This window comes from Pinus tabuliformis, chromosome 7 (assembly GCF_031772625.1).
Source record: "Pinus tabuliformis cultivar Carrire ecotype Pingquan chromosome 7, CPIR1, whole genome shotgun sequence".
NCBI classification, from domain to species: Eukaryota; Viridiplantae; Streptophyta; class Pinopsida; order Pinales; family Pinaceae; genus Pinus; species Pinus tabuliformis.
The window spans coordinates 1,073,797,566-1,073,869,654 of NC_142293.1; positions in this window are offsets into that span (position 1 = coordinate 1,073,797,566).

The following is a 72,089-nucleotide window of genomic DNA, read 5'->3' on the forward strand; positions in this document are numbered from 1 at the left end:
GGAAAAAGGAAATTTTGGGCGAAATGCCAGACAACTGTGAGCAGGGGTCAGTTCAACATTAAAGAGCATCAAAGCAAGTCAAAGAGTATCACTTCAAGCATTAAAGAGTATCAGTTCAACATTGAAGAATGTCAGAGCAGAATTAAAAGTAGCAGATCAGAATTAAATAGCACATTTAAGACAGGCAGTCGGCGCCGAGCTACTACAGAAGACAACTGCAAGCCGAACCCTAAAGGCCTGCTTCCAGCACAACATCAATTAGCTGTTTCTATTTTACTTGTAAAAACTCTTATTAGTTAAACCCAGATATGATCTCACAACTATGATAAGATATAGGTTGTACATATTTTTGTTGTATATATACCCCCTCCATTAGAGTATTGAGGGGGTCTGTGGTGTGGAGATTTCTTAGACTCTGCTGTAACACTAAATTTTCGGAATAAAGAGCTGTTGGATACATCTGTTGTCTGGCCTACTGGATGAAGAATTGAAGCAGAGGACTTGTCACAAAATTCTTGAATCAAACTCCAGATCAATAAGTCCCCTATATCTTGTGTTTTACAGTTTTCTTGTTTACTATATCGTCTATGTTTCATAATTTGAATGATAAAGAAAAAGGTTAATTTCAGAATTTGCTTGACTGCACTCTGTTTTCAGTCTTTATTATTCTTTGTGTTTTCTTTAGAATTAGAATAAACAATGAACCCTTAATTTCTCCTGTTTCCTGATTCTTTCATGTTGATTATTTGTTAAAGAATTCTTAACTGCTCTTTATCAGTAATAATCCATTTTCCCTCTTTCAGTATGGTGAAGGATTCTTATTTTCCCTTCACCCATTTGAGCCCATTCCATCTGTTTTCAATCCTTCATTTGTTCCCTGTTTGACTACCTTGCTCTGTGAAGCCATCCTTTGTTAAGAAACCAAATCCAGAAAGCCACCTTCTTTTGACTCCATCATGCCCAATGGACTGAACTGCTCTGTTTTACCTCACTGTTCTATGCAATCTCACCACCCAAACTAAAAACAAAACCCATGAACTTCATAACTAGCCTAATACCTTTAAAAAACAAAGATAAATCATAAAGAGAGAGCCTTCTCTGGATACATATTGGCTAGATTCTATATCTAAAATATTGGTCTATGGTTACCTCAGCAGTATTCCCTTTCTTACAACTTTTGGGAAAAACCTGAGTGATAACAGGTACAATCAGCTTCCGCGCAACCCTAACCAGGGGCTGAAGTCCTTTCACGCTGCTAGGGCAATGAACTACGATATCTCCCAAACTAGGCTAAGTGTCTTTCTTATCTTATTAAAAGATCTTAGTTAGCTTCGCATAAACAAATGTTCTTACTTGCATTCACTTAACTAATACATTTACATACATTCACGCATCATATAAGCATTATAAGTGAAATTCATACCCAATATAACAGATGCATAAATAGGAAATAAAGATGCAAAAATTGTAGAATACTTCTCTTTATTGATAATTTCGGACAATTACAGACTCAATCCGCCCTGCGTACTTAGCTGCAGGGGTTCGCGCTCTCGGCTGTGGACTTCTAGGCCTCTGTGCACTCAGCTGCAGAGCCTCTACCTACGCTACAACCCGAAAATTAGACTTCTGCTCTAAAGCTATGATTCAATTCTTCATCATTATCGATTCGTACTATCAAACTCTTAGAGCTTAGCTCTATTTATATAATCCCATGGTTCGTGGACCATAGGTAGATCCTTTACAATCGACATTACATTTTCAAAATAAGGGCAGACAACCCTATGACTCTTTAACATCTACACGCTCTGCGACCACGAAATGCGGAGTCTTTACACTTGGATTACAAAATTGGACCAAAATATGGGATTTTAGCCCCAAAACTGCCCTTAGGGATCCCTCGCCTAACAGGCCCCCAACAAAAACATCGCGACTCGCCCTTGAGTCACTCTGTAGGTGTGGAGATCTTAGCGTGAAGACCTCCCATCTCTGTTTGGATCATCGCAACTTCGACAGTGCATTGAGCGATTGCCTGCTAGAATTCTTCCACTCGCTGCTCAGTGACTACTGCTAAACTGCTAACCTGAATCTTCTACTGAGCTACTTGCAGTTGCGCGAGCTTGCCTTCAATGGAGGCTGTGATCACATAAGCCTCGTCTATCCATGGTTGTAGGTGCACTTTTAAGACTGCTTCTTTCTGCTGAGCGGCATCCACCTATTCTTTGAGCGCCTTTGCCTCTTGCATCCTTGCAAGCCTCTATGTAAGGGAAACCGTTTGTGTGGTCCCTTTTACCTCGTCATACCTTTGATGTAGTTTGCGCGCCTCTGTCTCCAGGCACTCTACATTTCAGTCCTCCTGCAGGGTGGTTAGGACCTCAAATGACTGTTCAAAAAGTTACATGCAGTCTACCACAGCATGTCAACCACCACTATTGCTGTTGTAATAGCAGTGGTACGATGTTCCCTAAATTTTGGCAGAGTTGAAGGTTGAGCCCTCAACTACAATTTTTCGATCTACAGGTTCAGCTCCAGTTGAACCCTAGCCATCTCTGCTCGTGTGTCGCGCACCCCTGTTGCCAACTTACGGACGCGCGCCTCCACCGGTTCTTCTATATGAATGTTCAACTCCAGGACCATCCGGTAGGCTTCCTCCACTACCTGCATGAGCTACTTGTTCTGTTCTACTGCCTCATTGTGCTGCAGCCTCAACTGCTCAATGTTGACGCATTGCTTGCTCATCACCTACAGAGCACAACTCTCTCCGGCCCTGACTTCCATGGTGACCCATCCTACAAGAGGTAGAGCGTCTCTCGAGGGAGCGCATCCATATTCAATCCTACCCCTTTCAAGCTATTGACTATGGGCCTGTCGGCCTCATTATCTGTGGTAAGTGCCTCGTCTGGTAGCACTATCGTGTTGGTCACCCTTGTGCGTAACATCTCCTCAGTAGCTAAAGTGCCGATCGCGAGGTTGGTGGACACTGTGCCAGCCTATGGAGTGCGAACCTGCAACTCCTGTAGCTTTGTCTAGAGAGCCCCCAATACCAACTGCTGCTGCTCTTTGAATTGTTGGAGGGCCTCTGCGGTGACATCCCTCACCGTTTCTTCGATATCATACAAATCCCCCTCAGTGAGGGTGATTGGGTCGAAGGATGTTTTTGATGCCTTGGTTTTCTTTCGTGGCACTGCCTTCTTTCGCAGTCACGGACGCTTGAGTTGGGTGGATGTTGTTTGCTGGTCTATGCTACCTTGTTATGTCTCTGTTTCTATCTCAGTTTCGAGTGAAGGTGACTTCTGTTCTTCGTGCTCTTCATCCCCTATTTTCTGCTGTTCCACCAATTTCGCAGCATCGCGCGTTGCCTGGGCCTTAGCCTTTGCTTCTTCTTTTCTACGCTTCTCCACTAGCTGCGGCATTTAGAGCTTTGTTTCTTCCCTCTCGCGTTGCATGGCAGACTTGTCCATTTCCACCGCAAACCTTGCTAGAGCGTGCCACTGTGGCGACCAAGACTCAAGGACTATGAAAATAACATCATCAGTCACCAGATATGGTAGGTTATGCCATGTCTTCGTAGGGTCCTTTTGTGCCCTGATAAAGACATGGTGGAAATCCACTTTGAACTCCGAAAATCTCTGCAAAATGGCGTATACTGTGGGCGAAAACCGCGGCTTGCGATTGATCCCCATCTGGATACTCATCTCCATTAAGACCCAAAAGATCATACTTTCTTTGATACACTGCGCGTCCTTAGTCGTCCACAGCGAAGCATACTTTTCTACCTCTGGAAGGTCCAGCGCGACTGAAGGGAATTGGTTGTCTTCTAACAGCTCCCATGCCACCAGTATGATTGACAACAGGAGCCAGGCATAGTGAAATGTCTTGCCCTGCTCCTGTGCCTCGCGACAGTTCGCAAGGAACTCACTGCATAGATAATTCACCCAGTTGAACTGGACTCTTTCTGTGGGGCGCACGCACCTCATCCGCGTGACACTTCCACATCACTTTTCCTGCTAAAATTTGTGTTGCAACCTTGACTGCAGGGTTGTTAATGCTGGAGATGGAATATCCTCGCTTCTTCTTCTCCAACTTGAACTTCTTCTTCATCTTTTCTGCGAGGGCCAACTCGCTACCTTGTCCTTCTGATATATTGGCTAGATCCTTGTTATAGCTCCAAATCTCACTCTTATGGTTTGTGATGCTGCACTTATGGCCTAGGGCAACCCCTCCTTCCAGACCTGGTCCAAAAATTTAAAAAACAGTGTTTTATTCCCTGTACGCGACTTTGCCCTGTGTTAAACGCGTGTACACGCGGGTCTGTCATACCCAACCCGCGTGTATCTATTAAAACACTTAAAAAAATATAATTTCCTCTTTTTCGGGCGGTGATCGCGGGTTTACCTGCTGGATCACCTGTTAGTGCCCGTGGCCCAACTGTTCCCAACCAACTCCTAACTAAAAAACTACTTTGGAGAGGGTATAAAAAGACATCAAAGGGAAGGCCAAGGAGGGAGAGAAAGGAGAGCAAGATTATTATGCTGAGATTTTTCCCTTAGACCAGGTCTGAAGTCCTTGGTGCATTCTGCACTTCCCCCATTTTGCATAGGAAACCCTTGTTTCCATGTGTATTGGTGATCATTCATCCTTGACATCATCATTGAGTAAGACTTGGAAGGAGCTCTTGTTGGAGGCTGGAGGCTGGAACGAATCCGGGAGGAAGCTTGCTTGGAGCCTGCTGAAGGTGTTCAGGTGATATCTTTCCGATATATGTACTTTATTTGCCTTTATATATAAAGAAACACGTCTTTGTTCCCGAATAATCTTTCTTTATGCTTATGAGATTCTTGTGTTGAATTCTTATGAAAGTAGTTACTTAAAGATTATTTATAACTAACTTTATAGCATAAAGATGATTTATACATAAACTTCTATACATGTACTGTTGTGTTCTTTGATTTGTTTGTCTTGCAGGTCAGAGAAAGAAGAAGGGAACTCCAAGAAGGGTTTGCACCCTAACGGTCTTCTCGGACGTAGGACCTTAGGTATGTACCCTAAACATTAGAATTTGCTTAAAAGTAAAAAAGATGGCTGTGTGTGTGTGTTTCTTTGTATAAGCAATTTTCAGTCTGGTAGAGTCTCAGCCCAAAGGACTCTAGGGGTACTTTCCCTTCAACCAGAATTGGCGACTCCGCAGTACTTTCCCTTAAACGCGTGTACACGCGGGTCTGTCATACCCAACCCGCGTGTATCTATTAAAACACTTAAAAAAATATAATTTCCTCTTTTTCGGGCGGTGATCGCGGGTTTACCTGCTGGATCACCTGTTAGTGCCCGTGGCCCAACTGTTCCCAACCAACTCCTAACTAAAAAACTACTTTGGAGAGGGTATAAAAAGACATCAAAGGGAAGGCCAAGGAGGGAGAGAAAGGAGAGCAAGATTATTATGCTGAGATTTTTCCCTTAGACCAGGTCTGAAGTCCTTGGTGCATTCTGCACTTCCCCCATTTTGCATAGGAAACCCTTGTTTCCATGTGTATTGGTGATCATTCATCCTTGACATCATCATTGAGTAAGACTTGGAAGGAGCTCTTGTTGGAGGCTGGAGGCTGGAACGAATCCGGGAGGAAGCTTGCTTAGAGCCTACCTTATCATGGGTGCCCTAGTTAGTACCTGATTGTCACTTGGCACTCATGCTGATTTTTTGTCACTAGGCTCGGGAGTCCTCTGTAGTCCCGCCATGACTTATGCGTTGAAGACTCATTCTTCTTTGCTTCTTCGCTTCGTTCTGACCTTATACCCTAGAGGCTCCTATGTGTGTTGAGTTGTACTTCTGCATTGCATGTTGACCATTTGCACCTTTTGGCCTATAGCCGGCTTCACTTGGACTCATGTTTAAGCCCACTTTTGACCATGACGTCTGCAAAAATCGACCTTGCATACCCTTGACCTCTGCAGCTTGACATACCCAGATCCGTGGAAGGGACATACCTCTGAGTGTCACTGACCAGTTTTTCACCTCCCTGCATTGAGCATAGGAACGTTCCTTTCCCAGGAACTAGAGCATCTGTTTCACCGACACTCGTTCTTTCCACTGTACCATAGCATTCTTTTATTCTTTTTCCGGCTTATCAGAAAAAGACAAAAAAATTAAATATTCCAAAAAGAGCGGGAACAGGGACATTACTTCCATTTATTGTTGGCAGCTAGAGTCAGTCGTGTCGCCCTTGAACAAAGCACTCAAAACAAAGTCTCCTCCGCGTGGGTGGGATTTAGTTTGACTTAGGTAAGCCCTAACCTTGTTATCGAGTCAGTTCTCCCCCGATTGGTTATCTCTTCCAATCATATGGAGGGTTCGTTCGTGCCTCCTGCATGACGAACTTATACAGATTCATTATATGCTGCCACATAGTCACATTGAGTCGTGCTTTTGTTCAAGGGAAGTTAGCCTGAGTCGGCCTTTCCGCGGTGTCTCTTGACTCATTTTTCAGTCGGCCATCCCTGGTTGTCAGTGTCATGTCTATCATCACATCAGTTATATTGGTCCTTCACTCGTGCCGGTTTGAGAAGGTCCCCATTGACTTCTTGCTGGCGGGTCTTGTCCTTATCGACGACGACACATTGCTCTGAGGGCAGACCTAGAGACCGCACCCTGGCCCTATTTTCATTATTGATAGGTCACCTTGTGCTCAGCATCGATCAGTATCATGGGTCTTTGACTGAGTGGTTTCCCTTGTGTTCGACATCAGCATACATTATCACACATTGGGATTCGTGCAGTACCTTGGTTTCCATTTGACCCTATTGGTGGATACCTCGCCTCTGTGTCAGCTTTCATTATTGGTCGGTTCAGAGGGTTTCTGCCGTGCGCTAGCCACATCTTGTGTACGCCGGAAACGTACTTCGGTTGGGTTACTACATCTCTTTCGTCCGATTCCTTCCACATTATTGGCCTACGGGTTACACTCGCGCTAGATTGATGGAGGATGCCTTAATGCCTTCCTTCTAGCGGATCTTTCCCTATCGACTTCGACTCATTGCTCTGGGGCAAAGATCTAGAGTCCATTTGGCAGTACCTTGGGGTTTGCAGTCATTAGTGGCAGATTCCTCGCTATCGACAGTGGGAAACCATCATTGTCTCCTGATTGATAGATTCTTACAGGTGTTCGACTTCAGCTCATCTATTCACACTTGTTAGATTGTACTGGGTACCTTGACGCTCATTATCATTATCGGTGAGTAGTCTCGCGTTTGTTAACGGTATACATCAATGACCGGTAATCAAACGATTTCTCACATGGTCGACTTCAGATCATTTATTCCCATGGTGTAGAAATGTACCACGGCGGTCGGTGAAGACCTCAGGTTGTATCAGCATTCATTGGTTCACTTGACAGTTGCTCCTGTTGCTGCTAGTTGATACCATTCCACCTTATATGTTGCAGTCAGTCATGGTGACATTCTATATGCTGGCACCTGAGTTTGCAGTGTAGTACCATCCTATTCCATCATGTTCAGTTGGTACCTTATGGGATCAGTCTTTGATTTCAGTGATCCGTTGCATCTTTTCAGCATCATTGACAGTTTTATATGTGATATTCAGACATGTACTTACTCATTATGATCAGATGATCCATTATGTATTTTTACAGTCATTTATACTTGTATACTTAGTGGATCCGCTTGTACTCGATATGCGGACATGCTTTACTTTTCCTGAGCATGGGTATGCCCGCCTCAGACAGTGTTTCTTTCTGATCTCCTTTCGGTGGCTTGGCAGGCTGAATTCTGGTGAAGTCCTCCTCGGTTTTTCGGCAGAGTTCCTTTCCTTGTACTTACTTAATGTATTTCGGCCATCATGTTCCCCTTCTGACCTCATACATTAGGGGGCATCTGTTATAGCTCCAAATCTCACTCTTATGGTTTGTGATGCTGCACTTATGGCCTAGGGCAACCCCTCCTTCCAGACCTGGTCCAAAAATTTAAAAAACAGTGTTTTATTCCCTGTACGCGACTTTGCCCTGTGTTAAACGCGTGTACACGCGGGTCTGTCATACCCAAACCGCGTGTATCTATTAAAACACTTAAAAAAATATAATTTCCTCTTTTTCGGGCGGTGATCGCGGGTTTACCTGCTGGATCACCTGTTAGTGCCCGTGGCCCAACTGTTCCCAACCAACTCCTAACTAAAAAACTACTTTGGAGAGGGTATAAAAAGACATCAAAGGGAAGGCCAAGGAGGGAGAGAAAGGAGAGCAAGATTATTATGCTGAGATTTTTCCCTTAGACCAGGTCTGAAGTCCTTGGTGCATTCTGCACTTCCCCCATTTTGCATAGGAAACCCTTGTTTCCATGTGTATTGGTGATCATTCATCCTTGACATCATCATTGAGTAAGACTTGGAAGGAGCTCTTGTTGGAGGCTGGAGGCTGGAACGAATCCGGGAGGAAGCTTGCTTGGAGCCTGCTGAAGGTGTTCAGGTGATATCTTTCCGATATATGTACTTTATTTGCCTTTATATATAAAGAAACACGTCTTTGTTCCCGAATAATCTTTCTTTATGCTTATGAGATTCTTGTGTTGAATTCTTATGAAAGTAGTTACTTAAAGATTATTTATAACTAACTTTATAGCATAAAGATGATTTATACATAAACTTCTATACATGTACTGTTGTGTTCTTTGATTTGTTTGTCTTGCAGGTCAGAGAAAGAAGAAGGGAACTCCAAGAAGGGTTTGCACCCTAACGGTCTTCTCGGACGTAGGACCTTAGGTATGTACCCTAAACATTAGAATTTGCTTAAAAGTAAAAAAGATGGCTGTGTGTGTGTGTTTCTTTGTATAAGCAATTTTTAGTCTGGTAGAGTCTCAGCCCAAAGGACTCTAGGGGTACTTTCCCTTCAACCAATCCTCCCCTGAGTAAGGCAGCCATGTGATTTGATGAATCAAGTGGTCTATGATGGGAATGGGCTCCTCTAGCCACAAACACCCATAATGCACCAAGCAGAGCAATTCCTGATAATGAAGATGGTCATTGGGGCACAGTGGTAATGCGACACCCAGAGCAGGTTTAAGAACCCAACTTTCTCTACACCTTTGAGCCATGTCTGCGGCTCCAATTGAATCGTTCTAGCTGTCGCGTCAATCCGCTGGCGCATTAGCTGCTCAGTCACTAAATGTGGGAATTTCTCATGATCTGCGAGGTCTTAATCTTCAAACTTTAGGATAGGAACTCGCCTAAAGTGTGGCCCCTAAAAAACAATGTCATCTGGGAGAAATAAAGTTTGTAGAGAGCTCTTGATCTCGTCTATGTGCTTCGGCACCTTAGCTTTGCCCTTTCACGGAGGAACATATTTTGGTAACCGCGTAATAGGGTCTGCACCCTAGGTTTCAACTTCTATTTCCATGTCCTCCTCATCCACCAAGATGTCTTTAGACTCTTCATCGTCGGCCTCCAGATTAATGGCCTTCCCCTTTTCCTACAAGGTGAGCTTGGTCCTCTATGGGTTTCTTGGTGAGATGTGCACCGGGATCATAGCCTGCTTATCCTTCTTAGGTCTCGGTGTTCTGGGTGATTTAGGGACCTCAACTATCACTCCGGTGCTCTCTGGGGCTTCTACTACCGCAATTTCCTGCATAGCTTCCTAAAATGTCGACATCATTCTAGTCAGGAGGTCCTGCGTCTCCTTCGGCAATGTTTCAAACAATGAACTTGCTCTCAAAGCCTCAAAATTCGTAAGGTCCATACACACTTGATAGTGCAACAACTGAATTTTCAAAATGCCAAGTGTTTTTTTCTGGAAAACCACTTGTAATTTATAGGGCTTTTGAATTCAAATTCGATCATTCCCCCCATATTTAGCCCATTAATGCTAGATTGGCAGCAGATTTCCAAGAATCTAGTCCATAAATTTTGCCTTAAATGCTTGCCGCCCGCTCCATTTGGCCTCAAATCGACCATCAAATTGTGAATAGTGACTTTAATGGTCACTTTCCAGTGGACCTGCGCACTAGCACAACTGTCTTCGCGCTATCGCGGACCTTGTGACACTTAGCTGCTTCACGTAGTCTTGACATCGCGCAGCTCCCCAAATCGGGCAGTGTAGTTTATAGTCCCACTGCTCCTTTCAGCTGCCTGGAGCACTAATACTATGCTACTCTCATATAGTCACATGGCTGGATCGCCAGTGTATGTCTTCAAGTGACTTCCATTCACCTTCCCTGGGAAGGGTTCTCCATTTAACTTGACTAGCTGTACCGCACCTCTGCCAGTAATCTCCTTAATAACATATGGCCCTAACCAGTGCATCCTGAATTTTTCGGGGAATTTATCAAACTTACTATCATACAACAAAATAAGATCATTTACCTGGAAGGTGTGCAACTTAATATGTTGGTCATGTCACGCTTTTTCACGCTGCTTTTGGATCTGCTGGTGAAATCCAACCAAAAATCTTTCTTCTTCGAGCTCTTCCAACTGCGCGAGACTCTCTTCCAGGGCTTCGTGATCTGTCATACCCGTGAGCGTTGCTATGCATAGACTAAGCATGATGTATTCCATAGGCATCACCACTTAAGCCCCATATACCAGCCTAAAGGGTGTTTGTCCCGTTAGCTTTTTGCATGTTGTCTGATAAGCCCACAATACTGCAAGTATGTGTAGCTCCCAGTCACTTCGCTGAGCATTGAAAACCTTGGTCAGCGTGTTTTCAAGCACTTTGTTGAATGCCTCCATTGTCCCATTAGCCTGTGGGTGATAAGGTGTGCTCTTCTGGTGATACACCTGAAATTCCTCCGTTAGTGCGCTAATCATCTCATTAAGGAAGTGCGTACTACGACCACTCATCAATATCTTTGGACATCCAAATCGTGTTAGTACATGCTCAAATAGGAACTTCGTGGCAGCCATGCCCGTGCAATCCTTCACTGGCTGTGCTTCTGCCCAACGATTCAAATACTCCCTCGTAGTGATAATGTACCTCGCACCTGTCTTTCCTTGGAGCTGGATAGGTCTTACAAAATCTATTGCCCACTTTTCAAAGGGTTGCAACGTTCTTTGTGGATTCAAAGGAATTTCATCCCTCTGCAATGGCCTGCCTGTTCTTTGACATACATCACACACCTTACAATATGCTTTTGAATCCTGATGAAGGGTTGGCCACCACAACCCTGTGCGTAGAATCTTTTGCGTGGTTGCTCTCCCTGCATAATTTCCTCCCACGATGCCCCCATGAGCATCCGTGAGGATGCTGCTTCATTCAAACTCAAGTACATACCTTCGCAATATTTCATCATTTCCCATCTTGTATAGATGCCCATCAATGACAGAGAAGTTTATTGTGTGCACCACTAATTCCTTCTTTTGCTGGACAAAGTATCCTTTCGGTGCAGTTCCAGTTGTTAGAAAGTGTATTATATCCTTGAAATGTCCAACCGTGACATGCACAACAAAGAGTTGCACGTCAGGTAATCCTTCCTCCAAATTAGTAGGTTCCTCCCCTGTTTCGATGCACGACAGATGGCTTGGTCCTGCGTTCAATCGTCCAGGCTTGACAACAACTTCAAAATCATACTCTTGGAACAATAAGAGCCATCTGCAAATTCACCCCCCCAACACAGGCTTATTGACCAAGTACTTCAACGCGGAGTGGTCCGTATACATCTTAAAGTGGCCTCATAGCAAGTAGTGTCGGTGCTTCTGGAGTGCATACACCTTAGCTAGCCCCTCGTGCTCAATGGTGGAATAATTCTTCTCTTCTTTGGATAGTCCACGGCTTGTGAATTTGATAGGGTGGTCCAAGCATTCTTCACCATCCTGTGTTAGTATTTCCCCCAGCGCTATGCATGACGCGTCGACATGTACATGAAACTCTTTCTTCCAGTTCGGGAAGACTAGAATCGGTGCAGTAATCATATTTTCTTTCAATATATCAAAGCTTTTCTTACACTCATCATTCCAGCAGAACGTGACATCCTTCTTCAACAATTTTTCCATTGGCACGATGATCTAGGCATAACCCTTGATAAACTTTCTGTAATATGTTAGGGTCCCACCCTAACCCCCTTATTCAAGTAGTAGGATCGAGTCATAGTTATAGTTAAGTAAGGAGTCAATAAAGCCCATATTAATAATTGTAAGTGGTTAACCCGCAATTAATGACGGGACCACAGTTAGTTGCAAATGGGCCATGGTATTAGATAGATGGTATTAATAAGAACCAGGGTATTGATCCAAGGTATTGCATGTATGAGTCATATATAAAGGATAGAGACTCCCTGCGAGGAGCATCGTGTCTTATTTTGTAATTGAGCTCTGCTTTATTGGAGGTTTCCCCCTCGAAGAGGCAAGTGAACATTGCTTTCTGAATAATAAAATACTTGTTGTTGTTTCTCACTATTCTATGTTTTGGGTATATTTCTTCGCATATTCTCTATTCCGGTATCGTCTTGTAGGTTAAGAGCATAACAAGTGGTATTAGAGCTCTTTCCAGGGTCGGTGGGATCTCCATTTCTTAGCAATTTTTTTTTTGGCTAGAGACGTGTTTCGGCGTGTTATCACTTAAGAATTCTAATTCCCAAATTGCTCACATTAGTTTGAGGGTAAAGGTTCGGTGCTAGTCTAGGTTTGATTTTTGTTTGTCTTAGAGTCTGAATCTTAGGAGTATTGATGGTATTCTCAAATAAAGGTCAACCATTCATCCTCATTCATCACTGGTCTCATAACTCACACAATTTCCATGTGTCAGCTTTGTTCAAAGGTTATTATGTGCTACAAAGCTCTTTAGGTGATTTCGTAGCGCATAAATCATTTTTAGGTGATTACGCAGCGCATAAATCCTTTTTAGGTGTTTTCACAGTGCAACATGCTTTAGGTGATTACGTAGCGCATAATCCAGATTTTACACTGGCTGCGCTACGAAATTAGAGATTCGTGCAATCTGTAGCAAATCTTTCCTAACTATCAAATCTGTCAAGTTCAGTTATGGTTGCATTATTCACTGCCAGCTTATACACTCCACATATCATGTCCAACCGCTTGTTTCCATTATTACATTCGTTAGGTACCTTGGTATGCTCGGATGGCAAGTTCCAAGAAAAGCCCGGTTTGTCAAGCTGAAGTCTTTAAGGTATTTTGTGTATGACCAAAATTTGTTTTGGAAAGATGTAGGAGGGATATTGTTAAATTGTCTCCTTGAAGAAGAAGCTGATAAAGTAATTGATGAATTCCATAAGGAAGATTGTGGAGGACATCACTATTGGAAAGCTACTGCAAACAAGGTCTTGAGGGCTGGATATTTTTGGCCAACTATGTTCAGAGATATCTATAAAAAGGTAGCTACATGTCATGAATGTCAAGTATTTGAAGGAAAGAGGAAGCTTGTGCCACTGCCTTTGGTTCCTATATATGTTGAAGCGCCCTTCCAACAATGGGGATTGGAATTTATAGGGGAAATTCATCCTCCTTCATCAGGTCAGCATCACTGGATTCTCACAGCCACTGATTACTTTACCAAATGGATAGAAGTGGTCCAAACAAGGCAAGCAAATGATTCAGTGATTGTCTCTTTCCTAGAAAATAATATATTATCAAGATTTGGTTGCCCAATGAACATTATAACTGACAATGCTCAAGCTTTTAAGTCCAAGAAGATGATTAGTTTTTGCCATCAGTATCACATTTCTCTTGGACACTCTACTGCTTATTATTCGCAAGGAAATGGCCTTGCTGATTCATCAAATAAAAGCCTTGTGAGGATCATTAAGAAGGTGCACATGAATCAAACACAGGTGAAGAAGTCCAAAGAAGAAGGACTAGGAGCCAGGTAGCTAAAGAAAAAGGAAAGTTAGTGATTATTGAGGAAAGCCCTGTTTCAAAGGGAGACTTGAATGATTTACTGCAAGCCATTGATATTGAAGAATCTCCCCTGGTTCAAGCAGATTTGATAAAGTCAGGAAAAGACAAGGCTAAGAGAGTCAAAGCCTCGAAAAAACTCAACTTTGATGATCAGGTTGCTAAATTTGTCTTTAAGCCAAGAAGACCCATAACGAGGAATTTCAAACACATACAGGAGGTACTGCCAGGAGCAGATGAAACAGAGGAGATAACACAGTCTTATGAAGGAAAAGATAAAGGTAAAACAGTTACCCTTCAAGAAGAAGATAGTGTTGAAGAGTTGAAAACGAAGTTGGAATTGACAAACTTTGAAATTGCTAGACTGAAGAAAGCCTCCAGGAAACATGAAATCAAAGAAGCTTATTTTAACCAAATGCAAGCTCGGTGGGAGGACAAATCATTTCAAATACCGGAGGTGGTCGACCGTAATGTTCAATTCCATAGCTGGACTGTCCCTGCAATAAAGGAAGCAAAATTCATCAGAAAGGTCAATACAAAACTGAGAGCTGGGATCAGAGTCATGAAGAAGAAAATTGAAGAGTTGAAGCTGCAACTAAGGCAGTGGGAAAGATCTCCTTAAGGAAACCACACATCAAGTAAGGTTATGTTCCTAATTTTGATGGTTTTCCTTGTTATAATTTTTCTTGAAGAATAATACATTTCCACTCAGTTTTGAAAAGCTTTGGAGTAGTTGAAAAGAATGTTTAAATATAAGGAAGCTCAAGATAGCAAATTTTTGGTATCAGGCTGTGTTTTGGTGATTACACAGCAGTTTCGTAGCGCGCTACGAAACTGCTGAGGATGATGCCTAGCGCGCTACGAAATTGATGTAGCTATATAATTAAAACTCAGTCAACCAATTTTAGGGACCGAGGGGAAATTTTTGAAAAAGGAATCTCTTCAAAGGATCATGTAACAGGTGTCAACATTCAACAAGAGAAGAAACAGGTGGAAGAAACATATATTCGAACTCTAAACTTTTTGTTATAAAGTGATCAGAGTTACTACAGTTCATGATATGTTAGACAACTTGGAGGAGGTCTTGTCTTCACACATGGAAAAGGTCGACAACACATCAACGACGTGGCACCCTAATATATTTTTGTATAATCAAAGAAGAAGGACATGGTTCATTGGTTTTGAATATCTTTGAGGAAAACCAAAAGCAGATAAACAGGGGTAGTTTCCTACTTTTCAGGAGCAATGGAGAAGATGTGACATTAAGGGCCAGCAGGCAACTACAAACACCTACCACAGCTAAACTAAAAGAGACCACTTATCAAAGAACAAGAATTGATTGTAATTAATGCTATTATTAGCATGATATGGAGTTAGACTCCTATTTGCCTTAGATCTCTAAAAAGTCTAGTTAGCAGTTTGTTACATTTAATAGGTAGTTAAAGTTTGAATAGGTGTCATAAGAAGTAGAATTCGAGTTCCCCTCATGTTGGAGGAGGAATCTCAACCTTGTAAAAGAATTCTATATATAGGAGAAAGGGAAATGTACCAAGGGTTGGAAAATTTCAAAGAAACTGGAACTATTGTGCTATGTATATGACTCTGTTTTAGTAATACAAGACTTGGCTTTACTCTCAGGAATCAGAAGGAGTTTACTGTTCAGAATGTTGTGTATCATCTTATCTTTAGTATTTGCAGTGGTATAGATGTGTGATTACTTAGAAATCACTATTTGTGCTCTAATTTCCTTCACATGTTTATAAACTGTGTTGTCCTGTATGTTTCTGGTGTATTCTGAATGGCTAAATTTTGTATGCCCTAACTTCTATGTAAGGTTGATGTCATTGTTATTCTGAAACGAATTTGACTCCATAAGCCCAATGGATACTTTCTAGTTGTGTTTCCACCACTCATATTTTTACATTTGTTTCATAAGAGTTAGCCATCTTTATCATAATAAAAGATCATTAATCCGTTGAGAGAGCCCTCTTAGGTTGGGGAGGCTAAGCCTCAGCCTAAAGTAGGTTTGAAATAGTTACTTGAAGTCTACCTGATCAGTAGCCTGTCAGGGTCTGATTTTGAGATAACACGACATATTTAAACCATGGGATCTGTCGTTAAGCGCATAAACCTGCGGATTATGCACGCAGGAAATACAAGAGGTGGTCACGCTTGTTGGACTCCCTTGTAACCCCTGTGGGTACCCCTTTGAGTAGTAGCACATTAGACAGAACCGCACACTGACTGTCTTCCAAGTACCCTCTGGGTATATTGGAAGCCCCCTAGCTCCTTTGAAACCTCACCATAGATAAACCGTCGGACATCTTGCTGCTACAGTACACCGAGAATAGCACTCGGAGAGATTACTCGCCCGTACGATAGGATAGTCGGGTTGTACGACTAAGGGTACGGTTGATCCTACTTAGTTAGAGCCTTGAAACATTGGGCCGAGTACTACTGTTAGACCCTTATGTATATTGCGATCTATAGCACCTGACACTCCTCGAGACCATAGTTCCCTTTTCTATCTTGGGATCACGCATAATCTCTGCCAGATCAGATCTCGCAAGTGGGGTTGCAGCAGTAGCAAACGTCAATCCCACAGTTCCGAGTTAGCAGACCAGCCTTTCCGATCCATCAGATCTGTAGCAGCGGTTGGTGCCGCTGCTCAGAGCTATCCGATCAGCCATCTAGATCTCTCAGATCCACCAGATCTGAGTAGTTGTGTGGGGTTCCTATACCGGGGCGTGATTTTCGCAAGACTTTTGGTAGCATTGACAAAAAAAAAGAGTCCGAGACCCCCTAGGGCGCTTATTGGTGATCTAGCCCATAAGAATCAGGATGATGAGCTGAGCAAGGTGGTACCATTCAATTGTCAGTGAAAAAAATTCGGGCGGTCCCAAATCTCAAGTACATAGGATCGGTGCATGGTAGAAACTAGAGCTCAAACTATGGCCAATGAGAAGATCGACAAACTTGAACAATCCTTGCAAGCCATCCAATCTCAGCTTGACAGACTAACTGACACACTCTCCAAAGGCAAGGAGGAAGCCCGTGAGGAGGCATATATTGGCAATGGACACAGTGGGGATGAGTCTAGTTGCTCTCTTCACCTCTGGGGCACCCACCAACAATACCGTCCGCGACCTCCCAAGCTGGATAGACATAAATTTGATGGTACTCACCCGGCTGCATGGATAGCAAAAATGGAGTAGTATTTCAATCTGAATAACATCTTAGATAATGAGACTCAGCTTATGGTGGGGAGCATGTACTTGGACAATGAAAGATGGCAATGGTGGGAATGGCATCAACGTTGCAATGGAAGTTTTCTGACTTGGGCCACCTTCAAAAAAGCTCTTACAGAGCGCTTTGACCAGGAATCTTCTTTTTTGGGTCGTCTCACTAAGCTCCAATAGACTGGAACAATGGATGAATATGTTACAGCCTTTGAAGCCTTAGCTTTCTGCACTAGGGATCTCTCAGATGCGTTCTACACAGAATGTTTTATCAGCAGTCTTAAAGAGGCCATACAAGCCAATGTTCGACTACACCACCCTCCCACATGGTTGGAGGCTTGCAAGGTAGCTCGTAATGTGGAACGTGCATTAGCAGCCTAGTCCATTCGCCCAAATTTCACCGCCAAGGGTCGCCCCCCACAGGCTCACAGCACGACTCAAACACTTAAGGTTCAAAAGGTGTCACCTGCAGAAATGGCTGAAAGAAGAAAACAAGGATTATGTTACTACTGTGATGAAAAATACTCCCCAGGTCATAAATGCAAGGAGCCTAAATTTTTTCAAATTGATGCCACTGATTACAGCTCATCGGAGGAAGTCCCACCACTTGAGGAACCAGAGGAGGTAGAAGAAGACAACCAGAAGGACAATGTCCTTGACGAACCAGTTATTTCGCTGCATGCTTTGGCAGGGATTTCTTCACCTCAAACTCTCAAAATCAGAGGTTTTATTAAACATCGCCCAGTAGTAGTCTTGATTGATAGTGGAAGTACACATAATTTCATCCATCAAAAAGTCGCGGAAGCAGTCCATTGTTTTGTACGAGCAGTTTCTAACTTCCAAGTCCAAATTGCGGATGGGGGAACAATGAAATGTGAAGGCCGCTGTGAAAATGTCAAACTTCAAATGAGGGATTATCAGTTGAAGACCCACATGTTTGCCATACACATGGGAGGGTGCGACATTGTCCTCGGTGCTGAATGGCTTCGCACTCTTGGGCCAATCACAATGGATTTTCAGGAGTTATATATGAGCTTTAAGCAGAACAACTCCACATATACCCTCTGTGGACTCCAGGCGGGAGCTCCCTCTATCATCAGCTCACATAGGATGGAAATAAGGGCCATCATGGAGTTATCGCTCAATTTAATGCCATCCAGGCCGTCGAACCCAATTCTCTGCCGATTCATCCTGAGATGCAACAGATTTTAAATAACCATCTGCCAGTCTTTGACAAGCCTCATGAGCTTCCACCCTCGCGAGGGGAACATGATCATAGCATCACCTTGGTTCTAGGGGCCCAACCACCAAATGTGCGCCCATACCAATACCATTCACCCAAAAGAATGAAATAGAAAAATAATCAAGGAACTTTTGGAAGCAGGTGTCATTCATCCCAACATTAGTCCTTATTCATCACCGGTGGTCATGGTGCTCAAGAAAGATGGGGAATGGCGGATGTGTCCAGACTTCAGGGCCCTCAATAAGTTGACAGTTAAAGATAAATTTCCCATCCCAGTTGTTGATGATTTGTTGGATGAAATCAATGGGGCTCAATTCTTCACTAAGTTGGATCTTCGCTCAGGCTACCACCAAATTTGCATGAAGGAAGTTGACATTCCAAATACTGCTTTCAGAACTCATGAAGGCCATTATGAGTTCCTGGTCATGCCATTCGGTCTTTGTAATGCCCCATCTACTTTTCAGAGCCTTATGAACCACCTTCTCAAACCATATCTCAGGAAATTTGTCCTTGTCTTCTTCGATGACATCCTCATCTATAGTTTCACTTGGGCCGCACATCTTCAGCATGTAGATCTGCTCTTGCAACTGCTTCACAAGCATAAATTATTTGTTAAGATGTCCAAATGTTATTTTGGCATGGAAGAAGTTGAGTATTTGGGCCACATTGTGGGCCGTGAAGGTGTCAAGGTGGACCCCAAAAAGATCCAGGCAATGTAGGATTGGCCTCAACCTAAGACCTTGAAGAGCCTGAGAGGATTTTTGGGTCTCATAGGCTATTATCACAAATTTGTCCGCAATTATGGCTACATTGCAAAGCCCCTCACTCAACTCCTCAAGAAAAATTCATTCTTCTGGAATGATGATGCACAACAGGCATTTACAGCTCTCAAAAATGCCATGTGTTCCACTCCAGTCTTAGCACTACCTGATTTCACCAAATCTTTTGTCATTGAATGTGATGCTTCGGGTACGGGTATTGGGGCAGTCTTAATGCAGGAAGGTTGACCCTTGGCCTTCACAAGCCAACAACTAAGTGGGAGGAATCTGGGACAATCTACCTATGAGAAGGAAATGATGGCCATCTTACATGCTGTAAATACCTGGCAACCTTACTTACTGGGGCGACGTTTCCAAATCCGCACAGACCATCACTGTCTTAAATATTTTTTGGAGCAACGCCTATCCTCCCCACAACAAAATAAATGGCTCGAAAAAATGCTGGGATATGATTATGAGATCATTTACAAGAAAAGGCGCAAAAATAGTGTAGCAGATGCATTATCTTGCCAATTTGAGGAGGAAAGTACCCTTCTCGCAATTTCCCTTCCCATTCCAGAATGGATTGAAGCAGCTTGCAGGGAATGGTTTTCACATCCCGGGCTCTCCCACCTCATTACTCAATTACAGGCGGATCCAAATTCCACCAAGGGCTACTCGTGGCAGGATGAGATTCTTCGCTACAAGGACAGAGTCATAATATCACCAACATCCACCCTAAAAAGCCACATTTTGGCAGAATTGCACTCATCCCCCACTGCAGAACATTCAGGCTTTCAGAAGACATATGCTTGCACTAGAAGATCATTTTTTTGGACAGGCATGAAAAAGGACATCCTTACTTTTGTAGCGGAATGCGATGTCTGTCAATGCCACAAAGGGGAGACAGTCAAAGCACCAGACACATTACAACCGTCGCCCATCCCAGCATCCATATGGACTGAGGTTTCTATGGATTTCATTACAGGTCTTCCAAAGTCGGGAAACAAGTCAGTCATCATGGTGGTTGTGGACCGACTTTCTAAGTATGCTCATTTCTGCGCCCTACCCCACTCGTTTACACCGACTTTGGTTGCTCAATCTTTCATGGATCAGATCTTCAAATTGCATGGCATGCCCACTTCTATTGTGCCTGATCATGAGCCGATCTTCACCAATAAATTTTGGCACGAACTCTTTAGGCTACAAGGTACCCAACTAAAACTCAGTACTTCCTATCATCTACAAACGGATGGTCAAATTGAGGCCGTCAACAAATGTCTGGAAACCTACCTTAGTTGTTTCACTTCAGAAAAGCAACATCTATGGGTACAGTGGTTGCCTCTAGATGAATGGTGGTATAACACCAACTATCATGCCACCACCAAAGTGACTCCCTATGAAGAAGTTTATGGTCAGCTCCCTCCTTCCCCTACTTCTTATATCAAGCGATGCTCCAAGGTACAAGCAGTGGATCAACTCCTACAAAACCGCACAACCATGCTCGCCCATCTTAAAGAGAATCTTCATCAAGTTCAAAACCGCATGAAGCAATAGGTAGATCAACATCGATCAGAGCGCCAATTTCAAGAAGGGGATCATGTATTTTTGAAGTTGCAACCATATAAGCAAACTTCACTCAAAGACAAGGGTTGTCATAAACTATCTCCAAAATTCTACGGACCTGTTGTGCTCTACAACACCCCCCCATTTCATATCATTTTATTCACAAAACTATAATATGAAATGGGTCCCTTTTTATTTTAATTGGTATCAACTTTGTATTATTCAAAAAGGTCCGAAAATAAAAAGAAAACATTACAAAAACCTTTTTGAAAAACCAATTATTTGGTCTTATAATATAAATGATTAATCTTTTATCATTGCAACAAAGCGATCGCAAGATCGCATATCGCAATGACAAAGGAGGCATAACTTAAAGACCCATTGGTTTTCTCCGACGCGATAACATGCAATAGGCTATCGGATATCGGCAATAATAAGTTCCCATAACAAAAGTGCCTTTCGCTCCGATGTGATGCGATCAAGTCCCTTTCGTTCCGATGCGATGCGATATCGCTATTGGCGATCAGGGATATACCATGCATGCTTTTTAAAGTGCCCCAGTTAATACTCCTGATGCGTTGCGATATCGCTATCGGCGATCGGGGATTCCAAAAGATGCCAATATAAAGATTTAAGTTTTCCCCCGACGCCCGATTGCGATAAAGCCAAAAGCGCAAACTTCAAAAAATTGTTAAAGCAGGGATATTACGATTAATTTGTATTAAAAGCCTTATCTTTCAAACAGTGATTCACCTGCGCTCAACCGCCAAAACATCCAATGCACGCTTAAACAAATCATTCGGCCGATAAACGATATGATGGGCATTTAAAGGATTGGCAGGTTTTAACGGCCATTTAATGAAATAGTAAGCTTAAAAATCCTTTCATAGATTGTATCCGCGGCCACTTTAAGTTAATCCTTCATCGTGTATTAATCAATATATCTCGCTCGTATTTGGTTTTTGCTACCAGTTCTCTGTGTTACGCTTATTTTCACTCCTGTGCAGAATTCTTCCGAAGTAATAGATTCAAGCAGAATGGGGAAGAAGTCTAAGAAAACTGCAATCGCTTCTGCTTCACCAGCCACAAGACAAGCCGTCGCTGATCCAGGAACTAAAAAGAAAGGATTAATATCTGATACTACATGTTCAGGACTCGGCAGAACTACTTGGTAAAGTACCTATAATTTGATTGAGGCCGAAGAACCAAAGGTGACAGCAGTACAAGCCACAGCGGGTACCAATCGAAAATCTGATGGTACTTTAAAGGACTTAGCCGACTCTTTCCTTCATCGGATAGCGGCTCGGGAACAAATTCTCCCATATACGGATGTAGTGAGGTGGGCAATTGAGGAAATCCCAATCACAGACAAAACCTTCTACACCAGAGATGGGAGAATTTTCGGTTCATTCCAGGCTAATGATTTGAGGCAAATGTATCATTTGCCTGAGCCAGAGAAGATGTACAACAAGGCATTTCTGGAGAAATTCCGAAGTGAGAACGAAACTGAATCTGAACCCATTCGGGATTGGAGGCAAAATTCGGCAAAACACAAGCATGAAACTTCCGGTAAGTATTCTGTTGATTCCCTATGTTCTCCTTATTGTTATGCTGGGATAATGATGTGTAGATTGTGGGGGTTGCACGATTCCGCTAATTTCACTATAGAGATGGTTCCCTTGATGGAAGCGGCGTGTAATAGTGAAATAATGGATTGGGCAACTATACTGTCAGATAAGCTAGCAACAGCAGTTCTTAATTTTAGAACTAAAACCTGCGTCACGAAAGGCTTATTCCCCCATTCTACTACAGTGCTTATATACTAGATACCCTATGTTTTAATTCTGAATTTCCCGTGCTCGGCTGGAGGTGGACTGCACAAGACCCCACGCCTATTCACATATACCATCATAAATTGTGGAAAACTTCCTATAAGCACCATTTATACCAAGTCTGCAATGGCTTCATGTTACCCATTCATTACTCTATTTTTAATAAACCTACTCCCAGAATTTCTTACCAAGCAGGGATTGATTTGACATCAATAGGAAGATGGTTCGGAGAGGAAAAATTTACTTATATAAGAATTTTTGGCAGCCAATCCGAACCTCATGTCCTTCCTTTGTACATACCCGATAAACTGCTGGCGAGGGAGATAGCCTATCAGATTATTTCCGAGGGAGTTACACAAACTCTAAAGAAAAATAAGAAGCAGGTCTGGCCCTCTTTTCCTCTGAGATGTGGTGTCTACACTTTGCATGATTTCAAACATGCAGAGAAAGAAGCTACGAAGATGAAGTCATTAACTCTAGCAACTCTCCCTAATAGGTGATTTTATCCCAACAAAGTCGCTTATAATGCACTTGAACAGGCCAAATTGACAAAGTTTAACCATAAAGAGGGTAAGTTTGATGACCTGTTCTCCTCAGCTGAATCAATGTATCAAGTTAGATCGCTGGCCATAATGGAATACAAGGATGAAGGGTTAGTTGAATTCAACAGACTTAGAGAACAGAGGTTGCAAACTCTGCCTCTAGATCTGTTAGCAACAACCCCAGCAACAGGATCAAGCGAGCCTGAACAACGACATACTAAGGAACCTCCGGTTACAACAAAAGAACAGGAGAAAGTGCAAGAGGAAACCCAAACTAAAGAGCAGGAACAGAGCAACATAGAGGTAAATGTAGATACTCAAATTGATCCCAAATTTCTCCAGGAATGGCAGCAATTCGATTCAATTATCAGTAACCTTGAGTGCTCAAAGGACACCGAAACTTCAAAAGCGGCAGATACACAGGAGACCACTTCAAAACAGGTTCCAAGTGGAACCAGCGGCCTACCCAGTTCGAAAGAAGTAGAGATAATCCCAAAGGATCCCTCTGATTAAATTATTTTGCAGATAGAAGAAATTCCTCCCTTGAATGTCTTCTATAGCCCAAGACACAAAGCTGTGGTAAAACAACAGAGGAAGAGGAGAAGGACTGATCAACCTTCCCTATTCCCAGAACAAATGGTGACGGGCAAGGTGGTTTGGAAGGAGGAATTTGACCCCTCTGACGACCTAACAAAACTATCACAATATGCTGGAGCCTATTCGGCAACAACAGTAGATAAGGCATCATAGGTGAGTCTTTTATTAAAAACAAAAGACCAGGAGATATTTTTATTGCAAGCGCAACTATCAGAAGTACAACAGAAGGCAGAGCAGGTAGAACAGAAATTGTTAACACAACAACAAATAAATAATCAATTAACTCAACAATTGCAGGAAGAGAAACAGAGGATTGATCACAGCGCAGTACAGAAGCAGAAAGAGTTGTCTGAGGCATTGGCACAACTGAAGGCGACAAATGAACAAATGCTGAAGTTAAAAGATGAGCAGATTGCTCAACTATCAGCCCAGCTTGAAAAGACAAAGGATCTTCCACAGATAGTCGAATTCAAATCAGAAGCATTACAGATAAATAAGGCATTAATAACACAGATCAAGCTTTTATGTCAACAAATCACCCAGGTGGAACCATTATGCGATTTGACGACATCAATAAGTAAACAATCAGAAAAAGCTAGAACAGACTTGGATCAAGCTGATGAAACATTAACTGAGTTTCTTGAGTGGCAAGATACCGATCAGGGACAGGCGGCAAATTTACCAAAGATTTTAGAATCACATAAGGAAATATTATTTACAGAATGGCAGTCCCAGTTAATGAAAGCAGAGAGGGAAATTTCAAGATGCAAATCAACCACAAGTAATTTGGCTGAATTGGTTAATAATACTCTCTACTTGTCTAACATGATTTCCCAATGCACTCCAGGTAAATTGACAGCGGCGAAAACATTGGAGCAGTCATGTTATCCGAATCTAGAGAAAAATGGGAGATCAATCGCTGGAATTAACAATTTAACATGGGACGCCTATTGGTTCTTCTTAGTAAAACCACACAGCCAAAGAGCCGCCCTCAAATGCCTTACAGATGCAATCGGGTATATTATTCCCGATATTCAGGATGCCACCTATGCCGCCTAGGTCAACTCTCGCCTCAACAGACTGCCCGAAGTGGAGCCAATGCTTGCGATATGTCAGCTCAGGTTTAAAGGCAAACAACCTACATGATGATTCATACCACCAACTGCCAGATTGTTGAGAAGGAGATATTCAAGATCGTTTGATGCCAATTAAGTAGGATTTCAGTTTCATAGATAGTTAGCTTAATTAAGTATTTATAGACCCTTTCATTGTTTTGGAAAGGGTCGTAAAGTTTTGTACATGACTTAAAGCCTGAAGTTGCACTACTGTACTTCAGGCATATTATTTTATAAAACTGGACCAATTGTTCTAATTTTGGCAAGGAAGATTTTATGCAAATGTGCACTACTGTCTTTGTTTGAAAGTATTTCTGCGTTGGAAGAAGAATCTCAAATAGCGATTGATATTGGGAGTGACTAGCAGCTCATATGGTACTATTATCTATGTCTGAATTCATTCTTTTTATATGAATTGTTATTTGATCGCCTTTTCTATTATCGAATATATGTATGTGTTTTAACAACATTTCTTTATTCCCTCCACTATTGGATGTTTATGGTAATGCTTTTCTTTTGATCATATATGTATCGATGATATAAATGATAAGTGTAGCAATATTGCGTTAACCACTTTGTTTAACTATTTAAGCAAAGTAATCCTTGAATGAATAAATGTCCATGTCTATTAGATGGAGTCATCTATATGCCTGTCAATAAACATAGATCATCAAGCGCTACACTTCAAAGTACAATAGTTCCCGGGAATAGTAGTAGTTCTTTTATTTTGCTGATAGATTAAGTTATTCACCTATCATTAGATTAGACAATCAATCATTCATCCATCCCGTTTATTCATTACTGGGAAACTGGTCCCATTATCCCCAGTCGGAGCCACCATTCCAAACGGAAAAGGAGCAATATTAAGGTCCGGACCAGGTGGTTATCCCCCAATGTTGATACAACGATTTTCAGGGCATCAACAGGACCATATCAAGTACTTCAGCGCATTGGAGAAGTGGCCTACAAGCTAGCTTTGCCACCCACTACAAAAATCCATCCAGTTTTCCATGTCTCATGCCTCAAGAAAGTGATTGGGAACAATTGCAGAATTCAAACCAGTCTACCTAAATTGGATGAAGAAGGGTGAATCTGGCTCCAACCTGAATAGGTCCTAGACACACGAGAATGGCACCTGCGTGGCTGCATGATCAAGGAAGTCCTCGTCAAGTGGAAAGACACCTCCCCGGAAGATGCAACCTGGGAACCAGCCACTATTCTTCAGCAGTTTTCGCAGCTTCAACCTTGAGGACAAGGCTATTCTTAAGGGGGAGGGCATGTTAGGGTCCCACCCTAACCCCCTTATTCATGTAGTAGGATCGAGTCATAGTTATAGTTAAGTAAGGAGTCAATAAAGCCCATATTAATAATTGTAAGTGGTTAACCCGCAATTAATGACGGGACCACAGTTATTTGCAAATGGGCCATGGTATTAGATAGATGGTATTAATAAGAACCATGGTATTGATCCATGGTATTGCATGTATGAGTCATATATAAAGGATAGAGACTCCCTACGAGGAGCATAGTGTCTTATTTTGTAATCGAGCTTTGCTCTATTGGAGGTTGCCCCCTCGAAGAGGCAAGTGAACATTGCTTTCTGAATAATAAAATACTAGTTGTTGTTTCTAACTATTCTATGTTTTGGGTATATTTCTTCGCATATTCTGTATTCTGGTATTGTCTTGCAGGTTAAGAGCATAACATAATATCTTGTGTGTCCCAGAGTAGCGCACAGTTGTTTCACACTCCTCGATGCTTCCAAGTTTAGAATCACTGCGATCTTCGTGGGGTCTACCATCAGCCCTTGTCTGCAAACCACATGCCCTTATAGGGTCCCAAAAGAAATGAAAAACAGACACTTCTTGAGGTTTAACATGATCTGGTATCTTCGACAGGTATCCAGCATCAAGCGCAAGCTCTCTACATGGTACTTAACTAGCTCAAATACAATCTAGTCATCAAAATAGACCTCCAAGAACTTATGAATGAATTCCTTGAATGCTGCAACAACCACGCACGAAAAGATAGGAGGCGCATTCTTCAATACAAACGGCATTAAAGTATATTGAAAGCAACCCCACTCAGTCGCGAAGGTTGTCTTGCTCCTATCCTCTGGCACGATTTTGATTTGGTGGTACCCAGAGAACCCGTCAGTGAAAGAATATGCTTCCTAACCAACTACATTGTCCAACACTTTCTGTGAACGAAGTTGGGAAAGGATCATGCACACAAGCGTCATTGAGTTTTCTGAGATCCACGCATATCCTTATCTCATCCTTTTGCTTCTTCTCTTGCACCACCATTGGGCTTACCCAATCGGATTCCTCCACAGGCTCAATGATGCCTGTTGCTAGCATTTTATCTAGCTCTAAGTGAACCTTCTCCTTGTATTTTGGGTTTAGGCGGTAAGGTATCTGCTTGAATGGCTTCACGTTGGGCTTTAACATGATCTTCATCACTACTATATCTCTGATTATTCCTTCAAATCCATAAACTTGGCCGGGAATAAGTCTTGATATGCGCAGAGTAATTCAGTGACCTTATCCACTGTCGTGTCGTCCCAGTAGTCTCCAATCTTCGTGAATTTGGGTTCTACATCCGTACCAATGTTCACCTGTTTAGTTCCTACTGGCACGGTTATATCAGGGTTCTCAATCTGTGGTCCTTTAACCTCGCGATGGCCTTCTGCCTCTGGAATGTTAACATCCCGTGGATCTTCGTCCTCCTCTTCAGCAGTTACAATATAACATTCCAGCACGTGACTCATCTGAGTAGCCCATTCAGGCTGAATTAGGTCCAAAGGATTGTACAGTATCCCAAAGATAGCTGCTTTTACCTCTTGTAGCGCTTCATCAATATTGTCAAATCCATCCTCGAAACTGAATGTCATCATGAATCCTTCGCGCAGGATATCCCACTCACCTGTCCTATGGTGGAGCTCTGTTTCTATATACCAATTCATTGGGATAACATCCAGGGTATGACAGAACAGGTGCACCTGCTCAGGTTGAGGCTTTCCCCATAAGCCTGTGTCCATTTGTCTAGATGCGCACACAGATCATCCTGCCCATCATACTTGTCTTTCAGTCGCATCTTAGGCTTCCCAAATTGTGCTCTCATCATCCTCCTATATTTGCGCCAATCATCAAAGCTTCCCTTGTGCGTACCCCACCATCTTGCGGGTGTAACGTGCAGTACCAAGTCCAGGGCCTGGAAGTGTTGCTTTTCTGGAACCTCCCTTTCAAATGCATCCAAAAAGGTATCTACCTCAGTTAGACCATCATAAGTAGGCATATTTCTTACCTCAACTGACACACAACACAACGACTGGGTCATCATATTGCAATTCAGCGTAGTTAATTCGTGTAACTGATTCTGCCAGCATTTTATTTCTTCATCGGAATCCGAAGTGTAGGAACTCTCGTGATCCCACGTAATCCATCCAACCGTGGTGGGATTCACCCAGTCTTGGTCTCGTGTTGTTATCTTATAGATGTAGTCTAGATCATCATCACTTTCATAGTTGTGGACTGGTTCTATATAGCGCGATTCTTCAGTAGGATCTAGGGGTATTATTGTGCAGTGATTTCTTCTCAAAGATCATCTTTCGCTTCTTCAGATTGATTACCTCGTTCATATCAGTAGCCCAGTCAATTCCCAGGAGCACAGGGTAGGGATTACTGTCATCCGCAATCTCTGTTACTTCAAAATCTGCCAGCACGCTCGGTCCCTCAATATCCACTTCCTCTCCCTCTCTTAGTCCTTGAGTCCACTTGGAGGTTCTTGCTTCCACTTGGAGATTTGGAACCTCTTACTCATCACCAGTCGAATTCCCTGAGGCAAGTGTCATTTTGGAAGCTTCCTGAGCATTGACACATTGAGGAATGAGCCTGCGACTTGTCCAAACTCGCTCAGCGCAGGTAGCTAGTGTTGGAGTTGACATTCAACGCAGGTAGCCAGTGTAGCAGTTGACATTCAGCGCAGATGCTCAGTGGAGCAGTTGACATGATCCTGAATTGACTTGTTTTTGAGTGGTTTCAGGTGGAGAACTTCTGTGAATTGCTGTGGTTAGTTAGCCTTGTTCCTCTAGGGGTAGAAACAACATGTTTAGGTACTTTGGATCCCTTAGATTATGGACATTTCATGCTCAATGCTGTAAGGCACAAAAATGTCTATAACAGTTGCCCCCTAAAGTATGAGGCCGTTTATCGGGTGAAATGCTTTATCCAGGAGGGTCCGAAGTTCATCCATTTGCTGGGAGGAGACCTGTAATAAGATACAATACAATACATTATGATTCATACTGCTTTCGTGATCTAGCTGAGGCGGGCATTCCCATGCTCAGCTTTATAAATTCATTTTCGTACATAGAACAGACGATCGTCTGATGGTAGACTCATAATTTTGGCGAAATTATCATCCTTTGAGTAGGATGATCATCTGCTGTAATGATGTACATGTCAAATGTCTTTATCTTTCCTGAATATATATCGCAGCCCGGATGGATGAAACTAGATCCGGGGTCTTCAAACTCGTTCGATCTTCACTCTAAGTACAAGTCAATCCATGTGAGAATTGCGCTGAAGTCGAACATGGAAAGACATCGCTTGATTACCGGTCAATGATGTAAACCGTTAACAAGCGCGAGAGGAATCACCGATAATGATAATGACCCTCAAGGTACTGCAGTACAATTCACGTGGTGTGAATAAAGGACTTGGCGTCGAACACCACGCAAAATCTTCTGGTCGAAGGTCATTGATGTATACCTGCTGCTGGAAGTGAGAAACTTGCCATTGAGGCATGCAAGCTTCAAAGTACTGAAGGGGTTGTTCCTAGATCAACTTCTTGGATAATGAGATGATGTCGACAAGAAGCGATACGTCAAAGGAGGGCCTTGATGAATCCCACATCAGTGACACGGAACGGAGCTAATGATTTTAATGGAGGTGAAAACGATCTGTGACATATGATTTAGGGTGGCGGTCAAGAATGGATGAAGGATAATGTATGGCAGTGGATGGGACCCGGTTGACTCTTTCTGAACAACTTCTCTTGAACATATGGCGACACTGATGCGATGGATTGGTAGCATTACCCCAAATATGGATGGTATGGTGAGACCATGGTGATGTGACCGGTGAATGAAACAACCCAACCCGAATGTGGTACGGAGGAAAAGTGTCATGTTCAAGAGCGACCTTCTACCATCAAAGTTCTCTTTAGTTTCTCCCAATTTTTCCCCAGTCATTGCTGACCAGTACCTCTTTATTTTTGTCAAGCTTGAGGAGGATAACATATGCTTGTTCTATAACCTGCCCTTCGGGCAAGCCCATCGCTATGTTTTAACGAGCCTAGCGATAGTGAAACTCGTTCTCGTCTAAAGACAAGTTTGTCGCTATTTAATAATTTTAACGAGTCTAACGACAAGGATAACTTGGTCCTTTTCATTTTTAGAGAGTCTGAAAGGGTACATAAAGTTAACTCCAAAAGTCCTTTTTCGTCATCTAATCCCTTAGGTCCGAAAAAGTATAAAACAATACAGAAGGGATGAGTTTTCGATAGTTTTAACGAGCCGAATAAAACAAGCGCTCGATCTTTTTGTGCAATAATCCCCTAGGTCCAAAAAAGATTAAAATCTAGAGGAGGGATAGCTCTTCCTGTCCTTTAACGAGTTGGAAGGCCAAAACTCGACAATCTTTTCATATTTTACGAGTCAATTGAAAAGAGCTTAAAGAAGACTCGTCTTTTGAGGAACGAGTGATAAATAGGGATAGCAGCTGATTCCAGGTACAGGTTGGAATTTTCCAATCACGACAGTGTCACAAGGATGGCTAGGTGAAATCACTCTTCGCAGTTGTTCCTCAAAATGGGTAAACAATCATATGGAGGTGAATGATCGGCCAAATGAAAAGTGGAGGTGACGGTGCAAACACGACCAAGGCTTTAATGGCTGATGATATTACATTCACAGTGGTTATTTACCGGGATAGTTCATTTTTTAACGAGCTTAAACACGGGTGGAAACATTTGCTCGATCTTATGTTTATTTTTTAACGAGCATGAACTATGTGCTAAAACTGCTCGGATCTTGCGCTTATTTTTTAACGAGCATGAACTTTGTGCTAAAACTGCTCGAAGATAAGTTTGCATGCCCCCAGCATAATAACGCAAATCGAGGTGCATGCCCCCTAAGCTTCATTGCATTCAACTCGGTGGTTGGAATGAAGGTTTACCTTTGAGATTTGGAAAGGAGATTGTTACACAGTAATTTGTCACCATCCCTGTTACTCCTCTTGTCGTACCTTGGAGGACTCATCCCGGGAGTTATAAGAAGTGACAAAGTCTAAAAACACTTGCATTATATTCCCCTGAGTATGTACTCCATGTTCCCTGAAGACACCTTCTGCAGACTATCCCTGAAAAGTGCTCTTTTTCCATTGGCACAAGTCCACAGTATCTTACCCGCGCCAATCATGGAGATCCTCAAAAGAGGGCGCGACCATCGGTGCTCTGTCTTAGAGCAACAGTCGCGCCAACCAAGTTTAGTCATGCTTTTTGCCTTAACGCACGCCCGACTGTTGTTTCCTTCATTACATGGAGCTTTTTGAAGATAAAAAATCAGCCTTATGTCGAGCTCTATCCTATCTCCATCTTTAATGGCTTTTGGGGGATAATGTTAATCCACAAAAGGTGTCCCGGTTCATCGTATCCTCCTCCCTTCTTCATCTATATAAGCTTGTCATTATGCATTGGACAAGCTAGTGATAAAGTGATAGTAGTGATAATCGTTAGTCATGGAGTGTTAGATGTTGAGTTCTTGAGTTCTTGGAGGAATGTTAGTGAGAGCTAGAGAGGTTATGCTGCCGGAGAGGAGATGCATTGCAAGACACATATAGTTACTCACCCAGCCAGGAGAAGGGTCAACGTCAGAACAATGGTTGTAACTTTTCCTGTTTATTATTAATTGATGAGCGACTGCTATTATAGTTCCAATCTCATTGTCTATTATGGTGATGTGTTGATTTATTTCCTTTCTGACTGAAATATAGTTGTGCCTTGGTAGCTTTTATGTTGGTATCTATCTCTTCCTTTGCATGTGCAGGTGTTCGTTTATGATCTGTTAGAGCGAGGGAGCGGGGATATCAACTCTGCTTCAATCATAGCGTTGGACTCCAGGTTGGTCTTCTTGATTCACCTTTGATGCATAACTAGGAACTTGCGTAGCAGCGTGGTTTGATTGTGGCTAGTTCTGTTATAGGCTAGTGGGATCGCCTCTGTCCGCAGAGGGGATTTACCTACCCAACAATTTGGCAACTCCGCTGGGGAGAAGCTAGTTGATTTTTGTCTTGCATGTTAATTTTCTTCTGCTTGCTTGAGTGAATGAGCTTCCTGAGTCAGTTTTGAGTTTATTCTTTACTGTTTGACCCATCTGAGCACTGTCAACCCGACCTGAGGTCGTATTGTTTATTTTTCTAGCCGGCAAGCTTAATTGGCGCGGTTATTTCTCTGAAAGTCGCGCCAGTTGGCGCATGTTGCTCAAAGGCAACTCGCGCCAATCCAATGGTAGCGCAAGTTGCAGGCTGACAGTCGCGCTAGCCCTGTAAATTTTGCCTGTGTGTGGGTGGAAAGCTCTTTCAGTCTCTTTTTATATCTCTTACAGCCTCTGGAAGTGTGTTGAACCTCTGCTTGACTGGTCTTAGCCTTCATCCTTCAGCTGTTTGCTTATTTCTATTGATTTTCGTCTCAGCCCTAGGATATCTAGTGACTTTGCATGTCTAGCCTTCTGTGGGAAGTTTCGATCTCTTGATTATCCAGTCAGCTTGTTGGTTGTGTTCTGCACCTATCCAGTGATTTGTTAAAGCTTGATCTTTTATACTCTGAGTGATTAACTTCTAGCCTCTTTGGATTTCACTCGACTTCATTCGAACTTAGATTACATGGTTCAGTGAAAGTCTTTTGTGTTTTTCCTTGCTTGCATGGTTCATTTTGGTGTTTTAGAATTGGTTCTATTTCATTGAGTGGACTTGGATTGTGCATATCTCTTAAAATTTGTTTACATGCATCATGCCATCTTAAAGGAAAGAAAAACAAAAAATCTTTTGCATCATATTAGTTAGCATGTATTGTTATTTGTTGCTATTAAAAAGAAAAGAAAAATTTCATTTCTTGTTATTAGCTGCATTAGGATCTTTGTTGTTTGTTGAGTGATCACTTCGTTTGTGTAAAAATCTCAACCCTCCTGTAGATAGAATTCATCGAATCAAATGATATAATTTTGGCATATAGTTTGCATTTAAGAAGTTTTTGAGATATCACATACGGTAGGACCAAAAAACTGAAACATAATCGAAGATAAACTTTAAAATGAACTCAATGAACATAACAACGCATTGGAACATAACACAAATACTCTAGAGGTCTAGGTTAGAGACGTGTTCCGGCGTCTGTAAACCTGGTAGTTTATCGTCGAGTGGTTGGGTGATTCCTCCACGGTGAAACGATAGGTGCCAATACGGACTGTGCTCCCACGTACTGTCGAGTATATATTGGGAGACCCCTATAGGAATAAAGCCTTTATCCATAGGAAGCCGTGTCAGCTGCCCTACGATTCGCAATGCAGTGAACACAACATTCACAAAGATTGACCACCCGTACCCTAAAAAGTATTCTGTGGTTTTGCGAAAAGTTTGGCACACCCTCTACCTAGAATTCCAGAGCAGTCACTTTTGATCCTTTTCGGACTCCCTAAACGAAAAGGTGCCTATGAGCGTCTTGTCACTCCGTGCTCATTAAATATTCGAAGGAGACTAGAGTCATCTTTTATCCTTTTCTCGACTCTTAAAAAATGAAAAGGTTAAGTTCAGTGTCTTAAAATTTATTGGCCACGATAACATCTACCCAATTAGATTTTGTTTGCGTTAGCTTGAGTAGGATTATTCCTCGTTCAATGGTAGCCTTCCCGGCGCCCACCGGCCAAGGTGTTCCTCCTGATGGGAACCCTCGTCCATTCCCTTCTGTTGGAAATGTCGGTGTTCAGTATATCACAACATTGTCTTTGCCTGGGTTGACCATTGGTTTACCCGTGTGGTTGCTTTCAAAATCGAGTCTATCCAGTCCCACCACCTCCTCCACCCGAACAACACCATGTTGATTCTAAGGTGGACCCCTTCCCTTCTTCGCCCATTGCTGCGTCCTCATCTTCTTTTTCGCCTGGTGAAACCGTGGATTTCACTAACCAGGTGGCTAAGAAAAAGAAGAAGAAGACCAACAAGAAGAAGTCTCCTAAGGGAAAGGTCGCATCTACCACGAAAATATCTAAAGTGGAACCACCTTTTGCTCCTCCGCGGAAGGCTAAGTCTCCTTGTCGATTATGCAAGGGGGACCACTTTCTTTCTGATTGTCCTAGTATTCCCAGGATCCTCGATATATGGTCCCATGACCCGACTCACTCCTTGTCGTCGCCAATCGACGATACCTTGTCAGTTGGTAAGAGAAAAGGGAAGGTTCGTTTCCCTTGTCGACTTTGTGAAGGTAATCATCTCCTTCGCCTTTGTCCGCTTATGGATGAAGCTTCCCGTCTTTTGGCGAGTCTGTCGGCTCCCTTACCCCAACTACCCGCTGGATATCAGCGTCTCTTTGCAGCTGCAGATCATCTCTCCACTAACCAAGTGATCAAGCATGATTCCCCTTTGGTCCAGACCTCTCTTCCTGAACCTACCTGCGCTCCGCCTGCTCCAGACCAGTCCCTGGTCGGAACAAGTATTGATTTAAATTCATCATCTACGCACCACTCTATCATCAAAGATGAACCATCTGAGTCCAAACCAAACGAAAGTCCACAGTTCCAGATTACAGTTGACCCGGTCTTTCAAAAGGTCCAGATTACAAGTGACCTGGTTTTGCCTACAGTGGTTCCATCTTTAGATGATCTTACACCTGAATCCAAACCAGACCAAAGTCAAGAGGTCTAGATTACAAGTGACCCGGTTTTGCTTTCAGAAATTCCAGCCTTAGATGATCTTACACCTGAATCCAAACCAGACAAAAGTCAAACGGTCCAGATTACAAGTGACCCAGTTTTGCCTTCAGAAGTTACCTCCTCAGATGATGTTATCACTGCAAAGAATGAAGATCCCACCGCCCAAATTCTATTTATTAACATAGATGATCAAGTGAGCATCCCTCTCATTCCTTCGCACCAGGAAGAAAGTCCATCAGAGTCATATCCGGCTGTCTATCCAGTCCCACCTCCAAGCAACCTAGTTGTTTCCTTCAATTGGGATCAACTAGTTAATCCTCGGTTACCAGCCTCCATACCATTTCGAATTATAGTCCAAGTCTACCGCATGGTTATGGCTGGTACAATTATTGATGAGGGATCTCCTGTGAGTATCCTTTCTTCAACAGCTTGGGAAGCACTTGGTTCCCCACTGCTTCTGCCTGAGATGAGAAACCTTACAGGTTTCCATCGAGAAACCACTCGACCTTTAGGAATTCTTCCCAATGTACCTATTACGTTAGAAGGGAAGACTATTCAAATGGGTTTCATGGTAGTCCAAGGTCCGTTAGATTACAATTTACTCCTTGGACGAGACTATATTTATCGCATACGTGCTATTGTGTCCTCACTCTTCAGAGTGATGTGTTTTCCGCATGAAGGAAGAACGATCAAAGTCGTAGACCAACTTTCCTTCCCCGGTTCACACTTCACATATAGTCATCTACCATTCCTAAATGGTTTTATTTCCACAGGAAATGCCCCAGCATCCACCTCGTCATTCTGATGACGGCAGCTCACCCGGGTGCATAACTGAAGCCCGGGGGGCATGCATCCTCCTTCAAAATCGAGTGTTTCCAAGTAAACCTTCATTCCATCCACTCCGTGAATGCCATGAAGCTTGGGGGGCATGTATCTTGATTTTGCATTATTATGTTGGGGGCATGCAACAAAAAATTTTTAACAAGCAAAGTTCTCTATGGTTCAAGCTTGTGTAAAAATGAACCCATACCTGATTTACATCCCGTGATTGCCTTTTATCTGCTAAATTCTGCTAGATGAGCCTTGGTTGTTTCATTCCATCACCACCATCTCTTTGGCCGATCATATGCTTTCACTTGGTTGTTTCTCCTTTCCTGAGGAACCGCAGCGATGAGTGGTTTTATTAGCCAGCCTCTTAACCTTTACATGTTTCGAGTAAGTTCCACCATTACCGGAACCAGTTGCTATCCTTTATACCACTCATTCCCTCAGGACGAGTCGCCTTTACGCTCTTTTCTGACTCGTAAAATATGAAAAGATTGCCGAGTATTTTTCCTTTTTTGACTCGTTAAAGAAAATAAAAATGGAGGTCCGCTTTCAGCTCTTTTCTGACCATTTAAAGAGGAAAAGATTGCCGAGTCGCTCCTCTTGACTCGATAAATGTTAATAAGGGGCGGTCGTTTTAAGTTCTTTTTGTCGACCGTTAAAACATAAAAAGATTACCGGGTTTTTGTCGTTTCAAACTCGTTAATGGTTACGAAACGACTTGGTTTTGACTGCTTTTTTACTTTTTCAAGTCGAAATCACTAATTATGAAAAATACTCCTCGATCGTAATGATCGGGCAGTTCTTTCGGGTATTATTTTATACTTTTTCGGGCCCGAGAGACACAACTTTACGAAAAAGGGCATCCCTGGAGTTTCCTTTTCTGCTGTCTTTTGAAACTCTCTAAACATGAAAAGACACCGAGTTCTTCCTTTGTCAGACTCGTTAAAACTTAATGACATCGGATTTTGTCACAACACAAGCACATGCTATCCCCATCAAGCTTGTTAAAAATAACTGGGGTACTCGCCAGAAATGGCGGGGGGAAAAGAAAATTTTTGAACCATAATTATTACCATGACGGCAGTATGTCGCTCTTGAACATGGCACTTTTTTGCTTTCGTGTCCGGGGTGGGGATATCTCATCTCATATCTTTCACTTGCTTCCATGGACTTGGGCACCTTGTTTGACCTCTCATCCACTCATTGCCTCGTCATCATGACCTTTGATACATTGATGTCAAATACTGCCAATTCCGTTAATGTGCCGCCGATATGTTCAAGAGAAGTTGACCTCTGCAAAGAAACAACCTCCCTCTGATAGTTCGCACAATCTTGATTCACAACATTATCTCTCTGTCTCGTGTCGATGATGTGGGAAACATTATGGCCCACCTTCGATCAAGGTCACTTCCTGTCGACACCAACTCATTATCCAGGAAGTTGATCTAGAGACTCCTTTCCGGTGCCTTGGAGCCTGCATGCCTCAATGGAAGGTTCTTCGTGTTCGACGTGAGGTTTTCATCATTGGCCTCCGATCAAATGATTCTACGGGTGTTCGACTTCAGATCATTGATTCACACGCCGTAGATTGTACCTATAGTACCTTGAGGGCCATTGTCATTATTGGTGGTACCTCTCGCGTCTGTTAACAGTTTCCACTATTGACTGGTAATCAGACGATGTTCATGCATGTTCGACTTCAGCTCATATATTCACATGCTTGAACTTGTACTCTTGTTCGGGTCGAGATGGAGCGCAAGACCCTGGATTGTGTCTGCTGTAATCCAGGCGTGATTCTTGGTACTTGACTCATTCACTGGATGGCTGCGATCATACCTGAGTCAATTCATTGATCCTAACCAGATGGCTGCGTCCATACTATGGATCTAGATGATTTATGTACTCTCTTATGTATGGCTGCGACCATACCACGTACATCATGTAATTAAACTATCAGTCATGTCTCTTGATGCAGATCCTCGGCGGCAGTAACTATATGTGCTCTTATGTGTTCTTGTGTGTTCTTGTAAAGCATTTCACCCCTCTCCACCTCTCGGACTTCATGCTTTAGGGGGCATCTGTTACACAGTAATTTGTCACCATCCCTGTTACTCCTCTTGTCGTACCTTGGAGGACTCATCCCGGGAGTTATAAGAAGTGACAAAGTCTAAAAACACTTGCATTATATTCCCCTGAGTATGTACTCCATGTTCCCTGAAGACACCTTCTGCAGATTATCCCTGAAAAGTGCTCTTTTTCCATTGGCGCAAGTCCACAGTATCTTACCCACGCCAATCATGGAGATCCTCAAAAGAGGGCGCGACCATTGGCACTCTGTCTTAGAGCAACAGTCGCGCCAACCAAGTTTAGTCATGCTTTTTGCCTTAACGCACGCCCGACTGTTGTTTCCTTCATTACATGGAGCTTTTTGAAGATAAAAAATCAGCCTTATGTCGAGCTCTATCCTATCTCCATCTTTAATGGCTTTTGGGGGATAATGTTAATCCACAAAAGGTGTTTCGGTTCATCGTATCCTCCTCCCTTCTTCATCTATATAAGCTTGTCATTATGCATTGGACAAGCTAGTGATAAAGTGATAGTAGTGATAATCGTTAGTCATGGAGTGTTAGATGTTGAGTTCTTGAGTTCTTGGAGGAATGTTAGTGAGAGCTAGAGAGGTTATGCTAGCGGAGAGGAGATGCATTGCAAGACACATATAGTTACTCGCCCAGCCAGGAGAAGGGTCAACGTCAGAACAATGGTTGTAACTTTTCCTGTTTATTATTAATTGATGAGCGACTGCTATTATAGTTCCAATCTCATTGTCTATTATGGTGATGTGTTGATTTATTTCCTTTCTGACTGAAATATAGTTGTGCCTTGGTAGCTTTTATGTTGGTATCTATCTCTTCCTTTGCATGTGGAGGTGTTCGTTTATGATCTGTTAGAGCGAGGGAGCGGGGATATCAACTCTGCTTCAATCATAGCGTTGGACTCCAGGTTGGTCTTCTTGATTCACCTTTGATGCATAACTAGGAACTTGCGTAGCAGCGTGGTTTGATTGTGGCTAGTTCTGTTATAGGCTAGTGGGATCGCCTCTGTCCGCAGAGGGGATTTACCTACCCAACAGAGATTGTTTCATTTTTTAATGAGGTTGACACAGTAAAAGAACTATCCTCATGACTCCTTGTTTCATTTTTTAACGAGGTTGACATGAGATTAGAACCGTCCTCGGGGTCCAAATCCATTAGATATAGAAGGTTTCATATTCCACTGTGGCCACTTCCGCCAGATTACTCGGAGGCGGTAGGGAAAAAGTACCCATTAAGGCAGGGTATTTTAGGAGACCTACTCTGATATTTTGGAGTGAATGATTCCTTTCATGGATCATGGGAATGCTTCCCATAACTTGTGAACTGTTGGGGAGAAAATTTTGTTGGTCGACGATTGTAATTCCTCCTTGGAAGGGAAATGCAATCTTCCTGAAGTAGGTCGACACAACTGCGGCCATGGCATAGATCCACAGTCTTCCTAGTAGGATGTTGTAATCAAGATTCCCATCGATGACTTCAACATCTATTTCTACTGTTTTCCCTCCTAGTTCAACTTTCAAGTTACTTAGGATACCATATGGGGTATATGTCCTTCCGTCGAATGCTTTTAATGTCGTCGAAGATCGCGACAAGGTTGGAGATCCTAAAGTTTTCCAGCAACGACATAATGCATGTAGATGCCCCCTCATCAATAATTGTTCGATGAACAGTTTTGTTGAGGGATTTCACTTGAATAAGGAAAGCTAGTTGAGCTGGTAACTGAGGGTCATATCCTTTATGATCAAAGGCCACAAGATTGGAATCCATTGGGTCAATCCCACCTATTGCTGATAATAAAGCTTGCTCTTGGGAGAAGCAACTTTGCGGTACCTCAAGTATCGACATAGCGGACGGTGATTGGGCCAGGTCCTCTATCTGTGCTATTTTTGCACAAGGATTAAATGTCGATTTGTGTACTGCTCCCTTTTGCGACTTTATCATTGGCTCAGGAACGATGGGTGGCACAACTTCGGTCAAAGTTGTTGTCGAACTACTAGGTTGTTCATTAGCCTTGTTGTTCGACAGCTTTGGATTCCTGTAATCTTTATTCCTCGTCAAAGCATCATTTTGCTGCTTTGATACAAACAACATAAGCACTTGGGATCGGGAAGCATTTTGATTAGCAACCAGTTCGGTTCCCGGGCTTGGAAACGGATCAGTCAACACAACTGAGGTTTTCGAACTCTTAAAGAATCTTTTAAGCTCAGCTTTGTATGGACAATCTGCTGTCCAATGATCCTCATCGCATATATGACACCCTGTAGGGGGTTTCCTTTTTCTCCCTTTCTTTTTCTTCTTGCCCCCTAGTTGCTTCAGTTGTTTGCCCTTGTCGTTCGACACGGCACTTACTTCCGAGGCAAGAAGTTCCTCATTTGCATTTTGACCGGAAATCTTACGAGCCTTTTTAGATATATCCTTTGTCGATTTCATGTCTGTTGCGCCAATCACGCCATCGCCGGCATGAGAGTCATTGTTTGATTTAGGAGGAGGAGGAATTGAGAATTCCGGTCTAGGGGAATCAGGTATTTTGTCGTAGAGCGTGCCAGACTGAGTGTAAACCAAGTCCATATATTGCACACGAGCGATGACTTGCTCTTCTGTTACGACTCCCCCCTTTGCCACATCTTTCGTGATGGCAGGAAGTAATGACTTGATAAACCATTCAGCTAATAGCTGATCGGGAACGTACGTTTTTACCATCCTACGACGACGTCGCCACTCATGCATATGATCAGATATGTGAGTGGCCGTTGTCTGTTTGAAGTTGGTTAGGAGTTCCGTTCCCGTTTCATACCTTATCGGTAATTGAAAATGGGTTAAGAAAGTCGTGGCTAAGGTATTGAAAATGTCGAACGAAGCTCTAGGCAATTCAATATACCATTTTGCCACTGGACCCGTTAACGTCCTCTGAAAAAGGCAAAGCCTTATCGAATCATCATTCAGTGTGTTTGATGAACACCACAGATGAAATGTCATCACATGATTCGACAGGTCTTCACCCAGATTTCCATTAAATTTAGGAATATCTGACGGAAGTTTATGCGGAATCGCTGGCCACCAAGGGGCATAAGCAATTGGATCATTCGTCAGCCGGTTTAGATCTGGTAATTCTAGAGTTGCTACAAAGGGCAACTGTTGATTCAGGTTAGGCGAAGCATACCCAGGATAAGATGGAATCGCCTGAGCAGTGGGTCTTTGCATACCAGTATAATGTATTTGATGCTGGCAACTTTGACAAGGTTGATGGGCACAACCATTATAATATGGTTATTGATAACCGCTTTGGAAATGCGATTGTCCATTACTTACAAAGACTTGTTGCTCAGGTCCTGGATATGATTCTGGAATGGGGGTTGATGAGTTTGAACCAGCTCTGGTTGTTGGACCATTTGCTGTTGTCCAATACTGGATGATTTACCAAGATGAGGAGTCATAGTACTTGTTTGAGCCTGAGTCGCTCCAGATAAGGAGGCACTAACTGGAGGTTGCGATTGAGTTGTCGAGACAAGGGGCTGTTGTATGGCAACCTGAGAAACTTGGGGTTTACATGCCACAGGTAGCGCTTGTACTTGCGACGCAATCACCATACCAGGTATAGTGGCAACATTTGACACAGGGTGGACTGGTTGCATTGAATATGCAACCCTTGGTTGTTGAGGCAGTATTGGTACCCATCCGCTGGATGTAATTCCAGTTTGACCTGAATTTTGTTGTAAACTCCCATATGGTTGTTCTCCGGGGGGGGAACAATGAAAAGGCATACTGTCCTCCATATGGTGGCAATCCAGTACTTAAAGGGTAGATTGGTCTTTGAAGACACATTGGATCAATTCGTTGAGTTTCAACATAAGAAATACCAGATGATAATCCAGATGAAGAAATAGGAACTAACCATGTCGTCGAAACAGTCTCTGATTGCACTCCAGCTTGTTGTTGAGAATTTTCCGGGACAGATGGTATACCAGCGAACATCGTTGGAGTAGCGGCAGGAGGCTCTGCCGCTGCTGTGTCGGATGACACAGTCCTGGATGTCGACGGTTGTTCAGACATATCTAGTCTATCCAAAATATTTTCTAGCGATTCTACAAGAACTTTGTGATGAAGGTAGATTAACTTCGAAGATCAACGAGGGAATGGTGATGATTATTCCGTTTAAAATAAATTTTAACGACGCTTGGACACAACTTGCTTTTTCAATTTTAAAAAGTCGAGAAAAAACTAAAGATGACTCTAGTCTCCTTCGATGTTTTAACGAGCCCGAAGTGACAAATGCTCAGATGGACTTTTTCTGTTATAGAGTCTGAAAAAGGTCAAAAGAAACTGCTCTGGAGTTCTAGGCAGAGGGTGTGCCAAACTTTTCGCAAAACCGCAGAATACTTTTTAAGGTACGGGCGGTCGATCTTCGTGAATGCTGTGTTCACTGCATTGCGATCAGTAGGGCGGCCGACACGGCTTCCTAAGGATAAAGGATATATGCCTATAGGGGTCTCCCAATATATACGCGACGGTACGTGGGAGCACAATCCTTACTAGCGCTATCGTCCCTCAGGAGGAATCACCCACCTTCCACGAGATCGACAGTCACTAGGCTTAACGACGCCGGAACACGTCTCTAGCCTAGACCTCTATGTTGTGCGTTATGTTGCAAAGCGTTGTTAGGTTCATTCAGTTTATTTTAAGTTGATCTTTTTAGAAGTTTGCCTTTCAGGATCACCACGAGATGTATGGTACAATTCCTAAATGCAGTCTAAGATGATAAGCAAGCTTTATTATCTTTTCAACTTTGAAAATCCTAGCTACTAAGGGAAAAGAAAGACACTATCTTTTCTCAAAGAGCAATCAACACACTCTAATGCACTCTTTCCTAAATCAATCATGCAAACTTATCAAAATGCAAATGCACAATGCAGGTGTTTGTTTTCCACTTTCTTAGTATAGATGCCTACAAAGAAAGCTTTTTGTACAACTTTGAATTTGCTTTTAAATGATCAATACAAACAAGTTCACTTTTTCGAAATCAGAGAAGATAGAAGAGATTACAATACTTAACGATTTTCGAAATAAAGACTTGTTTAGACACTTAAAAGAGACAAATTCAAACCAATAAGCAAAAGTAAATCTATAATCAATCTGCAAACAACCAATGAACTCTCTTCTAAGATCACAATCAATCAGATCTGAATCAAAGGCTACAGGATGACTACTTTACTCATGCAAAGGAAAACTGTAAATGACGTAAAAACACATAAAAACACTCACAGTCTTTTTGTACAAAAGGAGGCGGAATCTAAGCAAAGAAAAGGAGTTATCTGACTGGTACCTATGCTGGTTAAAGGCTGCAAAAAACAGAGATCAAAACAGGGCAACAGAGAGCAGAGAACCCTAGCTGCACAAGGCCAAACTGGTTCAGCGCAAGTCCAACACTGTGGGTTTGACATTCAGCGCAGGTAGCCTTCACGGGACCTGCGTTGAAATGCAAACTGCCTTCACAGTGTCTGCGCTGAAGGAGAAACTCTCGTTTCCCCTAGGTTCTGGGTCATAAAATGCTCAAAAATCAACTGTTTCAGGCCAAATCAAAAACACAAGCAAGGTATAATCAAAGGGATGCTTTGAGAGGGTACTAAAGACTATCACAAAGGATCATCAAGTCATTTGTGAGTCCATTGTTCAGATCATAGACAAAATCCAGTGAAGGATCAAGGCAGCAACAGTCTACTTTGCAGAAGCAGTTCGATTGTTGCTGTGTCTATGAAGCAAACAATGATGTAAACACAAATAAAATGACTAAAGCAATCTCCCCAGCGTAGTCGCCAATTTGTTGTGGGGAAAAATGCCTATGCAGGACGATCCTATCCACCTAAGGTGTGACAGTGCCTTAGCAACAAACAGATACAGCTATTCTGGTTTCTTCCTTTATGAAATGTGAAAGAGGGGAGATCGATAGACTTACTGTTGTCTTCTGTTTGTCCCTCGATCTAGATCCTCTTCTCTTTGGGTGTTCACAGCTACTTGCCTCCTCGCTTGCTCAAGAGAACAACTACTTGATTCCCACGAGATCACAAGAGAACAGCTACCTGTGACAAGAGAACAGCTACTTGCGACAAGAGAAGAACACAACACAAAGGCAAATATTCATATTCATAAATGATTCAGGATTAGAAGTAAATCAAATACGCTAATGCAATCATACAAATACACCAGTATATAGGAGAAAACCAAGATAGCTTTATTGATTGATAACAGGGTTCAAGAAGAGATATAACCCAGAGGGCTCCAATCCAGCATCTCCTTCCCAGCAGAATGGAATTCCTTCTTCAGCTCCCTTCAAAGCATTAAGCACCCAATGTTTCCAGTCTCAAACCAACAACAATTCTTTACAATAACAAAATTCCAGCCTCCAGATCTCATGGAGGAGAGATCTATATATAGTTATTTTGGAGAGAGGATGAGTCAGCTTGAGATCTGACTAGTGTCCTCTCCCTCTCTTAGTCCTTGAGTCCACTTGGAGGTTCTTGCTTCCACTTGGAGATTTGGAACCTCTTACTCATCACCAGTCGAATTCCCTGAGGCAAGTGTCATTTTGGAAGCTTCTTGAGCATTGACACATTGAGGAATGAGCCTGCGAATTGTCCAAACTCGCTCAGCGCAGGTAGCTAGTGTTGGAGTTGACATTCAACGCAGGTAGCCAGTGTAGCAGTTGACATTCAGCGCAGATGCTCAGTGGAGCAGTTGACATGATCCTGAATTGACTTGTTTTTGAGTGGTTTCAGGTGGAGAACTTCTGTGAATTGCTGTGGTTAGTTAGCCTTGTTCCTCTAGGGGTAGAAACAACATGTTTAGGGACTTTGGATCCCTTAGATTATGGACATTTCATGCTCAATGCTGTAAGGCACAAAAATGTCTATAACACTCATCATGTCCTACCGACCTACAAAAGTTGCAGAACAACTGTTGCAGTGTTTGCACATACTTTTGTAACAAGTGACAGTTATCCATGGTATGTTTTCCGGCTACCTGACAGATAGCGCACCATAAAGCAGGCACCGTGTTAGGCCCTATTTGAGATTCTAGCCTTAAAGGTATCGATCCTCCTCCTGCAAGGTAATTTGTGAATACCGAGCAGTGGTCTTTGTCATGACCTTGACTCTTGCATTTTAAACACCATACCTCTTTGCGGACCTTTGGCTGAACCGTCCTGTCCTGCTTTAGAATTTGCATCTCAAGGCAAAAATTCTTCAGCTGCGCATGGATCTGTTGGACACCTAGATTAGGATCTTGTCATGTAGTCTCATGGAAATCTCCAGGGCCTCTGCCTTAGTTGTTATCTTCTGTTGTGACAGCGCACTCCTTAATTGTGGTAGTAACGAAGCCACAAAGCACTCGTGATGCTGTCCATCTGTCAAATTCATGCTGGCTTTGCGAATTGTACATTTTAGCCTCTGATCTAGCTCCCAAGGTGTCTCGCCAGGTTGCATCGCGATCTCTTTGAATCCCAAAATCGACTGCGCTTTAGATTTAGGCCTTCTAAATTCCCTATTTAGTGTTGCTTGGATGTCTGATACTCTTGCATTCAGGTTATCGTTGGAGTACTTAATATACCAAGTTAGCGCGCGATCTTGTAGAGCGCTAACTAGTGTCGCTTTCTTTATATGGTCATCTGTAACACCTTGAGATTCCCATATAATGCTCACAATGAACTTAGAATTGGTCCAGGTCCTCATTTCCCAAGCCTTTGAACAAAGGCAAATTCACTGTGTTTTCCATACTGAATCGCAGTGGAGGTGGAGGCGGTATGGGTGAAGTTGGAGGTGATGGCGGTGAAGCCGGTGGTGGTGTGGGTGGAGGTGGTATTCACGGGAATCCTTGTTTTATCAACTGAATAGCACTGTGCGGAGAGACCTTCGCAATCCCTTCTTCATCCCATCGCGGAGGTGAAATCAAGGGGCTATGCTCTGGACCCTTATTTCCTTCATTTCTGTAAAATCTTCCACTTTGCGAGCCCCGAACATCAAGGTAGCTACATAACCTGTTTCTCACACAATAGCATCTTAATCCAAGTATTCAAAGATTTTACGTACTTACCTCGCGGTCCTTTGAAAAAGTGTCGCTCTGCCTTGCTATAGCCGACTGAGGTGTCGACCGCGAATTCAATCACAAATCCTCCTATGATGCGATCGAACAAATGATAGACAACGTGAACGATCTTATCCTCTGATGCTTCCAACCTTCGCACTTGCTCTGGGGTCCACACAATAGGATCGTTAAGTTTGCACCTTCCTTGGCTATTTGCTAGTTTCACAATCCACTCGTATAGCTCAGTAGGAAAGGAGGAAAAAAAGATTTTGTGGATCCCCTTATACAGGTATTGGTCCAACCACTATTCTTTTTATATTCACGGGTTTCTGTTTTCTTGCGCCGCGAACTTGTGAATCCTTCTGTCCAACCAACCTTTGATTTCTTTCTTAGTTGGATTCCAGTGATACGACATCACACATCTCTTATGCAGATTCCGGTCCTGACAACGGAACCATTTGTTGACTTGAGGGGGCCTGACCCAGGTTAAACATTAGTTAGTTAAACAAATCCCTAGACTACTCGCCCTTTCGGCATCAGCCCGCGGAGTGCAAATTGAAGTCTCACTTGAAGCAGTATGGCGGGATGCTGGAACCAAATTTCTGCACCCTTGAGATGGTTGTGATGTTGGTTTATCCCGGCTATACTTGCCTACACACAAGTTGCTTAGCCCTCTGTTAAAACCTTTAATACCTTCGTGAAAGGGTATAATCAGCTTCCACGCAGCCCTAACCAGGGGCTGAAGGCCTTTCGCGCTACTAGGGCAACGAATTGTGATATCTCCCAAACTAGGCTAAGTGTCTTTCTTATCTTATTAACATACCTTAGTTAGCTTCGCATAAACAGATGTTCTTACTTGCGTTCACTTAACCAATACATTTACATACATTCGCGCATCATATAAGCATTATAAGTGAAATTCATACCCAATATAATAGATGCATAAATAGGAAATAAAGATGCAGAAATTGTAGAATACTTCTCTTTATTGATAATTCTGGACAATTACAAACTCAACCCGCCCTGCAGACTCAGCTGCAGGGGACTTCTAGGCCTTTGCGCACTCAACTGCAAAGCCTCTACCTACGCTACGACCCAAAACTTAGACTTTTGCTCTAAAGGTATGACTAAATCCTTCATGATTATTGATACATACGATCAAACTACTTGGAGCTTAGCTCTATTTATTCAATCCCATGGTCCGCGAACCATGGGTAGATCCTTTACAACCGACATTACATTTTCAAAATAAAGGCGGACAACCCTATGACTCTTTAACATCTACGCGCTTCGCGACCACAAAATGCGGAGTATTTACACTTCGGTTACAAAATTGGACCAAAATATGGGCTTTTAGCCCCAAAACTGCCCTTGGGGGATCCCACACCCAACAACCACACAAGTTTCAAGGGGGCGACAAAGTCTGGTTGTATCCATAGAAATAACGTCTTACAAGAGCTCATCAGAAGCTTAGGCCACTCTGATATGGTCCTTACACCATTACCAAGGCTGTGGGAAACAATGCTTTGGAGCATACATTCCCCCATTCCTTTGCTTGCACTGAGGGTTCAATGTGGACCACCTTGGTCCATGCTTCCCACCATTACTAGACACATCAGAGGTTGCAGAACAACTCACAAGGGACCAAGTTCAATAGAAGTTTCCTCATCTCATGGAGGAACTCAACGCAATGGGGACCATTTCTTCCTAAGGGGGGAGGAATGATCTAGGTGGATGTTGGTGGCCACCCACCTATCCCACTTGGACCCCCACAACTGTCTCTTTCAATTTTTCAGTTTCCTTAATTGTAGCATAGTTTACTATTTTTAGCAATTTTTTGGGTCCTGAACTTCTGGAGCCGTTTTGAAGCCCTAAATGATGTTTTTTGGGAAAACTGGGAGCAACATGGATCTATGGAATGATGTTTCTCACTCAAAAGTTGTAGTCCTTGGATAGATCTTTCTAACGAGGTATTGTGCACATCAAATGAAGATTGTATGCCAAAGTTATAACCCCGGGAAGTTGATGTACCAATTTACCCAAACGGGGCCCACAATTTGGTGTTTCATCTCCTAGGGTTAGGTTTTTGGATGTTTAGGGTTTCCCATTGTTTCTAAAAAATAAATAGGCCTTCGAGCCTCATTGTAACAAAGTTCAGAGGCATGTAGCCGACACATCTCTTCTCAGAGATAAGCTACCATCGCCCTAGCTGGTTTATTTCCATTTCTGTTTGTAAGCATATTTTAGTATTTTACATTAATGAAATGAAGTATTATTTCTGTTGCATCTCTGTATTTATGGTTATTTCTGTAATTTGTTGCGATCCTGTTTAAATCCAGATCAGTGGTATAAGAGCTGTTGCTATTTCTCTGTTGTTCTTTGCATGTCCCTAACGCTGTCGGGATATAAGGAGCTGGGGCTCAATTTGGTTGAACCTTTGCAAGATCAACCTCGCAAACCCTGACGGCCTCCCATGACAGATGAAAAGAAAGAGAAGGGGGCAGAAGATCCTATCAAAATCTTGCTCGAAGAAGCCCTTGAGTGACAAAGGAACGTGATGATGGACAATTTTGCCCAAATCCTTTAGCGGCTACCCATGGGCAACACATCTACTTCCAACAACTACTCTGGAAGCACCACACCCTTTAAGGTACAAGTTAACTTTGACATTCCCATATTCAAGGGTTAGATAGATGCAGATGCTGTAGATAAATGGTTAAATTTTCTAGAAGGATATTTTTCTGTTCATGATTTTTCCAGCCAGGAAAGATTACTTTCGCTCTTCTCAAAGTCGTCCCCGACGTTAAGGACTGGTGGGAAACCTACTGTGAGCAGAAGGATGAAAGTACGGGCTCACTATTTTCAGATGCACCCACTTGGAATTCATTCCAGGATACCATCAAGGAGCTGTACTACCCTGTCAAAAGCTATGAGGATAAATGCATAAAGTGGACCACGCTGCGGTAGGGAAGGGACCAAGATGTGCCAGAGTTCACAAATATTTTTCATACCCTTCGCACAAAGTTGGGTATCAAGAATTTTGAGTTGCATTTGGTACTCAAATACTGCGACTGCCTACACAGGTACATTCAGGACGAGATGGAGTTCCTGAACATCTCCTCACTTGGCACGACGTATCGATACACTATTAAGATCGAGCAGAAGTTTAAACAAAAGAAGCAAGACTTTGGATCCATAAATCCAAAACACGGGAAAGGATTCCCCAAACCGCAGAACCAAGGACAAAGCCAAGAGGGGGTGACCCAAGACAACTCATCGAAGCCGCAAGAAAAGAACAACACCACAAAATCAAGGAAGGACACAGGAAAGTGGTGTGAGTTTCATAAGAGACCCACTCATAACAAATGTGAGTGTCAAACCAAGCAGTCGCTAGTGGCCGAGTTGAAGGCTTCAGAATCATATGCATGTTTCGACCCTGAGTCAGAACCCGACAAGGGAAATGGAAAAGGGAAGCAAATCATTGATGTAGAGCCCAATGCAACTGTTTCCATCACCAAGGTCCAGAAGAATGAGCCCGAAGATCCATAGGAGGGGGAGCATCTTTTCCACTCACAAATGTGGGTGAAGGGTTCGCCGCTGCAATTCATTATTGACAATGAGAGCCAAAAGAACCTCATTTTAGTAGAGGTAATGAAGCGGATGGGATTATCAACCATACCACACTTGCAACCATACAACATCGGGTGGCTTCACCAAGGACGAGATCTCCGAGTCTGTCAGTAGTGCCACCTTCCCTACAGTATCAAGCCCTTCACAGATGAGGTATTGTGTGATGTTGCACCACTTGATGTTTGTGATGTATTATTAGGCCAACCATACTTGTGGAAGTGACATGCTGTGTATGAGTCAAGGCCTCGTGCTATTATTCTTTCTTTGTGTAATACATTATACAAGATACCGGAGCTAGCCCCACCTACCGCCACTTCTTTGATCTTTGCTAAGAAAGGCAGTAAGATCATCTCCCAGACTAGGAAATTTATTTTCTGTCCTATTCACTCTCAAAGTAAGGGGAAGATCATAGCCACATCCATGGCCCCCGGGAAGGGTTCCTCCACGTAGCAGAAGTAGGTGGATACGGTCATGAAAGAAGACAAGGACATCTTTTCCTCACCCACAGTGGTACTGTTGCACTGTCATGTCAAACATTCATCCAATCTGACTTCCGAAGCACCTCTACCCAACGAGCTGATCTATCGCTACTCCATTATGGAAAATTCCATGTACAAACATGATCAGCATCAGGTACCACACAAGTTTCAAGTGGGCGAAAAAGTTTGGTTATATCTACAGAAACAACGCCTTACAAGAGCCCATTAGAAGCTCACGCCACTTCGATATGGTCCTTACACCATTACCAAGGCTGTGGGAAATAATGATTTGGAGCACAAAATTTTCCCATTCCTTTGCTTTAACCGAGTGTTCAATGTGGACCTCTCTCGACCATGATTCCCACCATTATTGGACACATCAGAGGTTACAGAACATCTCACCAGGGACCAAGTTCAATAGACGTTTCCTCATCTCATGGAGGAACTCAACACAATGGGGACCATTGATTCCTAAGGGGGGAGGAATGATCCATGTGGATGTTGGTGGCCACCCGCTTATCCCACTTGGAACTGTCTCTTTTAGTTTCCTTAATTGTAGCACAATTTACTATTTTTAGTAGTTTTTCAGGACATGAACTTCCAGAGTCGTTTTGAGGCCCTAAACGACGTTTTTTGGGAAAAATGGGAGCAACATGGGTACATGAACAAATTTTTCTCACTCAAAAGTTGTAGTCCTCGAGTAGATCTTTCTAACGAGGTATTGTGTGCATCAAACGAAGATCGTATGCCAAAGTTACGACCTCGGGAATTTGATGTACCAATTTACCCAAACGGGGCCCACAATTTGGCGTTTCATCTCCTAGGGTTAGGTTTTTGGATGTTTAGGGTTTTCCATTGTTTCTCAACAATAAATAGGCATTTGAGCCTCATTGTAACACAGTTCAGAGGCATGTAGCCGCCACATCTCTTCTCAGAGATAAGCTACCATCGCCCTAGCCGGTTTATTTCCATTTCTGTTTGTAAGCATATATTAGTATTTTACATTAATGAAATGAAGTATTATTTATGCTGCATCTCTGTATTTATGGTTATTTCTATAATTTGTTGCATTCCTATTTAAATCTGTATCAGTGGTATTAGAGTGGTTGCTCTTTCTCTGTTTTTCTTTGCATGTCCCCAACGAGGTCGGGATATAAGGAGATAGGGCTCGATCTAGTTGAACCTTTGCAAGACTAGCCTCGAAAATCCCGATGGCCTCCCATGACGGATGAAAATAAAGACAAGGGGGCAGGAGATCCTATCAAAATCTTGCTTGAAGAGTCCCTCGAGCGACAAAGGAACGTGATGATGGGCAACTTTTCCCAGATACTTCAGCGACTATCCATGGGCAATGCATCTACTTCCAACAGCTACTCTGGAAGCACCACACCCTTTAAGGTACAAGTTAAGTTTGACATTCCCATATTCAAGGGTCAGATAGATGCAGACGCCGTAGATAAATGATTAAATATGATAGAAGGATATTTTTCTGTTCATGATTTTTCCAGCCAGGAAAAGATTACTTTCGCTCTTCTTAAAACTGCCCCCCACATCAAGGATTGGTGGGACATTGAAAATAGCAACAAGAAATTCTAAATATAGAAGTGCTAAAAATAACACTGCCATAAATAACATTTCGAGATACCTTCCTATTTTAGTTAGTCCCTGAACTAAAATAGAGAAGTAAAATTCGAATTTGATCTTAGCAGCTGTTTGTAAAGTAATTAATTAATTCATCTTGAGTTAATTAGTTGTAGAAAATCAAACATGAAGTCTATGTGAGGACATGCAACAGTTATCCCATTAATTGAGGAATTTATCCCTTAGTTAAAGAGATAAGGATGAGTTGAAATTAGTTAGCTCAATTAACTGAGTTAAGTCCAATTAGATTAGTTCAAATAGTTTGTTGAACTAATTGTGAGTTCAGTTAGTTAATGCATGCATGCAACTGCTGCACTTCAGATAATTGAATGTTCTCTCATAAATAACTCATGCATGTCAGTTCAGACAGAGCCCCAGTTGAGATCAGATGATGGGACAATGTACTATTAGTTGCAGGAATATTCCATGGAGGATATCTCTTGCATGCAGAAGGAATTCATTCCTTGAGGATTGCGCAGTTAATTCTTTGGTTTAGTGAGTGTGTGATGAGGCCAATCACATAGGTGGCATCATTAGACCCCAAGAAAAATTGCGCAAAGAAATAGGAGGCTCGAAGGGCTGAGGGAAGGCATATCTTGTGTCTATTCAGTCTGTGAGCTGTATTGTTCGATTGCAGAGAGAGCAGGATAGCTTGTGAGATGATTCTTTTTGTAATCTAAACATATTTCCACTTGTATGATAATATAGAGATTGGGGTTTTTAGCTGAGGCTTTCCCCAGAGTATTCTTCTGTGTTCACGTGTGATTGATTTCTCTTCATCTGTTATATGTGTTCTATTTGATCTTGCTCATATTCAATTAAGCTTCCACAAGTTTGTTGTAGAAGTAGAACTTGTATTTTTCTTTAGTATATTTCATAATCTGTTGATCTACAGTGGGAATTTCTACATGGGAAACCTACTGCGTGCAGAAGGATGAAAGTACGGGTTCACTGTTTTCAGCCACACCCGCTTGGAATTCATTCTGGGATGCCATCAAGGAGAAGTACTACCCTGTCAAAAGCTATGAGGATAAATACATAAAGTGGACCATGCTGCGGCAGGAAAGGGACCAAGATGTTCCGAAGTTCACAAATATTTTTCATACCCTTCGCACAAAGTTGGGTATCAAGGATTCTGAGTTGGATTTGATACTCAAATAACGCCACTTCCTACACAGGTACATCCAGGATGAGATGGAGTTCCCGAACATCTCCTCGCTCAGAACGACACACTGATACGCTTTCAAGATAGAATAGAAGGTTAAACAAAAGAAGCGAGACTTTGGATCCACGAATCCAAGGCACGAGAAAGGCTTCCCCAAACCATAGAACCAAGGACAAAACCAAGACGAGGTGACCCAAGACAACCCATCGAAGCTACAAGAAAATAACAACACCACAAAATCCCAAAGAAGGACACAGGAAAGTGGTGTGAGTTCCATAAGAGCCCCACTCATAACACAAGTGATTGTTGGGCCAAGCAGTCGCTGGTGGCCGAGTTGAAGGCTTCAAAATCAGATGCATGTTCCGACCTTGAGTCAGAACCCGACAAGGGGAATGAAAAAGGGAAGAAAATCATTGATGCGGAGCCCAGTGCCACTGTTGCCATCGCCAAGGTCTAGAAGAATGAGCTCGAAGATCCAGAGGAGGGGGAACGTCTTTTCCACTCATAGATGTGGTGAAGGGTTCACCACTGCAATTCATTGTTGATAGTGAGAGCCAAAAGAACCTCATTTCAGCAGAGGTCGTGAAGTGGCTGGGACTACCAACCATACCACACTCGCAACCATACAACATCAGGTGGCTTCACCAAGGATGAGATCTCCAGGTCCGCCAGCAGTGCCGCCTTCCCTATAGTATCAAGCCCTTCACATATGAGGTATTGTGTGATGTTGCATTGCTTAATGTTTGTGATGTATTATTAGGCCAACCATACTTGTGTAAGATATATGCTGTGTATGAGTCAACTTCGTGCTATTATTATTTCTTTGTGTAATACATTATACAAGATACCAGAGGTAGCCCCACTTACCACCACTTCTTTGATCTCTGCTAAGAAAGGCAGTAAGATCGTCTCCCAGACTATGAAATTTATTTTCTGTCTGGTTTGCTCTCAAAGTAAGGGGAAGATCATAGCTACATCCATGGCCCCTCGGAAGGTTTCCTCCACGCAGCATAAGCAGGTGGATACGGTCATGAAAGAAGATAGGGACATCTTCTCCTCACCCATAGGGGTACCATTGCACTGTTAGGTTAAGCATTCGTCTGATCTGACTTCCATAGCACCTCTACCCAACTGGCAGATCTATCACCACTCCATTTTGGAAAATGCCAAGTACAAGCAGTGACATGATTAGAATCAAGTACCACACAAGTTTCAAGTGGGCGACAAAGTCTGGTTGTATCTATAGAAAGAACGTCTTACGAGAGCCCATCAGAAGCTCAGGCCACTCTGATATGTTCCTTACACCATTACCAAGGCTATGGGAAATAATGCTTTGGAGCACAACATTCCCCCATTCCTTTGCTTGCACCGAGTGTTCATTATGGACCGTCCTCGACCATGCTTCCCACCATTTCTGGACACATCAGAGGTTGCAGAATAGTTCACCGGGGACCAAGTTTAGCAGAAGTTTCCTCATCTCATGGAGGAACTCAATGCAATGGGGACCATTAATTCCTAAGGGGTGGGGGGGGGGGATGATCCAAGTGGATGTTGGTGGCCACTCGCCTATCCCACTTGGACTCCCACAACTATCTCTTTTAGTTTTTTCAATTTCCTTAATTGTAGCACAATTTACTATTTTTAGTAGTTTTTCGGGTCCTAAACTTCCGAAGCTGTTTTGAGGCCCTAAACGACGTCTTTTTGGGAAAAATGGGAGCAACATGGGTCCATGGATTGATGTTTCTCACTCCAAAGTTGTAGTCCCTGGATAGATCTTTCTAACGAGGTATTGTGCACATCAAACAGAGATTGTATGCCAAAGTTACGACCCCAGGAAGTTGATGTACCAATTTACCCAAATGGGGCCACAGTTTGGCGTTTCATCTCCTAGGGTTAGGTTTCTGGATGTTTAGGGTTTTCCATTGTTTCTCAACAATAAATAGGCCTTCAAGCCTCATTTTAACACAATTCAGAGGCATGTAGCTGCCACATCTCTTCTCAGAGATAAGCTACCATTGCCCTAGCTGGTTTATTTCCATTTCTGTTTGTAAGCATATTTCAGTATTTTACATTAATGAAATGAAGTATTATTTCTACTGCATCTATGTATTTGTGGTTATTTCTGTAATTTTTTGTGTTCCTGTTTAAATCTGGATCACATTATCCATGAAGATGATCTAGAAACTCCCTTTCAGTACCTTGGAGCTTGGATGCCTCAATGGCAGGTTCTTCGCATTTGACAATAGGTTCACATCAATGGCCTTTGACCAGATGATTCTACGAGTGTTCGACTTCAGATTCCTTATTCACACTCGTGGATTGTGTTGTTGTACCTTGAGATCCGTTTTCATTATTGGTGGTTTCTCTCGTTCCTATTAACGATACACATAATTTACCGGTAATTAGGTGTTTTCTACCATGTTCGACTTCAACACATCTATTCACATGGTTAGATTCATACTTTGGTTGGATCGAGACATAGACGAAGACCCTAAATTTCATCTAATAGATCTAGGCTGCGTGGAGTTATTTAGTATTCATGATTGTATACATGATCCTTTCTATTCGGATGGACACATCCATGCCGTGGATCCATACATATGATCCATTCTAGTCGGATGGCTGCATCCATGCCATGGATCCATACACATGATCCTTTCTATTCTGATGGCTACGCCCATGCCATGGATTCGTTTATTGTTAAATGCCTACTCAGAGATGTCACATATGTTGTATTATGTTTGATTTGCAGGTCTCCTGACGATATTTCTCCAAAGTCCTTGCCTTGACTTGTAAAGCACTTCAACCATCACTTCTTGTTTTGACTTCATGCTTTAGGGGGCATCTGTTATATAGTAATTTGTCGTACTCCCTGTCTCATACCCTGATATGTCGAACTTTTCCCAAAATGTCGCAAAGTGACAACAACTGTTAATGAATTCACCATGAAAAACATTAATTAGAGCATCCATGAAGAAAATAAGAAGAAATGCCTTGAAGCAATTCTGGAAGATCTTGTCAAAAAACCCTATTTGCAATCCCAACGCTACTTTTAGTAGGAAAGCCCATGCTGGTACCCTTTGATCTAACTAGTGACTAGCGTTGGAAGTGCGACATTGGATAGGAAAATCCACACTGATCCTGTTCACGCAGTTTCTCCAAAAATGGAGCAGAAGCTTCTTTTACTAGTAGCCTTGAGAATGATGAGCTGGTTATTGTTGAAAATGGATATGGTCGAGTTCTCCCATTTTCATTCCTTGATCCTACCTTTAGGGATATTCCCCTTAAGACTTGGACCTTATTCCCCCTTTTATGGATCCCTAACTCCCTCTCCTTCCCTATAAATGCATTCCCTTACACCCTCAAATGGTTGGTCATACTAGATTGGTCATGCTATTGCTAAATTGTGCCTAATTGCTGCCAATTTGTGAAGAAGAAAGGAGAGCTTGAGAAGTCTTGGCTTGGACTTGGAAACCCATCCCGAAGGAGGCTTCCAACATCAAGGCGGTGGTTGTATGCTTCCCTCTTGTGCTTATTATTAATAGAATGCATGTTTACTTTCCATAAGCATGTAAACGATTACTTGCTTAGTATGATGCTCCTTGATCTATCATATGGTTTACATTAGAATGCATATGCTATGTTTTTCCTTTGTTGCCTTTGTTTGATCTCTCTTGCAGGTATTTGTTCGCAACATAATAGCGATGATCAAGATTGGAAGTGAGGAGATCGAGATTGGCATAGAAAATTAACTGCATAGGAGTGAGGTAGGCCATATTTCCTCTCTCATGTCATTCTAATTTAAACCAGGAGAGTTTTTCATGTATTTGTTTCATTGTTGCTATATCCACTCATTGGACTAGAGGGATCGCTTATATCCATAGAAGGGATTGCCGAGATAACATATAATTATCCCATGCCATCTATGGAACAAATAATCCAAATTGTATATGGGTCAGAGATGTTCTCTCTATTGGATGGATTTTATGGATACAACCAAGTTCTAGCAGCAAAACCTGACAGCTTAAAAATAACATTCATGACTAAATGGGGCACATTCACTTTTCGGTGGATGTCATTTGGACTTATAAACATTGGTGCTACCTTTCAACGGACTATGGACAACATGTTCCATGTAATGATCGGACAAAGAGAGAGATTAAAGTGGACCAAGAGCAGGTCGAGACTATTGCTCAGATTCCCTTTCTCGTGAATAAGAAAGCCATGCAATCCTTCTTGGGGAAGATGAACTTTCTTCGAAAATTATGCAGGACTATGCATAGATTGTTAAACCTTTACAAGATATGATCAAGAAGCATGCGATTTACAAATGGGACCAAAGGGAGAAAGATTCCTTTGCTTGAATTAAACAAGTGATTGTCAATGCCCCAACATTATACAGTCCCAACTTTAGTAAATATTTCTTATTGTGTACTTTTGCTTTTGATACATATGCTGTAGTTGTTCTCACTTAGAAGGACAATTAAAGAAATGAGCAATCAATATAATTTATGAGTGTTGATCTACATGGATTAGAATTGAATTAACCCACCATAGATAAGAAATCCTATGCATTTTACAAGGTGGTGAAGCACTTTACGCCTTACCTATTGAAAAGCCATGTTGTCATCTTTGTGCCTCACCCCACTGTTAGATCGCTCTTTGTGCAACAAGAGTTAGGTGAGAGGAGGGCGAATTGGATGACAAGGCTTCAAGAATATGATCTAGAATTCAAGTCAATTAATACAATAAAAGGTCATGTTATCTATCTGCGTGCAACAAAAGAAGTCAATTCACTAGAAGAGGATTCTTTTGGACGGGAACAAGAAATTAAAATGTATAACATTGAGCAAATTACCCCTACAAATGCAACCACGTCTTGGTACACTAATGTACGTCAATATCTAGAGAAAGGTACCTTTCTCTCACACTTATCGGTGAAATAAAAGAGAGTGATTTGTCTCAAAGCTTTATCTTATCAGTTTGTACATGGTGTGCTTCTATGGAAGCACCACAATGGTGTTCTACTCAGATGCTTAGAAGCACATGATTCAAAAAGGGTATTGAAAGACCTTCTTGACGAGATAACTGGTGGGCACTATGTAGGTAACACTACTACTCATAAATTAATGTGGGTTGGTTACTATTAGCCCACACTATTTAAGGATGCACACGCTTATGCCTCTAAGTGTCATGTATGTCAAATATTGTTGGTTGCGATCAAAATTCAACCACCCCATTGTAGCCCATTGTCGTTGAAGAGCCTTTTCTATAATGGAGATTAGATGTTATTGGTGATATTTTTCCTCATTCATCAAAGCAACACTGATATATCTTAATTTCCATAAATTATTTTACTCGGTGGGTTGAAGAAGTTCCATTGAAACAAGTGAAAGAGTAAGAAGTCATTCACTTTCTCAAGTAGAATACTATCACCAGGTTTGGTGTTCCTACATCACTTGTTTTTGACAATGAAACTTACATTTCACCACTAAATCTTTTGATTTTGTATTGGAAAAAGGTATTGTTTAAAGCACTCATCTAACTATTACCCTTAGAGAAACAATTTAGCTGAATCGACTAACAAGAATTTAATTCACATCATAAAGAAAACTATTTACTCTAAGCAAAAGAACTGGGATAATGCATTAGTAAACACTTTATGGGCTAGCCGTGTTACACCAAAACCCTCTCTGATGACCTCCCCTTACTTCCTCGTGTATGGAAAAAAAGTTATACTTACTCTGAACTTATACCTCCCGACCTTACAACTTTCTTAAGACTCGCGAGGTAAACCGTGTCTTATTGTTTAGAGCAAGATAGATACCCTTCTTAAATTAGAGGAAGAAAGACGTAAAACAAAGAAAAGTTTGATCTGCACTAGAGTTCAATCAAGTGTTGGTTCAATAAGAAATATGTATGGAACAAGGAGTTTGGTGTGGGAGACCTAGTATTGAAATGGGATAAGGCCCATGAAGAGAACTGTAAACACACAAAATTTAAATCCCTGTGGATTGGACCCTTTATCATTCATGATAATCTTTACCACTATACTTGCCATCTTCAACCCTTATATGGGAAGATTGACTCCATTCTTGTTAATGGCCAAGTTCTCAAACATTATTTGAAGTAGCAGCCTTCGACTGTGTACATATTTCTTTCCTTTTCTATTTTTCATTCTTGTTTTTATCATGTCATGCTTTGTCCTTTTTTTCTTCATTTTGTTTTGGTTAATATACATAAATAAGACATTGTGTGAAAGTGTTTTGTTTGGTTCTAGTAAACATGACAATTTTTTTAAAGGGATTTGTGACATTCGCCAACACTTGGTTAGCTTTTGGTCCCTCTTCTTTGCTTGGGTCTGATATCTTTAAGGTTTTTGATGTTTGAATGGAAAATATGATTCATTCCAAAGAAAGAAATTTAAGTGGAACCATGATGTCCGTATCTATTTTAGGATCTTCATTTCTTGACTTGGTATTGTAATTGAATTATGTTTTTACTTGCTGACTCAATCAAGTAGAGAAAGGAAAGGGGAAAGCTAAAAGAAAGCACATCAATTTAAGTGGTACATAAGAGTCTCTGCAAAAGGAATAACCTATCTTGCTCTCAAATAAATCAGGATACCTCTTCCACCCTAGTGATATAAACAACGATAAAATGCCAGTGAGCATATTGAAAATAAAATAAGGGATGAAAGAAGAGAAACGAGTCCTACACAAAGAGGTGAAGCAAGAAACTTCATTAGGGTACTAAATAGGCTCGTTGGTAGTGAAGTAATGTTTGTGTTTCCTGAAAGTGACTATGTTGGGGTACTAAATAGGCATGCTAGCAACGAAGCAACTCTAGAGATGGAACTAAAACTGTAATCATCCTAAAATCACAAATATACACTATCCTTCTTCCCAGTCGAAACAATTGAGCTATAACAAGATTTGTAAATGCATTTGAGTAGAGAAAGGGAATAATAGAGACTACACCTATAGTTGGGATTGGAAGCTAAGGTGATCCACATGATGAATCAATACTTCTTGAAAGGATAGACTCTGTGCATAAATATAGACCTGAACAATGAATCTAGGAGTTTTCCAGTGGATCGCCAAGTGTTGTCGCTGCTACAACACCCTCTAAATTTTGGCCTACATTTAAATTTTGGAGCCTCCTTTTGATCATGTGAACTATTTTTTTGAGTTGTTATAGTGATCTAATACTTGTTTTTTAAGTTTTCAAGTCCCTTTCTATGGGAATTACAAGTGTCGTCTTTTTTTAAGGGAAGTGTCATTCTTTGTTAACTAAACTAAGATTATTCACATCTATAGTACAAGTTTCATTTTTGCTAGTTAAATGACAAGGAAGGAGTTTTTATTGTGTATCTAGTGAAACTTTTGATAACAACCAATATCAGATTCCAAAAAGCAATGCCCCCAATATCTCTTGAGTAACACTAATGGAATCATTAGGATCTTCCAACTTAGTGACGGTGTGTTTCATATGTCCCTCACTGTTAACTCTTGTTTGCTTGTTCTTACCTTTGTAGGGTAGCCTCAAATGATACCAATTTGAAGCAAAATAACTCTGAAGCATTCTTAACCAATCTATACTCAAAAGAAGTCCATAAGCTTTAGGTATGTCTACAACTACAATATCACTGAACTGGTGCACTCGTGAATCAGAGGAAAAAAAATTAATACATCTTTAAGCTCATCGACCACTTGCACTTGAGATATATTCCAATTGGATGATATTTGCATCAATCTTATCTAGATTAACATTATTTTTTTTGCAAACAGATAAAGGATTCACATTCGTTGATGCATCAAAATCAACTAAGAAGTTATGAAAATTATAGTTAAAAATCTCATAAGTGGCAAAAAATGGGGGGACTTGTGATCATGAGTTGGCTCTCAAATTTGTTGCATTTACAATAGCTTCAGTATTTGCAATAGCTTGGGGTTGAGAAATAGGAAACATTGCAGAAGTAGAAGCAACTTTACTCATTAAAGTTATTGATGGAAAGTCTTAATGATCAACTCCCTTTGCTTGTAACTAAGCCAAGTCGAAGTGTTGTTTTTTCTCATTGTTTCTTTACATATTTGATTATATTATATTCCATATTATCCTAAACACTTTTTTATTGAGTAGAATAAGTTGAATAAATTGATTGAGAGGGCTAATTAGATACCTCATGTGCCTTGGAACTTCTAGTAGTAGTTCCTAAGGTGTCTTTTGAAGTTTTACCACTTGTAGGTTGATGGGTTGTATTTTGAGTAGTAGTCTTCGGAGGGAGTATTCTTCTCAAACATATTTTTTCTTCTCATCAAGACTGGGTGCATCCATGGGTCCTTTACTCCTCAATTTATAAGACTTTGGAGGGTTGGTGGGTTGAGATTCTCCAACCGATAATTCACTGATCTACTGAGCCTCACCACCTCTGACCATCTCCAACATCAACATAGGGGACCCGATAGTAGTGTCATCTTCTACAAGGGTAGACTCTAATCCTTCATTTGATTATTCAATCTGGTCTTTGATGGCCAGATGATCAAGCAACATATTGATCGCTAGAGTCATTGAATTCACCCACTGTGGGCATGTCTTTTCCGAATGGCTTGCTTCATGAAAAGTGCAGTAGTTGTCCATCCCCAAATCTCCTATATTCAGATTGACATTTGAGCTTGGAGCAAACTTGGATGGGGGGTTGTTGTTGCCTTTGAAGAATAACTTGAAGGGTTTACTACTTGAGGAACTTTCACTAGTGCTTCTCTTCATATCTGAAACTTCATTAGTCAACTTCTTAAGTGATTTAACAACACTCTCAAGGTCGAGAGTTTCTTTTTCATAGGACTTACTTGTAGAGGCTTGGGGTTTCTTACCACTAGCCTTTGAATCATCTTACGTGTTGTGTACTCTAATGGTCGCGATATCTTTCTCAACCAATAACACTTCAACAAATTTTTCTGCTAATGTACCCTTGTTAGCCCTTTTTACAAACATAATAATGTCAGATGGTAGGGATGAAATATAATAAACCGACGTTATTGAATCATGAGGTAGAACATCAACAATGTTATCACCTAGCCATTTTCCAGTAGGATGATAGAAATACACCATGTAGTATGGGTTTTAGACATAATACCCACTTTCACCTAAGGAAATAATTTAAAGAATCACTTTTCCTAAATTATTTATGTTTACCCACTTGAAAATAACCAAGAAATTCATTTAATTAATTTCATGTTATTTTAATATTTACCCATTTACTAAAAATAACTAAAAATATTTTCACTCCCCCATAGGAATAATTAAATAAATCATTATTTATTTACTATTCCTTAATTATTTAACTTCTCTCCCATGAAATAATTATTAAATCATTTTTTTAAAGGAACGGGTAGCTTATTGATCAATCTGGAAAATGGGCCAGTACCCTTACATATACGGATTGTTCATCATCTACAGTAATACAAAGTTGTTCAAAACATAGTCTTTTCATGCCCTGCCTATGTCAAACTATGCCCCTAACAACATTTATCTTATAAATTCTCCAAAAAGCTCCACTAAACACTGCAAATTTACATAACATTTAAACAAAAAAGGAAATTTTCTAACAAGACTCTACATCCTTGGTGGATCGCTATCATCCAACGCATTTTATTCTTCTTCCAACATTTGCATTGGTAATTCTGCAACTATTTGCTCGACAGGCTCGCTTGGTTGGATTTCTGCTTGCACACCAAGGGAGGGAGGATCCTACAACCCAAAAACCTCTTTGAGAATTCCCACAACAATTGTTTCCATAGTCACTTCAATCATGTCGACCTTTGAACCCAGGTTGTTGAGTTTTGTAGCCAAATTCTCCACCGTCAGCTGGAGTCACTCCATGTCCTCATGCAGCTCCTCCAGCAACCACATAATAAGAGAGAAATGGGAGCGTGCTTCCAACACTACCTACTCCCCAATCTTATCCAATTTGGTAGGGCCATCCTTTAGTGAGACCAAACTCTGAACCTTCTCGATATTTCCACCACCTTCATGATTTGGAGAGGCCATGGAATCAAACAAACAAATTTCACCTTGATCCTGAGCAATTCCAACCTTATCAAGCACAATTTATAGCAAGGAATGTCTCCACTTCCATTAACAACAACCATCATATCACATTGAATCCTCATGATCCTAATGTGCCTTCTCAATTCCCCTGAATTCTGTAGTAGATCCTTTACCCAACACCCAAGCTTACCACATTTACTTCTCAGAGAAAAAATTAGGTTATCGGCCTAAAGGATTTGATGGCCCGAAATGAAACCACATGTTGTGTGACACCTTTTGTACTTGGATATGGCAATTTCCCTCTCAATCATCCACCTCATTGATCACTCAACCTGAATTACCATAATCAAGAGTTGACATTCTAGAGTAATCAATGTCGAAGAATTAACATTGTTAATTAATGTCATGGCAGACCTTGGGGCCTAATTATACCAAGATAAAATTTGGTTTATTACGTCCTCCATACTACACCAACTGTACTTCATGGAATATAATGACAATTTTGTCGCCTCAATCGTGGAGAAGAACACCTTGCTCAAGACGAACACCTTTTTTAGCTTGCTCGTCAACATTTTGATTTTCCCTCTCTTAATATGATAGAAGGATATATAATCAAATTTTTGAATTTGTCTCCTAATTCGTATATCTAGAGGAGATTGATCTTTCTCGATGGAGTCTTTGTCTCTATGGAACTTTTAGATGATGATTATCGAGTCTCCCATTACAACTATTTGATGAATTCCTCTTGCTATAACTCTTCAAACTTTGCTAAAGATTTAGTGCTTATAACTAGTTATTAGAGGTCCTCCCTAATCCCCATGAAAATTTAATCTCGATTTCTTCATCGGGACAATATATTACCCCTCCCACTCCTGCCTTCCCTAATTATTAAATTATTATTTATTTATTATTTACTAACCCCTTGTTGGGAACGGGATCCCCCAAGGACAGTTTTGGGGCTAAAAGCCCATGTTTTGGGTCAAATTTTGTAATAAAGTTGTAAAGTCTCAGCATTTGGTGGTCGCGGAGCATGGAGGTGTCATGAGTCATAAATGGTTGTTTGTCCTTATTTTGTAAAGTAAAGTCGGCTGTAAAGATCTACCCATGGTCTGCAGACCATGGGATTGTATAAAAAGTGCGAAGTAAGTAAGCTCTAAGTAGTCTTAAGGAGTCATGAATTGTAGTAAGAAGTCTTGAGCGATAAGGAGATAAGTCTAATTTTCGGGTTGTAGCATAGGTAGAGGCTCTGCAGCTGAGTGCGCAGAGGCCTACGGTAGAAGTCTGTAGCTGAGTGCATGGACCCCTGCAGCTGAGTGTGCAGGGCGGATAGAGTCTCTAATAATCTGAAGATATCAATAAAGAGAATTATTCTACAAATTCTGTGTCTTTGTTTCCTGTTAATGCATCTTGTCAAATTGTGTTTGAATTTCATTTATAATACTTATGTGATGCGCGAATGTATGTAATTATGTTGGATCATTGAACGCAAATAAGGATATATGTTTACGCGGTGCTAACTGTGATTATATAATAAGATAAGTAATATTCTTAAGATAACTTGGGAATCTGTGCGCAACGCAAAAGTATTTGAACAGAAGGTTAGGGCTGCGCGAAGGTCAGTCGTACCCTTTCGTAGAGGTATCGAAGGGAGGAATAAAGATCTAGATAGACAGAGCCCTAGAACTTAACGACCTGCATGAAAGCATGAATAGAAGGAATAAACCGACGTCACGACCATCTTAGGGTGCAAAAAATTGGTTCCAGCATCCCCCCATACTGCTTCGGGTGAGACTTCGGTCCACGCTCCGCGGGCTGATGCCGAAAGGGCCAGTAGTGTAGGGATTTGTTTGGCTAACTAATGTTGAACCTGGGTCAGGCCCCACCAAGCCAGCAAATGGTTCCATTGCAGGGGCTAGAATCTGCGTAAGAGATGTGTGATGTTGTATCACTGGAATCCAACTAAGAAAGAGATCAGAGACTAGTTGGATAGGAAGATCCACGAATTCGTGACGCAGGAGAACAAAAGTCTGCAACTGACAAATGAACAATGGCTGGACTAGTACCTATATACAGAAATACACGAGATCTTTTTTTGTTCTTTTGGGGTTGAGCTATACGAGTGGATCGTGAAGCTAACAGATAGCCAAGGAAGGTGGAGACTTGATGGTCCTATTGTTTGGACCTCGGAGCTAGTATAGAGATAGGAAGCATCTGAGGATAAGATCGCCCACGCTGTCGATCATTGGCTCGATCACGTCATAGGAGGATTTGTAATTGAATTTGCAGTCGACACCTCAGTTAGCTACAGCGAGGCAGAGTGACACTTTTTCAAAGGTCCGCGCGGTAAGTACTTGAAGTATTTGAATACCTGGATTAAGAAGTTATTGCGTGAAAAATGGGTTATGTATCTACCATGATGTTAGAAGCTACGTGAAGCGGAAAAAATTACAGGAATGAAGGAAGAAATGGTCCTGAATATAGTCCATTGATTTCACCTCCACGAGGTGACGAAGAGGGAATAGCGCAGGCTTCTCCGCGAAGTGCTATTCAGTTAATAAGACAAGGATTCCCGCAATTGCCACCTCCACCCACACCACCTCCAACTTCACCACCATCACCTGCGACTTCACCCGTACCACCTCCACCTCCACCGTAGTTCAGTATGGAAAATTTAGTGAAGCTTCCTTTGTTCAAAGGCTTGGGAAATGAGGACCTAGACTAGTTCTGGTTCATCGTGAAAGCTGTATGGGAAGCTCAGGGCATTACAGATGATCACATGAAGAAGGAAACACTGGTTAGTGCTTTGCAGGATCGTGCACTAACCTAGTACATCAAGTACTCTAATGATAACCCAAATGCTAGAGTGACAGACATCCAGACCGCGCTGAACAAAGAGTTAAGTAGGCCTAAATCTGAGGCATAGTCGATTATGGGGTTCAAGGAAATCACGATGAAACGAGGCGAGACACCTTGGGAACTAGATCAGAGGTTGAAGTGTAAAATTTGTGAAGCTAATATGAACTTAACAGACGGACAACACTGTGAATGGTTCGTGGCTTCGCTCCTACCACACCTAAGGGTTGCGTTGTCACAACAGAAGATAATGACTTAGGCAAAGGCCTTGGATATTGCAATGAGACTGCATGAAACATCGATGGAAGATCCAAATCTGGGGGTTCAGTAGATCCATGCGTAGTGAAAAATCTTTGCCTGGAGATGCAAAGTTTGAAGCAGGACAGAACAGTTTGACCAGAGGTGCGCGAAGAGGTATGGTGCTTGAAATGCAAGGGTCAGGAGCATAACAAAGACCATTGCCCGATCTTTGCAAACTACATGGCAGGAAGAGGAATGATGCCTTTGAGGCCGGAAGCTCAAGCAGGACCAAGCGCAGGGCATGCATTGTGGTGCACTATATGTCAGGTAGCAGGAAAACATGCCAGGATAACTGTCATTTGATGTAGAAGTTTGTATAGACACCACAACAACTATTCTGCAACTTTTGTAGGTTGGTAGGGCATGATGAGAGCAAATGCAGAAGCTATGAATTGACGATGGATAGAACACCCACCTATAGGGTACTGGCAGAAACATGACCCCCTGACTAGAGCACGGGGATGACGCGGACAGGCTTTCAGGGGCACGGACGAGGTCGAGGCAAAGGAGGACCTAGCAGAGGTTGGGGACAACTCATTTGTTACAATTGTGGAGGACTAGGACACTATGCTCATGATTACACCAACCCAACACGTCCGTCGTGCAAACATTGCACTTTGTTTAATCATGAAACAGAGAATTGTCCTACGTTGATAACAAGGATACGTGACAAAGGGGAACTATCACCTTAGCCGACTCAGAACCTATAGATGATGAGGTCTGAGCCGCATGAAGAGGATCCGAACGTGAATATAGTTCTCCAAAGTGGAATAACAACAGGAGATGACAAGGGGAAACAACCCGAAGACAACACATGGGTTCGCAAAGCTCTAGTGAAGGAGGCTGAGTTTTATTTGGAGCATGCACGTGAAACATTCATGGAAGCAAAGAAGAGCTTCGCTGAGGCCTCCACCTCAGGAAGCAAGGATAAGCCTGATCAGGAGATGGACCCTTCTATGATTACAACCTTCCTAGAGACCTGCATTAAGTGACTGCATGATAGCAAGGTTGTGAAGGGGTTACAAGCGCTCATAAATAGATGCACCGGAAACACTCTGGGTGAGCCGTGCGTAGTACAAAAGATTGGTAAGCATAAAACAAGGACGGGATGGGAGATGAGACTGACCGTGCAGATAGGAGAGTATGAAATGGATTAGGTTATTTTGGACTTGGGGTCAGATGCGAACGTCCTAAGAAAGTAGACTTGGGAACATATGGGAAGACCCGAGTTGCAGTGGTCTCCGATTCAACTAAGGATGGTGAGTCAGCAGAAGATCATCCCCATGGGGTGGCTACAGGGGGTGACTGTAGATATTTAAGGTGCGAGCGCACTGGCTGACTTTGAAGTAATAGAAATTGTGGATGATAGCTACACCTATCCTACGCTTTTTGGCATTGATTGGGCTACTAATATGAACGGGGTAATCAACCTAAAGAAGTGAAAGATGATATTTGAGAAGAAATCGCTCCACCTAATAGTACCCTTAGATCTTGCTGAAGGATCACTCTATACTGCGCCAGTTCACAATTATGAGAGCGATGATGATCTGGACTGTATCTATAAGATAATAGCGCGAGACCAAGATTGGGTGAATCCAACAGTGGAGGGATGAATTACATGGGATTGCGAGAGTTCCTACACCTCAGACTCTGATGAAGAATTAGAGCACTGGAAGAATCTGTTACATGAAGTAACCACACTGAGCTGTAACATGATGACCCGGACGCTACATTGTGTGTCGTTGGAGGTAAGAAATCTTCCCACTTATGATGGCATGAATGATGTCAATATATTTTTCGATGCATTTGAGAGGGAGGTCCAGAGAAGCAGCACTTCTAAGCGTTGGACTGGGTACTATGCGCTACGCCCGCAAGATGGTGAGGTACGCACAAGGGTAGCTTTGATGATTGGTGCGAATGTAGGAGGATGATGAGAACACGCTTTGGGAAGCCAAAGGTATGAATAACGGACACATATGATGGGCAGGATGATTTGCGCACGCACTTGGACAAATGGGCTCAGGATTATGGAGAGAAGCCCCACCCTGAATGGGTGCACTTGTTCTGTCACACTCTAGATGTCATCTCGATGAACTGGTACTTAGAAATGGAGTTCTACCATGGTACAAGTGAATGGGATATTCTGCGCTAAGGATTCATAATGACATTCAAATTTGGAGATGGGTTTGACTATATTAACGAGGTGCTACAAGAGGTGAAAGCAACAATCTTTAGGATACCACAGGATCCTTTGGATGTAATTAAGCCTGATTAGGCTACTCAGCTGAGTCATGCACTGGAATGCTATAACATGACCGCTGAAGAAGAAGATGAGGATTTGCGAAAGGTTAACATACCAGAAACAAAAGGTCACCGCGAGGTTGGAGGATCGCAGATTGAGAATCCTGATGTAACCGTGCAACTAAAAACAAAACAAGTAAATATTGGTACGGAGGCAGTGCCCAAATTCGCGAAGATTAGAGACTATTGGGACGACGCGATGATGGATAAGATTGCTAAATTTCTCTGCGAATACCATGATTTATTCCCTACCAAGTTTATAGATCTAAAAGGTATAATCGGGGACCTAGGTGTTATGAAAATCACATTGAAGCCTGACGCGAAGCCAGTTAAGCAAAGACCTTACCAACTCAATCCAAACTATAAGGAGAAGGTCCACTTAGAGCTAGACAAGATGCTTGATGTAGGCATCATTAAGCCCGTAGAAGAATCTGATTGGGTAAGCCTAATGGTGGTACAAGAAAAGAAGCAGAAGGTTGAAATAAGGATATGCGTAGATCTCAGGAAGTTGAATGATGCTTGTGTACATGATCCCTTCCCAACTCCGTTCACTGATGAAGTGTTGGAAAATGTAGGTGGCTAGGAAGCATATTCCTTCATTGATGGGTTCTCTGGGTACCATTAGATCAAAATTGCGTTGGAGGATAGGAGCAAGACAACCTTCGCGACTAAGTGGGAGTGTTTTCAGTACACTGTAATGCCTTTTGGATTGAAGAATGCGCCTGCAATTTTTAAGCGCGTATTCGTTACGTTGTTCAAGGAATTTATTCACAAGTTCCTGGAAGTATACTTTGATGACAGGACTATGTTTGGGCTGGTGAAACGCCATGTGGAAAGTTTGTGGCTGATGTTGGATCCCTATCGAAGATACTAGATCGCGCTCAATCTAAAGAAATGCATGTTTTGTGTTCCTTTTGGGACCCTGCTAGGTCATGTGGTTTGTAGATAGGGATTGATGGTAGACCCCGCAAAGATCATGGTGATACTTAGCCTAGAAGCGCTGAGGAGTGTGAAACAACTGTGCGCTACCCCAGGACATATAAGATATTATAGAAAGTTTATTAAAGGCTATGCCCAGATCACCGCGCCTATGGAGAAGTTGTTGAAGAAGGATGTCACGTTCTGCTGGAATGAGGACTATAAGAAAATCTTGGATGTATTAAAGGAAAAGATGGTCACCGCGCCGATTTTAGTCTTCCCAGATTGGAAGAATGAGTTTCATATACATGTCGACGCGTAATGTATAGTGCTGGGAGCAGTACTGACACATGCTAGTGAAGGAGACCTGGATCATCCTTTAGCATTCACAAGTAGAAGGTTATCCAAGGTGGAGAGGAACTATTCCACCACCAAGCACGAAGGGTTAGCCATGGTATACACGCTCCAGAAGTTTAGACACTACTTGCTGGGTGGTTATTTTAAGATGTATATAGATCATTCTGCATTGAAATACCTGGTCAACAAGTCTATGTTGGGGGGGAGAATCTACAGATGGTTGTTATTGTTCCAGGAGTATTATTTTGAAGTTATTGTGAAGCTTGGATGATTGAATGCGGGACCAAACCATCTGTCATGCATCAAAACAGGGGAAGAGCCTGCCAAGATGCTGCGTACGAAGGCCTCCAACGTGATAGTGTTGCTTGATGGAGCATTGACCATGGAGAATGAAGCTGACAGGCCCACTGTCAGTGCCCTAAAGGGAGTAAGGTTGAATCTGGCAGCGCTTCTTGGTGAAGCGCTCCACATATTGCAGGATGGGGTGATTGCAGAATTAAGGGCCCGTGAGCACTGCACCCTCTAGGTGATTAGTGAGCAGTGGATCAACAATGAGTAGCTGGCACTATAGTGAGACTCTGCCATCACTGCTATGACAGAGGCAACCAACGAAAACAAGTGCCTTATGTAGGTCTTCAAGGAGGCATGCCAAATTGTCCCAGAGTTGGCCATTCCTGAGGAGGAACTAGTCGAGGTGCGTGTCCGCAAGATGGCTACGGGGGTGCGCGACGCTCATACTGAGATGGCGAGGTTGTAATTGGAGTTGAACCTACATATCACAGAGTTACAGTTGAAGGCCCACACTTTAACTCCACTAGAAGTAAAGGACACAGGCGACCGCTATCACAGAAGCAATAGCGACGGTTGATAGTGTAGTAGCACACTGCACACAACTTTTTGATCAGTCTTTCGAGGTCCTGACAAGCTTGCAGGAAGACCCAATGTACAACGATTGGAGCCAGAAGCGTGCGAGCTACAACAATGCTATTATGAAGTGAAAGGCACATCATGAACCGTCGTGCTCACACAGAGATTGGCGAAGCTACAGGAGGCCAAGCAGCTAAAGGAAAAGGTGGATGCAGCACTGCACAAGGAAGCAGTGCTGAAGGCACGACTGAAGCCCTAGTCAGATGAGGCTTACATGGTGACAACCTCTATTGAAGGAAATATTGCAACTCTGCAAGAAACTCAGCAAAATCTCCAAGCCGACAGTTCAGGAGCAGTGACCGAGCAGATGGTTGAAAACGTGAAGCAGGCAGCCGAACAATGCACTGCTGAGGTTGCGGTCATATGAGTCGAGTTGAAAGGTCTTCATGCTAAGATCTCCGTGCCTACTGAGTGACTCAAGGGCGAGTCACGATGTTTGTGTTGGGGGCCTGTTGGGAATGGGATCCCCCAAGGATAGTTTTGGGGCTAAACGCCCATGTTTTGGGTCAAATTCTGTAATAAAGTTGTAAAGTCTCCGCATTTGGTGGTTGTGAAGCGCGGAGGTGTCATGAGTCTGCACTTGCTCGACCAGCGGATCAAAAGGGATAGGACTCGTCGTCGTAGCTTCCCTTGCTCCTGCGGATGGTCCTTAGAAGCTTTCCCTTTACCTTATATTGTTTAACTGCCAAATTGCTTGGGTGGGATTATGACAACTTAGATATTTATCTACTTAGATTGGGTGGGATCTTCTAACGAAGCCGAACCTTTGGGATTTGATTTGAAAGCACCCCACCTAGGGAGGGGAGGATCTCTTCTTTTATCACATAGGAAGGATCTTCTTGCTGCGCACCTTCTTTTCGATACTCTTTATACCCCACCTTTTGATTATATTATGGAGAGGAGAGAGAACTTCCTCTCCTTATCAGTCGAGCCCCCTGTCGGGTCCTTGCCCCCGGAGGGACAAGCGGTCAAACAAAACAACAAGCAATAAAACCAAAGAGGGATAGAGCCGCTAAACTATAGGACAAATAAGCTTCTCCGACCATACGAATGCACGGCGAGCCCATGCAATATAAAGGGTTTTCCGCCCTTATTTTTTAAAGTAAAGTTGGTTGTAAAGATCTACCCATGGTCCGTGGACCATGGGATTGTATAAAAAGAGAGAAAAGTAAGTAAGCTCTAAGTATTCTTAAGGAGTCATGAATTGTAGTAAGAAGTCTTGAGTGATAAGGAGAGAAGCCTAAGTTTTGGGTCGTAGCGTAGGTAGAGGCTCTGCAGCTGAGTGCATAGAGGCCTAGGGTAGAAGTCCACAGCTGAGTGTGCGGACCCCTGCAGCTGAGTGCACAGGGCAGATAGAATCTGTAATCGTCTGAAGATATCGATAAAGAAAAATATTCTAAAAATTTCGTGTCTTTGTTTCTTGTTAATGCATCTTGTCATATTGTGTTTGAATTTCATTTATAATACTTATGTGATGCGCGAATGTACGTAATTATGTTGAATCATTGAACAAAAATAAGGATATCTGTTTACGTGGTGCTAACTGTGATTATCTAATAAGATAAGTAAGATTCTTAAGATAACTTGGGAGTCTGTGCAATACGCTACCTTAGCAGCGCAAAAGTATCTGAATTGAAGGTTAGGGTTACACGAAGGTCAGTCATACCCTTTCGCAGAGGGATCGAAGGGAGGAATAAGGAGCTAGGCACATAGAGCCCTAGAACTTAATGACCTGGGCAAAAGTAGGAATAGAAGGA